The sequence below is a fragment of the Oryx dammah genome, unplaced genomic scaffold (assembly GCF_014754425.2).
Source record: "Oryx dammah isolate SB20612 unplaced genomic scaffold, SCBI_Odam_1.1 HiC_scaffold_28, whole genome shotgun sequence".
In the NCBI taxonomy this organism is placed as follows: Eukaryota; Metazoa; Chordata; class Mammalia; order Artiodactyla; family Bovidae; genus Oryx; species Oryx dammah.
The window spans coordinates 35,748,337-35,820,425 of NW_024070212.1; the positions used below are offsets into that span (position 1 = coordinate 35,748,337).

Consider the following 72,089-nt stretch of genomic DNA (forward strand, 5'->3'; position numbering starts at 1 on the left):
TCATTTTCTCTTTAGCCCACTTTTTATTCCAACAATTCATTGAAATTATTAAACTTAAGACCATCAACCTCTTCCACCCTTTCAGATTCAGTGATCTTCAGGTGACAATCTCTTTATGAAGCATTTGACACTTTTGAGAAAATCCTTTTTATAAATTTTTTATTGGAATATAGTTGATTTACAATGTTGTTTTAATTTCAGGTCTACAGCAAAGAGATTCAGTTACACACACACACACATACACATACACATAAATATATGGGGTCACAAAGAGTTGGATATGACTTAGTGACTGAGCATGCACACACACATACAATATTCCATTAGATATATGTACCACATCTTCCTTATCCATTCTTCTGTTGATGTATATTTAGGTTGCTTCCATGTCTTGACTATTGTAACCAGTGTTGCAGTGAACATTAGGTGCATATATCTTTTAGAACCATATTTTTCTCCTGGTATGTATGCCTGAGAGTAGTATTGCTGGATCATATGCTAGCTCTATTTTTAGTTTTTTTTTTTTTAAGGGCTCTCCATTCTGTTCTCCATAGTGGCTGTACCAATTTACATTCCCACCAACAGTGTAGGAGGGTTCCCTTTTTTCTATACCCTCTCCAGCATTTATTATTTGTAGACTTTTTGATGATGGCCATTTTGACTGGTGATACCTCATGGTAGTTTTTATTTACTTTTCTCTAATAATCAGCAATGTTGAGCATCTTTTCATGTGCTTTTTGACCATCTGTATGTCATCTTTGCAGAAATGTCTATTTAAATCTTCTGCCCACTCCTTCTTGATACACTTCCTCACTTGGATTTTATGATAGCATTGTCTCCTAATTATCTTCTTTTCCTTCTCAGTCTTTTATTGTCATTTATTATATATATATATAATATAAATATATATATATTTCTTCATCTCTAAATGAAGCAACCCCCAGATCTTGTCCTCAATACTTTTCTCCTGCCTATTTGCAGTTTCTTTCTAGGGAAACCATATTAGCCCTATGGGCATTAAACTCCATTTATTCTTTGAGGACATCAAAATACAAACACTTAGATTTCCTTTTTCTCTAAACTCCAGCTTCACATATTCAGTTGCCAAATTTATTGCTTAAGATTGACAGACTTAACAAGGGATACTTATTTCCCAGGATCGAAGATCTCTTCCTGTTTCAGTTGTCCCAAACGCAGTGAATTTATCTTTGCATTGGATTTCACTTAAATTCACTCCTTTGAAATCATCCAGAGAGAAAGAGATACAAAAATTTTATAAATACTGTGCTGACCTGTATAGTTCTGCCCTTAGACTGCTTTCTCATTTACCTTAGATTAAATCAAGATGAATCATTGAATAGTAATGCTTACAACAGTCACAAACCACCAGGTTCACAAAATTTAATTTTTAATAAGTAATTCTTAAAACCTAGTTCAGAAAACCTCTGATAACATATTCTGAACATTAACAAATCAAAAATTTAATAAATACTTATTTATTCAAAATTCACAAAGGTTGTAAATTAGATGGGGCTATAAGAAAAGTCCTATTTAAGAAACGTAACCTGAAAATAGTGTTGAATTATGGTGGGAAATATTGAATTATGGTAGGAAATATGAGAGAGAGATCAACTCATTCAGGTCAGTCACAGAGTCATGACAGAATCTTTGTGACCCCATGGACTACAGCACACCAGGCTTCTCTGTCCTCACCAACTCCCAGAGCTTGCTTAAACTCATGTCCATTGAGTCAGTGATGCCATCCAACCATCTCAACCTCAGTCATCCCCTTCTCCCACCTTTAATCTTACCAAGCATCAGGGTCTTTTCCAATGAGTCAGTTCTTCACATCTGGTGGCCAAAGTATTGGAGTTTCAGCTTCAACATAAGTCCTTCCAATGAATAATCAGGACTGATTTCTTTTAGGATTGACTAGTTCGATCTCCTTGCAGTCCAAGGGACTCTCAAGAGTTTTTTCCAACACCACAGTTCAAAAGCATATCAGTTCTTTGGGGCTCAGCTTTCTTTATAGTCCAACTCTCACATCTGTACATGACTACAGGAAAAACCATAGCTTTGACTAGATGACTTTTGTTGGCAAGGTAATGTCTCTGCTTTTAAATATGGTGTCTAGATTGGTCATAGGTTTTCTTCCAAAGAGCAAGCATCTTTTAGTTTCATGGCCACACCCACCATCTGCAGTGATTTTGGAGCCCCCCAAAATAAATTCTCTCACTGTTTCCATTGTTTTCCCATTTAATTACCATGAACTGATGGGGCTGGATGGCATGATCTTAGTTTTCTGAATGTTGAGTTTTAAGCCAACTTTTTCACTCTCCTTTTTCACTTTCATCAAGAGGCTCTTTAGTTCTTTGCTTTCTGCCATAAGGGTGGTGTCATCTGCATATCTGAGGTTATTGTTATTTCTCCCAGCAGTCTTGATTCCAGCTTGTACTTCATCCAGCCTGGCATTTCACGTGATGTACTCTGCATATATGTTAAATAAGCAGGGTGACAATATACAGCCTTATATATTCCTTTTCCATTTTGGAACCAGTCTGTCATTCCATGTCTGGTTCTAACTGTTGCTTCTTGATCTGCATACAGATTTCTTAGGAGGCAGGTAAGGTGGTTTGATATTCCCATCTCTATCAGAATTTTCCAGTTTATTGTGATCCACACAATCAAACGCTTTGGCATAGTCAATAAAGCAGAAGTATATATTTTTCTGGAACTATTTTGCTTTCTTGATGATCCCATGGATGTTGGCAATTTGATCTCTGGTTCCTCTCCCTTTTGTAAATCTAGCTTGAACATCTGCAAGTTCACAATTCATGTACTGGTGAAGCCTGGTTTGGAGAATTTTGAGCATTAGTTTGCTTATGTGTGAGATGAGTACAATTGTGTGGTAGATTGAGCATTTTTTGGCATTGCCTTTCTTTGGGATTGGAATGAAAACTGACTTTATATGGTGGAAGTGACAAATAGATTCAAGGGATTAGACTTGATAGACATAGTGCCTGAAAAACTATGGATGGAGAGAGGAATGGATATTTACAAAGCTATTGAATCCAATAGTGAGGTAATAGAGATATTTTTAAGAATGTGGTAAATACTTATCCATTAACTTGGTTAATGACCTGTCATTGAGTTTCTACTATTTGTGTCAGAGTGTGCCACTCAAGCTGTACTACCAAGGACTGGATTTGATGTTTGGCCAAAACCTCAAATACATTTTTAAAGAAATTAGTTAACTAAATTATGTTAAATGAATCCTTTTCTAATTACTAGGGGACATCAAGTCAGAGGTGTATGGGTGTTCAGTGTGTAAGGAGTCATGTTTTTCCACTTTCTTAAGTGGAAATGTGCTGGCATTGGTGGTGATGAAATTCTGCCTCCCTGGGTAAGATCTTGCCAGGCTCTGAGAAGCAGAGACTGGGGCTTAAAAAACATCCTCTTATATTCCAGTTGTGTCATCTTGAAACTCCATTACTTATTTGCAAAACTTGCCTCTTTCAAGCCAGAATACTGGATCTAATATCTGGATCTTAAATATAAGCTGTTATGCCATCAGCATTATGCAGCTTCATTGCTTAGGGTTACATAATGATGACTAAGCATTCCATATACATGGTTGCATCAGGACTATATAAAGATGGTCTGTCTGTAAGCTTACATAAGCAGTTATTTATAAGGCCTAGAAGCAACTGATCATGGCATTTCTTGGCAGGGCTCCCCTTAGCTAAGCATTTTAGAAATACATGAACAGTTAGAATATAGGTACTAAATTAATGCTTAGCAAAGCAAGGATTGAATAATACATATAGGAAATACCATAGTAGTTTTGAAGTAAAGCAGATATATTCAATGCATGTTTGTTCTCTTAATTTGGTATTATGGAGTTCAGAAATACAGGCTATGTTGTATAGAAGGGGAAAGTTTATTATTGAGAGAGAGTAGATATCAATGCAAGTTTTGAGACTAGTGTTGCTTGCTTAGATTTAAGTATATTTTATGTCTAATGTATCTACATGTCTGAATTAGAAAGTCTCCCTGAAATTTGATTGCATGACTATAAAACTGACATATTAATAGATATAAGAATCAATAACTCCTTTTCACATAAGAACAAATAGTATGTGTGAATAGCTGAGTACTATACTTTATGTTTGGAGTTCTATTTCACTGCAAACAGTCATATATCTAGACAGTATTTCAAAGTGCTGCAACTTGCCATCCAATTATGAAATTAGTTGATATTGTGAAATATCTAAAAGGAATTCTCAATCAAGAATAACCTAAATAGTTCCTTCTTTATTTTTTGTTCCATAAAAGATCTGAAGTACTCAAAACTGCAAAACATTTAGCTTTCCTCGTTTTTGTTTTTGAGCAGTAAATAAAAGCAGTTGAAATATCAGAGATACTTAGTTATCTTTGTAAAGGAAATTTTCCATTTTTATAGTTAAATAGAATTCCAGAAGTTTCAATTTACACTTAGAAGAGAATCTTTTGTCTCCTTCCCTCTATCTCCCTCTCTTTCTCTCTCTCTCTCTCACACGCACAATTTAGGGGGAGGCCAGAGACTCCTCTGACATCCATATCATGACAGACTGAATCAAGGACTATGATTCCATGGCTAATTCATGGATCAGATTGGGTCCGTGTTCTATAGGCTTTATAAGTTAGACAAAGGCAGTCTAGCACCAGACCTATTTAAAGACAAAGGAGCTTTGAGATACAGAATTTTTTAAATAGTAAGTCCATCTATTTTTTAGTTCTATGTTTTTGAAATAAAAATGTTTGATTAAAATTCCTTTTCATCAACTAAAAATAATAACAGCTTGTCTACTTTGACGTCTTAATAGGATAGATTATGGCTAAAGTGTCCTTCAGTAAAATACCTTTAGGTTTATAAAGTGAACTGAACTTGAATATGGTGCTTTTCAGGTTTCCTTGGTGGCTCAGATTGTAAAGAATCCACTTGCAGTGCAAGAGACCCAGGTTTGATCCCTGGGTTGGGATGATCCCCTGGAGAAGGGAATGGCCACCCCAGTCCAGTATTCTTGACTGAAAAATCCCCATGGACTGAGAAGCTGATGGGTTACAGTCCATGGAGTCACAGAGTGTTGTATGTGACTGAAAGGCTACCACTTAACTATTTATGTGTCTTTTAGAATTCAGATTGTTAGTATTCTAGATAAAAATATTTTTATCAGTTATTTTTTGATCTGTTGTTTTCTGTTTGTGAGTATATTATCCTGTTTTGATGTCTTTGTTTTATTAACTTCACAGATTTAAAATTCAAATACATAGATAGTAAATAACTATTGGATTATCTGTTCAACCTGTAACTCCTTCCACTGACCCACTCTCTGACTAGATATGGATATTGACAATCATGTTTTTTTTATTTATTGGCTGCACAGCATGTATGTGGGATCTTAGTTCCCCAACCAGGGATCAAACTCATGCAATCTACAATCTTAACCACCAAATCTCAAGGGAATTAGAATTTTTTTTTTTTTTAATATTACTTATCTCTCCCCATAATTTTTTGGGCTTCCCTGGTGGCTCAATGGTAAAGAATCCTCCTGCCAATGCAGGAGACGCTGGTTTGATCCCTGGGTCAGGAAGACCCTCTGGAGAAGGAAATGGCAACCCACCCCAGCATTCTTGCCTGGGAAATCCCATGGACAGAGGCTTGGTGGTCTATAGTCCATGGAGCTGCAAAGAGTCAGACATGACATAGTGACTAAACAACTACAACAAACATAACTTTGGATACATTCAGATTCTCTCTCATGAAAACTTAGAAATGGTGTTCAAAATTAGTCATTTTTCTTGGTCTCTTGAAATTAGGGCAAATAAATTCTAGTGCTGAGACTGACTTTGTGAGTCTTAAATTGTGAGGTAGAAAATAGTGGTCTTTTCATGGCTGCTTAAGTAGAAACAATATCATCCAATCTCTCTTATACCAAATGTGGCCATGTATTAAATTGTCACCATTGAAATGTTTACCTTTGTCTTAAGACATTACAGTATTCCTGTCTCCATGCATCCCATAGTGTTGGAACATAAACCCATAATCTAGCCTGAACTTCAGAAGACAATATCAGAGGGTATATAAAAATCAGAGTTTTGAAAGAATCTGGGTCCTTGAATGAGTGCTGACTTCAGACGCTCACTTTGGGACATTTATATCTGAGAGGAAAAAATAAATCTTTTTTTCTAAGCTCCTTCATTTTGGGCCTCTTTTTTTTCAATAGCAGTCTAGCCTTTATCCTAAGTAGACCAAGCATATGAAATAGTAAATAATAGTAGATAGAAAGAATAAAACGAAGCAAACTGATGAAGAAACAGAAGCTAAGAAAACATATGATCCAAAGGGGAAGTCTAAGAGATACATACTCACTTCTATTTTTCTTGTTTCTTATTTAATTTTTGTATCATGAATTAAATGTATTCTAACAGAACTGTTTCCCAGCGTTAGGCTCTGTACATTATAAGAAGTTCTTTTTTATTTTAAGCTAGATCGAGTTTTCCTTCCGATAAAGTCATTACTAACTCAATACTTGATCCAAAGTCTGAGATTGCAAGTATCATACCCCAGAATCATGCCTGTATGAGTAGTAGAGAGAAGGAAGTTTTCTCTGCTGCTGCTGCTGCTAAGTCGCGTCAGTCGTGTCCAACTCTGTGCGACCCCATTCACAGCAGCTCACCAGGCTCCCCTGTCCCTGGGATTCTCCAGACAAGAACACTGGAGTGGGTTGCCATTTCCTTCTCCAATGCATGAAAGTGAAAAGTGAAAGTGAAGTCGCTCAGTCGTGTCCGACTCTTAGTGACCCCATGGACTGCAGCCCACCAGGCTCCTCCATCCATGGGGTTCTCCAGGGCAAGAGTACTGGAGTGGGTTGCCATTGCCTTCTCCGGAAGTTTCCTCTAGCCTGGCTTATTAAACTGACTCAACATATACATTACTCAAGTGATTTTCTACTGCCTTTGGCATCTAGATCATATGCCCTCATAAAATAACATTTTAGGGGACTTAGAAGCCGAATATAATTAAATTGTCTTGATTAGTTTTTACATAGTAGAAAAGGGTCCAATTAAAGTCCCAAGCTCCTTTGGCTGGAAGTAGAGAGAAAGAAAAACAGATTGATGCTCTGAAGTTACTGAGATCCAAATTAATTACATGGCTAATAATTATAATAATAGAGACAATTTATATGCATGATTCCTTGGAGCCAAGTCTTTTGTATTCATTGTTTTATTTAATTTTCACCAAAAATTTAAAAAGATAGATTCTTTTATCATTTCCTTAACACATTTGAGTAAAATGAGGTCTAGAGTGTTAGGAAATTCACTCAAAGTGTTACAAATGGATTTTATTCCAGTTCTGATTTATGCAAACACTATTACACTTTTAACCATTATGCTACATTGAACATGATCAAGAAAGTAACCATTTTTTGTTGAAGTGACTGCATCCTCTCCTTCTATTTGTGCTTATGGTACAGGCTGATTTCTGAAAGAAAAATGAGGGAAATTCTGGAAATATTCATGGAAATGATTATGAAAAGTGGTGGAACCATGAAACAAGAGAACCCAAACACTTTCTGTAATGATGTTTAACTCCATATAGAATGTGGACACTAATCCACATTCTATTATTAAAGCACATTCTACCATTCTGCCTTACCACTCTCCAAGGCTATTTTAAAATGTCAGCTCTGCTCTAGCTAATCATTTTCCACAGATTCCCAGGCTACAGTTATTAAGAATTACTTGGATAAGTTTCCAAGTACAGTCTGGTTTTTATCCCATTTTTAAAAAGTGCCAAATTATTGCTAAGAGAGTAAATCTGAAAAGTTCTTATCACAAAAAGAAATGTTAGTTATGTGAGTTGACTGATGTTAACTACACTTATTTGGGTAATCACTTCACAATGTGTACATGTATGCCATTGTTATATTTTATACCTTGGATTAATATAATATGTCAATCATATCTCAATAAGACTAGAAATAAAACAAATATTATTGTACATAGACTTTGCTTGATTCAAACCAAGAAGACAGAAAATCTTGGTTATTCAAGATTTGGCTATTCCTTTGGAAGGAATGATACTAAAGCTGAAACTCCAGTACTTTGGCCACCTCATGTGAAGAGTTGACTCATTGGAAAAGACTCTGATGCTGGGAGGGATTGGGGGCAGGAGGAGAAGGAGACGACCGAGGATGAGATGGCTGGATGGTATCACTGACTCGATGGACGTGAGTCTGAGTGAACTCTGGGAGTTGGTGATGGACAGGGAGGCCTGGCGTGCTGCAATTCATGGGGTCGCAAAGAGTTGGACATGACTGAGTGACTGAACTGAACTGAACTGAACTGAACCTGGTTAGTGAGTAAAAAGAACAGCAAAACAAGCTGGAAGCTGTCAACTACAATTCCTTTCGTGTTACTGTGCCTCTTCACTGACAAAGACTAGGTAAGGGACATTTTTACCAATTGTCAGAACACAGGGCAGTCAGATTTGCTGATCAACAAAATCATCCCCCCAAACAAACAGTTGTGTCAATATAACGAGGTCCATGTGAGTCACAGTTTCTATCACTTATCTCATCATATCTCCCTGTTTAGTTCAGTTGCTCAGTTGTGTCCAAATCTTTGTGACCCTGTGGACTGCAGCACACCAGCTTTCCATGTCCATCACCAACTCCTGGAGCTTGCTCAAACTCATGTCCATTGAGTCAGTGATGCAATCCAACCATCTCATCCTCTATCATTCCCTTCTCCTTCTGCCTTCAATCTTTCCCAGAATCAGGGTCTTTTCCAATGAGTCGGTTCTTTGCATCAGGTGGCCAAAGTATTAGAACTTCAGCTTCAGCATCTGTCCTTCCGAGGAATGCTCAGGACTGATTTCCTTTAGGATTGACTGGTTTGATCTCCTTGCAGTCCGAGGGACTCTCAAGAGTCTTCTACAACATCACAGTTCAAAAGCGTCAATTCTTCAGCACTCAACTTTCTTTATAATCAGCTCTCACATCCATACACGGCTACTGGAAAAACCATAACTTTGACTAGACAGACATTTGTCGGCAAAGTAATGTCTCTGATTTGTAATATGGTGTCTAGGTTGGTCATTTGTTTTCTTCCAAGGATCAAGCACCTTTTAAATCCATGGCTGCAGTCACCATCTGCAGTGATTTTGGAGCCCACCAAAATAAAGTCTATCACTCTTTCCATTGTTTTCCCATCTAATTGCCATGAAGTGATGGGACCGGATGTCATGATCTTAGTTTCCTGAATGGTGGGTTTTAAGCCAACTTTTTACTCTTCTCTTTCACTTTCATCAATAAGCTCTTTAGTTCTTCTTCATTTTCTGCCATAAGGGTGGTGTCATCTGCATATCTGAGGTTATTGTTATTTCTCCCAGAAGTCTTGATTCCAGCTTGTGCTTCATTCAGCCTAGCATTTCACATGATGTACTCTGCATATAAATTAAATAAGCAGGGTGACAATATATAGCCTTGATGTACTCCTTTCCCAATTTGGAACCAGTCAGTTGTTCCATGTCTGGTTCTAACTGTTGCTTCCTGACCTGCATACAGATTTCTTAGGAGACAGGTAAATTGGACTTATATTCCCATTCTTGAAGAATTTTCCACAGTTTAACTTATATGTAGAGTACATCATGAGAAACGCTGGAAGAATCACAAGCTGGAATCAAGATTGCTGGGAGAAATATCAATAACCCCAGATATGCAGATGACACCACCGTTAGGGCAGAAAGTGAAGAGGAACTAAAAAGCCTCTTGATGAAAGTGAAACAGGAGAGCGAAAAAGTTGGCTTAGAGCTCAACATTCAGAAAACGAAGATCATGGCATCTGGTCCCATCACTTCATGGGAAATAGACGGAGAAACAGTGGAAACAGTGTCAGACGTTATATTTTGGGGCTCCAAAATCACTGCAGATGGTGACTGCAGCCACAAAATTAAAAGATGCTCACTCCTTGGAAGAAAAGTTATGACCAACCTAGACAGCATATTCAAAAATAGGGACATTACACTGCCGACTAAGGTCCGTCTAGTCAAGGCTATGGTTTTTCCTGTGGTCATGTATGGATGTGAGAGTTGGATTGTGAAGAAAGCTGAGTGCAGAAGAATTGATGCTTTTGAACTGCGGTTTTGGAGAAGACTCTTGATAGTCCCTTGGACTGCAAGGAGATCCAACCAGTCCATTCTGAAGGAGATCAGCCCTGGGATTTCTTTGGAAGGAATGATGCTAAAGCTGAAGCTCCAGTACTTTGGCCACCTCATGTGAAGAGTTGACTCATTGGAAAAGACTCTGATGCTGGGAGGGATCGGGGACAGGAGGAGAAGGGGACGACAGAGGATGAGATGGCTGGATGGCATCACTGACTCAATGGACGTGAGTCTGAGTGAACTCTGGGAGTTGTTGATGGACAGGGAGGCCTGGCGTGCTGCGATTCATGGGGTCGCAAAGAGTCGGACACAACTGAGTGACTGAACTGAACTGAACTGAACACAGTCAAAGGCTTTCGCATAGTCAATAAAGCAGAAGTAGATGTTTTTCTGGAACTCTCTTGCTTTCTTGATGATCCAACAGATGCTGACAATTTTTGATCTGGTTCCTCTGCCTTTTCTAAATCCAGCTTGAACATCTGGAAGTTCACAGTTCACATACTGTTGAATCTTGGTTTGGAAAATTTTGAGCATTACTTTGCTAGCATGTAAGATGAGTGCAATTGTGCAGCAGTTTGAACATTTTTGGCATTGACTTTCTTTGGGATTGGAATGAAAACTGACCTTTTCCAGTCCTGCAGCCACTGCTGAGTGTTCCAAATTTGCTGGCATATTTAGTGCAACACTTTCACAGCATCATCTTTTCGGATTTGAAATAGCTCAACTGGAATTCCATCACTTACACTAGCTTTGTTCATAGTGATTCTTCCTAAGTCCCACTCGACTTCACATTCCTGGATATCTGGCTCTAGGTGAGTGATCACATGGTCATGGTTATCTGGGTCGGAAAGATCTTTCTTGTATAGTTCTTCTTTGTATTCTTGCCACTTTTCTTAATATCTTCTGCTTCTGTTAGGTGCATATCATTTCTGTCCTTTATTGTGCCCATCTTTACATGAAATATTCCCTTGTTATCTCCCTGTACAATGTAAATATCTTAACTAATGATCGCTATGTGTAGTTCTTCTATCAGTTTTATTTGTTTCAGCTTTTGAAAGGGAAATTGTTATTGTGATTTGGCTGTTGTCCCTTCTCTTCTATTTTGTATATATGGCACAACAAATATCTGGCTATTGGGGCACAGTTTATCAAATTTCTAAAAATCTACTAAGAAAAAAATTTTTAAAGACTGCTATAAAACGGATATCCTTCATAACCTACATCCTATCTTAATAGGTTTATGGTATAGGCTCTGTGTCTTCATGTATATTGCACACTAAAGTTTAAATGCTAATTTAAATGATTATGCTAGATGGATAGTGAATAGTTCTCAGCAGGATCAGTTTTAGTTCATACCAGAGAAGAAAAGTTCTAGAAACAGAAGGAAATGACCAAGTTTGAGTGCAGAAAGTTGTATGTATTTCACAGAAATCAAGAGTTTACTGGTGTAAAGTCCTGCATGAAATGTGATGAAACCAAACTTGAGCCCTCTGGCGCAGCCTACCTGGAAGCAGGGGTATCCTTCCTCTTCTCAGTCCCTTACCAGACATCATTGTTCTAGAAGAAATCACTCCTCTCTCCGAGATCCCTTGGCTTCCTGGGGAGCTCCTGAGGTTTTCATTCTTTATCGATGACATAGAGATATTCATATATGTTGGTACTCAGTGTGGAGTTGCTGACTTTCCTCCCTTCAATGAGATATCCTTAAACATAACGAAGATATCCCAAACTAACTAAATATCAGGCAGTTATATTATTTTGAAACTTCTTTAAGAAGTTAGAAAATGGGTAGGAAAAGCAATCCATTAACTAAACTGCAACTTACAAAATTATTTTAATAAATATCAGAGAAATTTCCATCTTAGCTTCTATTCTTTGGTGGAAATTGTCACAAAACAGAATATTGCATTGCAAAAATTGCTTCCAATTTTGATAATTGCTTTAAAAGCAATAAAATAATATACCTCTATAAGAAGAGGTTATTGGTGTAACAGAAATTGTGCTTATATCACTATTGTATTTAATATTTATGTCACTATATTGCTAGACTTAACTGTTAACCCCAAAAGACACTTTATTCAACTGATTGTGCCCTTCCTTTGAAATTTTCTTTTCTCTTTTTTTAGCTTGAGTTTCAGGTTGGCACAGTTCCATGGTTTCCTTTTTTACTATTAGTAAATCCTTTTCATTCTCCCTATTATTTTGAGTACTGTATCCCCTCTATTTTGAGCACTCTGACAATAAGATTTATAGTATATTACTCAATCCCACAAGCCATAGATGGTTAGACAGAAACCTTTGCCAGACACCAATTCAATCATTCTACTTAATTCCAAGAATTTAGAATTCATTCTTATATTAGTTTTTACTAGTTGTTTATCAGAACTAAAGCGTCCTATTTTAGGGCCAATTTGGCAATTGATAGGAAGAATTTTGAGATGGCCACAAAGATTCCCATTCCCTGATGTTAACACATTGTATAATCCCACTAAAGTTCTGGAGAAGGACATGGCAACCCACTCCAGTATTTCTTGCCTAGAGAATCCCATGGACAGAGGAGCCTGGCAGGCCACAGTCCATAGAGTTGCAAAGAGTCAAACAAGACTGAAGCGACTTAGCACACACTAAAGCTCAGTTCTTGGACTTCATTCTTCTTTCTAGATACACTCACTTGGTGATCGCTTTCTTAAGGCTTCACATGTCATCAACATGATTAGTTTTCCAAAATATATATCTTCATCCCAAATCTCTCTCTGAGTTCCCTTTTGTATGTGCCTCCTTCACATTTCCACTTAGATATCTGATAAACATCTCAGATTTAACATAATATAAGACTTCTGATATCCCCATACTCTTCACCATCACAATACATGGAAATTTATTTTTCCATTTGTTTAGACCTCAAACTTTGGTGTCATTTTTAACTCCACCCTTAGTCTTACATATCTAAAACCTATACATAAATCTACTTGGTTTTCTTTCAAAACAGATCCAGAATCTGGCCAATTTTCATCACTCCTATAGCTACCATCTTGTTCTAAGCTGTCATCATTTCTCAGCTGGCACCTGCAATCATTTCTGAACTGGTATCCTTTATCCACCCTATACTGGCTTAGACCTCCCCTTTCCAAAGTCAAAGTCTTATAAATTCCAACCAACATGGTCTGGTTTTCCATTATCTCTCTGATTTTACTTCATATTACTCATGCCTCAATAATTATTGTACAGCCACATTGGCCTCTTTGTTCTTTCTTGAACATGTTAAATATGTTTCCTCTTTAAAATTGTTGCCTGAATCATTTCTTTTCTTTGGAATGTTTCTATCCAGATAATCTACTTCACCTCCTACAAATGTCATCCTCTCATTAGAGACTATCCTGAGAATCCACTATGTTCATATATTACTAAACTTAACATTTCCATTGCCTTACTTTATTTTTCCATTACTCTCATTGACTTCTAAACTACAGTATATTTTATGTATGCGTCATACATTATTTATTATCTGTCTTCGTTCACTGAAGTGTAACTTCCACAACATGGACATTTCTTTGTTTTATATTTTGTCTTCAATGTCTGTAACAGGGTCTAGCAATAGCTGGCAGTAACAACTGTCTGACACATAAATTAAACCATAGCTAATTTTCTTTAAAATTCTTCTACACAAGTAAAATTATATATTGCTTAAATTGAGAAAAATAAAAACCATCCTAGGCATTTCAAACAAAAGTGTCTTAATATATGGAATTAGGTTATAGGTGACAGAAGGACTGAAGATTCAAAGAAGAGGTGGTAGAACAACCTAGAAATTAGAACAGCAGGAAGCGCGAGAGACAAATAGAAGAGGTCAGATTCCATAAGTTGCTCTCTCTAAAGGGAACTAGAACCACAGTGAAAATAAGACCTGAAAATAACTGGGACTACAGAAGCTGGAGGCCTGGAGCTGAAGTCTGAAGACCAGAATATTCCACTTTCTTATTCACAATGATTGCTTCGCATTCTCATCTTATATTTCTCCTGGATGCACATGACTCAGATTGGACTAATCAGTGCCATTACTGGATATTTCCAAAATAATTGGGAAAGTTATTCTCTTTTCTTGGATATTGGCTTAGACAGCTGGATACAGTTTTCCCACCATATTGGTGTCAGAATAACACCAAATGAAAGTGGAAAAGATGGATGGACAGGTGCTGATGACATTGTTTAACCTGTGAATCTAACAGTTTTTATTTTTATTCTTTTAAAATTTTATTTTTACTTTATTTTACTTTACAATACTGTATTGGTTTTGCCATACATTGACATGATTCGACTACGGGTGTATACAAGCTCCCAGTCCTGAATCCCCCTCCCACCTCCCACCCCATATCATCTCTCTGGATCACCCCCAGGCACCAGCCCCAAGCATCCTGTATCCTGTATCAAACATAGACTGGCACTTCGTTTCTTACATGATAGTATACATGTTTCAATGCCATTCTCCCATATCATCCCACCCTCTCCCTCTCCCACAAAAGACTGTTCTATACATCTGTGTCTCTTTTGCTGTCTCGCATACAGGGTTATCATTACCATCTTTCTAAATTCCGTATATATGTGTCAGTATACTGTACTGGTGTTTTTCTTTCTGGCTTACTTCACTCTGTATAATCGGCTCGAATTTCATCCATCTTATTAGAACTGATTCAAATGTATTCTTTTTAATGGCTGAGTAATACTCCATTGTGTATATGTACCACAGCTTTCTTATCCATTCATCTGCTGATGGACATCTAGGTTGTTTCCATGTCCTGGCTATTATAAACAGTGCTGCAATGAACACTGGGGTACATGTGTCTCTTTCAATTCTGGTTTCCTTGGTGTGTATGCCCAGCAGTGGGATTGCTGGGTCATATGGCAGCTCTATTTGCAATTTTTTAAGGAATCTCCACACTGTTTTCCATAGTGGCTGTACTAGTTTGCATTCCCACCAACAGTGTAAGAGGGTTCCCTTTTCTCCACATCCTCTATTTAACAGTTTTTAAATTATATGAATCTTTTGGTTTCCCAATCACACTAGCCAACAAATTGCTGTCCAGTATTTTGTCCACCTGATGTGAAGAGCCGACTCATTGGAAAAGACCCTGATGCTGGGAAAGATTGATGGCAAAAGGAAGAGAGGACAACAGAGGATGAGATGGTTGGATGGCATTATCAACTTAATGGGCAAGAATTTGAACAGACTCTTGGAAATGGTGAAGGACTTGGAAGCCTAGAGTGCTGCAGTCTGTGAAGTCACAAAGAGTCAGACATGACTTAGAGACTGAACAACGTTAAGTTGTTTTTGTTCTTGAGCTGTTTGAATTGCATTTTTGTCATGTGCAGCCTGAGTCCTAACTAATACATGTGTGTATTCAAAGTTTTAAATCCAAAAATTTTCACTAAGATATTGTTTTTAAAGTTAAAAAATATTATTTGAATTTTTTAAATTCCTGAGTTATTTAATAAATTGTGTTAAAGTTAGACTGTGGAATGTCATGAGTCTATATGCAGTGATATGTAAAAACAATAATATACATATTAAATAAAGAAAAGTGGAAATAAAAGTCGCTGAGTCATGTCTGACTATTTGCGACCACATGGACTGTAACCTGCCAGGCTCTTCTGTCCATGGAATTCTCCAGGCAAGAATACTGGAATGGGTAGCCATTCCCTTCTCCAGAGGATCATCTGAACCCAAGGATCAAACCTAGGTCTCCTGCATTGCAGTCAGATTCTTTACTGTCTGAGGCACAAGGGAAGCTTACTTATTATTCAATAAAGAAAGCAATTGCTAAATAGAAGTGTGATCCTACTTATACATGTGTGGACACATATGTAAATGTAAGAAGTATTGATATAGTGGTTATTATGGCAAAATGAATGGGCTTGGCATTAGTTTTGAGATGAAACAAAATTTTCATAATTTATTATTTATGCTTGCATTTTGTTTTCTTTTAACATATTCCTAATACTTTTTAAATGATATCTTTGGGCATCTGAATTGCTCCAGCTCACATTGCCAATGTATTCAGTAGATACATAAGAGATGTTTATAGATACATGTATTTAAGGGTATAGTAGGCAGAATGATCTCCCTGCCCCCACTGAGATGGCTACTCCTTAGTCCATGAAATCTAGGAATATGTTAAATGAGATTTGGCAGATTTGATTATGGTTAAAGACAATATAGGAAGATTAGCTTGGCTTATCCAAGTTGGCACAATATTGTAACATGAATTTTTAAAATCTTTTTTAAAACTGTTAATTTCATTTTGAGTATAGCTGAACAAATGAGTCGTTTTGATAGTTTCAGGCGGCCAACAAAAGGACTCAGCCATAGATATACATGGACCCATTCTCCCCTCAAATTCCCCTTCCATCCAGACTGCCAAAATTCAGTAGAGTTCCTTATGCTATACAGTAGGTCCTTATTGGTTATCAAATACAGTAACATGGATTTTTAAAAGCAAAGAATCTTTCCAAAGAGAATCAGAGAGAAGGCAACATGATTAAAACTCTACCCATTACTGCTGGATTTGAAGAAAAGGAAAGGGGCATGAACTGAGGAATGTACACGATCTCTGGAAGCTAGGATAAAAAAGAAAACAGATTATTCCTTAAAACCCAGAAAAGAACACAGCCATGCAACCTGATTTGATTTTTGCCAAGTCAGACAAATGTTGGACTTCTTACCTACAAAACTATAAGATAATAAAGCTGAATTGGTTAAGCCATGTATGTGGCTAATTCTTACTATAACAATGAAAAAATCAATAAACTTTTTTCAGAATATACTATAAATTATATTAAAACTGTAGAAACTATTTCGACACTATCATCACTTCATTTATTGTCTATTTTGTGCATCTTTTATGTGCCCAGGCCCTCCATATATCTCATTATTATAGAAAATCAACATCTGAGGAAAAGATGGACTCTGTTCAGTTCGCAGACTAATATAAACACACCATACATGTTGAAAATTGATGCTTCATCTTGGATCTTAAAGTAATTAAATAGCTTACATGTTTGAACTTTAAGCTGTAGAACATTTCATCAATAGGCAGTCAAATAAGAAAATGCCTTAGATTTAAAAATGGAACAAGGCCCAGATGGAAGGGCAGTTCTCACTGAAAAGTTGAAGTTCTCCTCTAAAAGTTCAGACACAGATTGTTAACTAGATATAAAGGAGTCATTTAACATAAATTAAAAAATGCAAAAAATAACAGTTTCATCTCAATTCTCTTGTGTGCAGGAAATTGTTCTTTAAATAACTAAAATAACATGAACTTAGGAAAGAGAAAATTAATTTCACAGCTGTGTTTATAATGAATATAACATTGAAAATAATGGAAATTAAGGCCAATGGCATTTTACTGTATAACAAGTTGAGATCACAAGATAGAAGGATACATGCATAGTGAAATACCTGTTAAAGTTTCACTTACAGATTTATTAATTAGATGAAGCAGATGAGAAAGACTAGAAAGAGATGAAAGATGAGGCTTTCCTTTTATAGTGACAGTGTTCAAGTAAGGATATTAGATGTGATTGTAATAATGATAAGAATAAAGAATACTGCCTACGTTTTCAGATACACATGATCATTGTACACAAAGTTAAGAATACACATCTTAATTACTGCTGGAAAGGAAGCATAATTAATTAGAAAATTAAATGCTGAATATACATTCATGATACAGGCAGTTGATTTCCTGCTATTGTGCTTTAAACTTTAGTATGTAATTTGAGCATATAAAAGAGCTTGGCTCTATCATTGGTTCCCACTACAAGATATTATTCTGCATGTTAATAGTTCCTAATTATTATTTATTTACTATTTCATATCACAGAGCTTCAGAAATATGTATGTTATTACTTATTAGCCATTTGAAATTCCGGGAAATCACATTTGTTGTCTTCAAGGAGCTCAAAGCTTCAATTAGCTTTCCTTTCTGCTCCTCATCTTTTCTAGTCTTTCTTACCTTAAGTACCTAATCTCCGTCACTTCCTAATATCATTATACTCTTCTTTTTCAGAACTTGACTGTATACTCTATTCTCCTTGTCTTCCTTTTCACGTTCTTTCTACCTTTACTTACTCCTCCTCTGAGTTTGAGCATTTACCAAGAGTTAGATACTATGCTAAACCTGGAGGATACATAGATGAATGATAACTTCAGTGAACTAACATTCTTTGCAAAGACAGACTAATAAAACCAGAAATTACAGTGGATGGTGAAAAGTATCATAAGATAAAATGTTATGGGAACACAGAGAAGAGACAGAATATCTATGGGAGTCAGGTAAAGTGAGAGAAGTGGTGACGCTTGAATTGAAGTTTAATCCACAATAAGGTGTATATGTTACTCTTAAATTCTTAATTTATCATTCCTTCTCCTTTCCTACTATATACAAAAGAGATAAACAACACGGATCTACTATATAGTACAGGAAACTATACCCAGCATTCTATAATAACTTACATTGGAAAAGAACCTGAAATATATATAACAGAATCACTGTTCTATACATATAAATCTAACACAATATTGTAAATCAACTATACTTCAATAAAAAATAATTAAAAAACAATGGGTTTCCCTGGTGGCTCAGAGGTAAAAAATCTGCCTGCAATGGAGGAGATGCATGCAGGAAATGTGTGTTTGATCCCTGGGTCGCGAAGATCCTCTGGTCAAGGAAAGGGCAAACCACTCCAATATTTTTGCCTGGAAAATCCCATGGACAGAGGAGCCTGGTGGGCTACAAACTATGGGATGGCAAAAGGGTCAGACATGGCTTCGCGACTGAACAACAACATCAGCAACAAAAGCAATAAGGTTTGTCAGATGAAAAAGAGAAATGTTTTCACATCTGGGCATGTGTGTGTGCATGCATGTGTGTGTGTTTATCTCAGAACCCTAAAGGAATTAGATACCAACACTTACAAAAAATTAACTTTTTATAGCTATATCACTAAAATTATGATATATATTCTGAATGTAATGACGTAGATGAAGAGTCTGAAAAAATATTCTGGCAATCAGTTCTTTTAACTGCTGCTTTCTGGCCTGCTTGTTCTAGCAGGTGATGAATTTTGGATGCTGAATTCATGGTTGGCAACTTGTACTTCCCCTAATTTTGTCTGAAAATTTGACTCTAACCTCATATATCTTAATATAATATTTCCAAATAATTATGGCATAATAAAATTAGATAATACATATAAAATATTCAGCACAGCACTTCACAAATGTTAGCTCTTACTCAGCAAAATATCTTAGAGGAAGAAAATTTAAAACATGGTGTAGGAAAGAGATGATGGTTTAAACTTTTAATTTTGAATATAAAACTTCACCATTTAACTGGTTCTTATACTAACAAAAGCCTCTATATTGTTGCAAAATACACAATTATCTCTCACTATTAATGTATTAAAGCATTAAGTCCTCTTTTTAGGAGTTTGTTTCTAAAGGAAAACTGGAAGATAAGTTGATTCTACAAACTGAATAAGCAAGGTGAGGATGAAAATTTGGGGTGAGGTAAAATGTGGATTAAGATTTTTAAAAAATAAACAAGGCTTGTGTGTTGACAGGAGAAAACAGCAGGTCTATGAGAGATTCAATTAGGGACCAAACAGATCATTGTTCCAGGAAGATCCAAGAGGAGATATTAGGTGACATGATTCAGGAAAAATTTCTTTTTAGAAATCTCTTACTCTTGGATGGCAAGGAATTCACTTGTCTCTTAATTAGGGGAATTTGTCCTAAAAAATTTATTGAGCTCCTACTATAGGCAAGATACCTATCCATATGGGACTCAGATTCTATATTTAAAAGTTTACTTAACTAACAGTATAATTCTAAAGAGAGGAGGCTCCAAATAAAACTAAGCTGCTCCCACTTTCACTTGTGATATTTCTAGTTGGGAATATTTTTATCTTATGTAAAGCTTTATTTTATTGACTTTACTTTGAAATTAAGAATTGTGATATCATTTACTTGTTTTCAACAATTACCAATTTCTTTAGTCTTGATTATTTTAGTACTGACTTTAAAATTCTTTCTAAAACAACTTCAATTGCCATGAAGAATTATATAGAGCTAAAATAGAAAATTAATCAAATTTGTTCAGGTGAGAGTACTTGCCCCTGCTTTATTCTGCAATATTCCCTCTGAGCTATTTCTCTCATGCTAATAATTTGCTTTCAATTTGGGGAAGCTTTTAGACAAAGTTAATTTTTAGCATTATTGCATTCCAGGTTTTGTGCCTCCCACCTTGGGTCTCTGTTGTGTTTTATTCTCTGGAAACACCTGTTTTTAAATTGTTAAAGTTGAAATTGTACATAAATTATTTCATTTATCCACCATCTGTGTCTCCTTATCTCTGCATTAGTTCTTAATTTTTGATCATCTGTTAACTTAGTCATGATGGAAATTACTGAAAAATAAAAGTAGAACATCAAATTCATAAATCTTTCCAGTGTGGCATTAATATTTATAATCATACATGAAGAAATTTAAGAAATTTGGAGTCTGAAAAACCCTTAGGTAACTTGTAACAATAAATGTATTCTGATGGAACCAGTAGCCTCTGCAAGACAGAGGTTGCCACCTCACGGCCTGTGCCTCAAATCCTGCCATATATACTATAGGTTAATTTTATAGAATATTTTAAAACCATTTGAGTTACATGCCAAAATTTTGAAATCTGAGGTTCACATGCAATTTTGAGCTCTAGGAGCTATCCACACGTGTATCTGCATTTGCATGGCTAAGATTGGCTGGACCAAGTTTTGGAGATGAGTTCTGTAAGTTGCCTCTGCCAATACCCAGCTGGCTTGTTTAGGACATCAGAAAAAGAGGAGGGCAAAAAGACAGCTTATGCATGGCTTGTAGGACCTACTGAAAAGTTGTTCATTGCACTATGCTATTGTGTTTTGTGTAACAGGGAGCTACTAAAGGATTTTAAGCAGACAAATGGAATAAAAGAATTTTTAGTATTGGAACAGTCATTCTGGTTGCTGTGTAGCCCCCAACCTCCAGAATCTAATGCCTGATGATCTGAGGTGGAGCTGATCCAATAATAACAGAAATAAAGTACACAATAAATGTAATGTGCTTCAATCATCCCAAAACAATCCCCTACCCCTGGTCCATGGAAAAATTATCTTCCATGAAACTGGACCCTGGTGCCAAAAAGGTTGGGGACCACTATGGGGAGAACAGATTTACAGTGATCAGAGTGGAAGCAACAAGGCCAGTCAGAAAGCTACTGAAATGTTCCAGGAAAGATATTTTGTGAGTGATGGTGGAGATGAGAAAAATTGACAAATTTGGAAAAAAAAAAAAAAAAGACACAAATTATTAGTGCCCAGTGAACTGAATAAGTGGGATTTATAAGAAATAGATGCTGAAGGAAATTTTGGGGTGATGAGGCTGTTCACTGAGTTAGGCAATGCTAGAAAACACCCAGGTTTGGCAGATTTTAAATGTGTTTGAGGGTCTGTTGAGGTATCCTACCGTACCTGAGAGATTTTGACTGGAGGTCCCAAGATAAATGCTATGGATTGAAAGGAGAATGGGAGGTCTGTAAGGTGGCAATAGTCCAGGAAACATGAATGAGAGGGAATGATTAGGGAAATAATAACATCAGGGCAATGAACAAACATGCAAACTAAGAGAAGAAAGCATATCAATAAGGAGGGAATTTTAAGAGTGGCAAATAATATCATATAGAATCAAGAATGAAAAATGTTCATTGTGTATATGGACACATAGGACATTGGTAAAAGTGGATTTTTTGCAGTCTCTCTGTGTGTTGTGGGTGGGGGGATTTGAGGTATATATTCAAAACACTTTATAATTAACTTTAATTAAACCTTGAAATTTATACTATAAGATTCTAATATTAGTTCTGAGTTTATCCCTCAAAAAGAAGTGATTAATCTACCTTAGTATGATCCCTTTTTAATTGTTTTTACATTTGACCTCAGGTTGACAAAATTAAATAGACCATAACTTTCAGAATCAGAATATTGGTTTGTTCTCAAGTAGAATCCTTATATATTACCTTATTTCTTTGTTTATCTTACTTCATCTCATTTTTTCCTATCCCCATTTTTTTTCTTTTTTTTTTAATTTTTATTTTTGCTTTATTTTGCTTTACAATACTGTATTGGTTTTGCTATACATTGACATGAATCGGCCACGGGTGTATATGAGTTCCCAATCCTGAATCCCCCTCCCATCTCCCACCCCATATCATCTCTCTGGATCATCCCCGTGCAGCAGCCCCAAGCATCCTGTATCCTGTATTGAACATAGACTGGTGATTCGTTTCTTACCTGATAGTATACAATGCCCATTTTTACCAAAAATTTACAGAAAACTCATGTATGTCTTAAAATAATTTATAAATCTCTATTTAAAAATGATGTTCTTCATGATCTCACATCTATAAAATTATATTAAAGGCACTGTAATTGTGTTTTATTTTTTGTCTTAATATTGGCCTTTGACCCATCTTCAGATTCTTGCTTGTGTCTGTGCATGCTAAGTTGTTTCAGTCTTGTCCAAGGCTTTGAAACCATATAGAGTGCAGCCAGCCAGGTTCTTCTGTGCATGGGATTCTCCAGGCAAGAATACTGGAGTAGGTTGCCATGCCCTCCTCCAGGGGATCTTCCTGACCCAGGGACCAAAACTGTGTTCTTATGTCTCCTGCATTGGTAGGCAGGGTTTTTTCCACTGGACTCACCTGGGAAGTCCATTGGTATCTGTAGACGCAATTTATTTTAACTGCTGTAAGATATTGTTTCTTTATATTTCATTTTATATAGCCATTAATTTACTGCTGAACACTTAGACTGTGTTTTTCTCTTTGCTGTTACAAAATACATACAGAAACAAATACACATACAGAGTTATGAACATCCTCATATGTGGCTATTTACTTAGCTTAAATTTTGCTAGGCTGTGTAAATACTGGGGCATAGAGTTCCTGGCTTGTAAAATATGCACAATTTAAGGTTCACTAAACACTTGCAAAATTATTTCGAGAATGGCTGCAATTTTCATAAACTTTCCTGTGCGAGAACCTGAGGATCTTTATCAAAGTTTGGAGAATAATTGTATGTTTTATAATTCAGAATTTCTCATGATTTACTTTTTTTCAAGTCTGTCTTAAAGATTTTTCAATAGATGTTTTCCCAAGGATATGTTCTGAAAAAAATCCCATTTAATACAGACAATCATTTTCATTAAGAGCTCTTGGAGTTGTCTCTTTTATTTTACAAATGTATTTATTAGCTTTAAGTGTTTATCAATTTATTTTACTTTTAGACATCTTATCTATTTTATTTAAATGTTTTGTGTTCTGCTCAGGACTTCTGTATGCCATGTAGTTAGAGGAAGTGTTTATTATGATGTTCTCTGGAAATTGGAGAAAAGAAGAGCATGAGTGTTCTTGAAATGAAGGGGAAAAGATTGGTGGATGTTTTAATTGAACTTTATTCATTGCTTTTATTTTTTGTCATAAGCTCTCAAAGGAGAAAGGATACAAAGCATGCCATTAAGCTCTTGGTTCTAGAATGCTCTCTCTGTATTGTCTGCTGAGAAATCATTCTTATACTAAGGAATAGTTTGAAATTGATTTACTTTCAATAAAAATTGTATACATCTCCAGTTGAACAACAATAACACAACATACCCACAGATGGAAAACTGAGTTCATTTACATTTGTTTTGTGAACTTCAGAAAAATATTTGTTGGATGAAAGTATCTCTTTATTTTATCTCTCAGAGGTGAAAATGTTTCTCCAATTGTTTCCCCTCAATTTTAGCAGAACAAAATAAAGCATAAAAGATTAAGTTAAGATGCAGAAAGGAACAGTTTTGCCCAATTTTTCCTCCCAGCTCTTATTGAAATTACTAATAGAATATTCAAATTTGAAAAAAAAAATTGCTCGGCTCTGCTGAAAATATACATATAGGTATAAGGAATTAGTATGAGATATATAGACAGCATATTGAGCTAGACTTGAGGAAGTCTCCATGGACATGTTACACCTACTTCTTCTCCTAAGAAACAAACCATTCCAGGGGAGCTGTGAGAGAACACCTAAGCAGAATAACACTAAAAATTTCTGATTTGTAGTGGGATATGGAAACAAGGGAAGCCTTGAATTGAGATATGGGGCAAAGGGAGTGTGTGCTATGGTTTCATTTTTTCTTCTAATCCAATGTAGTATTTGAAAACAGTGACGATGACCGTATATCCTTATTTGGTCAGTGGTTAAAATAAACAAAGACAGTCAGGAGTACAGGTAGAGGTATCAGTTCAGTTCAGTTCAGTTGCTCAGTCGTGTCCAACGCTTTGCGACCCCATGAATCACAGCACGCCAGGCCTCCCTGTCCATCAACAACTCCCAGAGTTCACTCAGACTCACGTCCATCGAGTCAGTGATGCCATCCAGCCATCTCATCTTCTGTCATCCCTTTCTCCTCCTGCCCCCAATCCCTCCCAGCATCAGAGTCTTTTCCAATGAGTCAACTCTTCGCATGAGGTGGCCAAAGTACTGAAGCTTCAGCTTTAGCATCATTCCTTCCAAAGAAATCCCAGGACTGATCTCCTTCAGAATGGACTGGTTGGATCTCCTTGCAGTCCAAGGGACTCTCAAGAGTCTTCTCCAACACCACAGTTCAAAAGCATCAATTCTAAGGCACTCAGCCTTCTTCACAGTCCAACTCTCACATCCATACATGACCACTGGAAAAACCATAGCCTTGACTAGACGGACCTTAGTTGGCAAAGTAATGTCTCTGCTTTTGAATATACTATCTATGTTGGTCATAACTTTTCTTCCAAGGAGTAAGCATCTTTCAATTTCATGGCTGCAGTCACCATCTGCAGTGATTTTGGAGCCCCCCAAAATAAAGTCTGACACTGTTTCTACTGTTTCCCCATCTATTTCCCATGAAGTGATGGGACCAGATGCCATGATCTTCATTTTCTGAATGTTGAGCTTTAAGCCAACTTTTTCGCTCTCCTCTTTCACTTTCATCAAGAGGCTTTTAGCTCCTCTTCACTTTCTGCCATAAGGGTAGTGTTATCTGCATATCTGAGGTGATTGATATTTCTCCTGGCAATCTTGATTCCAGCTTGTGTTTCTCCCAGCCCAGCGTTTCTCATGATGTACTCTGCATAGAAGTTAAATAAGCAGGGTGACAATATACAGCCTTGATGTACTCCTTTTCCTATTTGGAACCAGTCTGTTGTTCCATGTCCAGTTCTAACTGTTGCTTCCTGACCTGCACACAGATTTCTCAAGAGGCAGGTCAGGTGGTCTGGTATTCCCATCTCTTTCAGAATTTAGGCAATAACAGGTAGGACCTGCAACAGGTTGCCTAGTGACATTAGGTTGTGCCCAAACAGAATGACAGAAAAAATACTGAGTATCTTTGCTGAGGTTCACAATTTCCAGAGAAGGAAAGATGCAGATATGAGGTTCCTCTGTCAGGTTACTCTAGGTTTTCTACTTATGGGCCTCAGGTAGCTTGATCTCTGAACTGATAATACAATTTTATATCAACTATCTCTCCAGCTCACATTTCTGTTTTGGTGGGACCTAGGTGAGGTTTATCTAATAAGATGAGAAAAAGCAATTTTGGCTTTGACAGATGATTTAATGACATAAACAAGAAGGAGAAATTATATTTGTTATAACACCAGCCAAGTCACACGACATTAAGATTTTTCCTTGTTCTAGGTTTTGTGTAAATCTGGATATAGAAACATTTTTAAACCCTAGAGGATAAGTTTTTGGGGATGGTGGGTTAAAAGTTCCTTGACTCTTTCAATATAAATTAGTTCAAAGATAATACATTAACCTATTCACCACACCAATACAAAAAACCCACACACTAATTTTATAAAATCTCTGAAATCAATCAGATCCAAACATCCTTTTTGTGTGGTAATTTTTACAAAAGAATTTTTACTTTATTGGTGGTAGTTCTGGAGGTTCATGATCTTCTCCTAGTCCCAGAAACGATATATTCATGTCTGATTCTGAGTGATGTAAGCTCGTAAACTATATGTTTATCAATCTTCCCTGCTAGTAGAAACTGGCTTTTATCTCAGAGGTTAAAAATTCTGAATATGAACCTTCTTTTTCTTGTGGCTAAAGCATGTAATGGAACCAAATCCTGACCAATGGAACCTTTCTGGGCAACTTTTGGGAAGTGTTTTTCATAAAAAATAAAGAGATATTCACCAAAGTGTCCCCTTCCTTGGTAATCCATAATTGTTCCTATATGTGATACTCACAACTGTTGTAGTGATCTTATGTTCAAAACGGGAGACTTCTCTAGCACTTGGGAGGCTGCAGAGCAACTGTATGACTGATATATGATTGAACATCTGTACACCTCAGGAGATTCTCTGCCCTTGTCTTTTTGATACACGATACAAGACATAACTCTTTATGTGCTAGTTTTCTGATCTTTGATGATTCCCTGACCTGATGTTCATCCTGGAGAAGATGCAGAATTGTTCTAGCTTTCAGTACCTTCCGAATCCATTTTCACTGTAACACAAATGTCCTATTCATCAATTATTGGTTTCATAGTAGTGATTTCTTGATTCTATCATCATAAGTAAGGAGTTTACATATATATTAAAATCAGACGGTGTATGTGTATGTATCTATATGTATATATATATATATATGCTGTGCTTAGTCACTCAGTCATGTCTGACTCTCTGCTATATAACTAAGATGGTAAAAAATCTGACTGCAATGCAGGAGACCCAGGTTCGATCCCTGGTGGGGAAGATCCCCTGGAGGAGGGCATGGCAACTTTCTTCAGTGGAATTCCCATGGACAGAGGAGCCTGACGACTTACAGTAATGAGGTCGCAAAGATTTGGACATGACTGAGCAACTAACACTTTCACAGTTTCAAAATCTATAGATAACAATATGTAATGATAATTTATATTTTTATGATATTAGGATTCCATATTTATACAGAATATGTATTCAGTTCAGTTCAGTCCCTCTGTCCTATCTGACTCTTTGCGACCCCATGAATCGCAGCATGCCAGGCCTCCCTGTCCATCACCAACTCCCGGAGTTCACTCAAACTCACGTCCATTGAGTCAGTGATGCCATCCAGCCATCTCATCCTCTGTCGTCCCCTTCTCCTCCTGCCCCTGATCCCTCCCAGCATCAGAGTCTTTTCCAATAAGTCAGCCCTTCACAAGAGGTGGCCAAAGTACTGGAGTTTCAGCTTTACCATCATTCCTTCCAAAGAAATCCCAGGGTTGATCTCCTTCAGAATGGACTGGTTGGATCTCCTTGCAGTCCAAGGGACTCTCAAGAGTCTTCTCCAACACCACAGTTCAAAAGCATCAATTCTTCAGCGCTCAGCCTTCTTCACAGTCCAGCTCTCACATCCATACATGACCACAGGAAAAACCATAGCCTTGACTAGACGGACCTTAGTTGGCAAAGTAATGTCTCTGCTTTTGAATATGCTATCTAGGTTGGTCATAACTTTTCTTCTAAGGAGTAAGCGTCTTTTAATTTCATGGCTGCAGTCACCATCTGTAGTGATTTTGGAGCCCCCCAAAATGAAGTCTGACACTGTTTCCACTGTTTCTCCATCTATTTCCCATGAAGTGATGGGATCAGATGCTATGATCTTCATTTTCTGAATGTTGAGCTTTAAGCCAACTTTTTCACTCTCCACTTTCACTTTCATCAAGAGGCTTTTTAGCTCCTCTTCACTTTATGCCATAAGGGTGGTGTTATCTGCATATCTGAGGTGATTGATATTTGTCCTGGCAATCTTGATTCCAGCTTGTGTTTCTTCCAGTCCAGCGTTTCTCATGATGTACTCTGCATATAAGTTAAAGAAGCAGGGTGACAATATGCAGGTTTGATGTACTCCTTTTCCTAATTGAAACCAGTCTGTTGTTCCATGTCCAGTTCTAAATGTTGCTTCCTGACCTGCATATCGTTTTCTCAAGAGGCAGGTCAGGTGGTCTGGTATTCCCATCTCTTTCAGAATTTTCCACAGTTTATTGTGAGCCACAGAGTCAAAGGCTTTGGCATAGTCAATAAAGCAGAAATAGATGTTTTTCTGGAACTCTCTTGCTTTTTCCACGATCCAGCGGATGTTGGCAATTTGATCTCTGGTTCCTCTGACTTTTCTAAAATCAGCTTGAACATCAGGAAGTTCACGGTTCACGTATTGCTGAAGCCTGGCTTGGATAATTTTGAGCATTACTTTACTAGCATGTGAGATGAGTGCAATTGTGTGGTAGTTTGAGCATTCTTTGGCATTGCCTTTCTTTGGGATTGGAATGAAAACTGACCTTTTCCAGTTCTGTGGCCACTGCTGAGTGTTCCAAATTTGCTGGCATATTGAGTGCAGCACTTTCATAGTATCATCTTTCAGGATTTGAAATAGCTCATCTGGAACTCCATCACCTCCACTAGGTTTGTTCATAGTGATGCTTTCTAAGGCCCACTTGACTTCACATTCCAGGATTTCTGGCTCTACATGAGTGATCACACCATCGTAATTATCTGAATTCTAATACCTGAAAAATATGATAGAAACTAAATTTTAAAAATAAAAATATTAACATATAAACATTTTTATCACAGCTCTCATGTTTTGTTTAACTCAAATTTAGTCTCATACTTTTATATCTATAAACCTGGAAAATTTTCTCAACTATAGCCAGGTAGAAATCAGCATAAATTTTCACTGTAGGTTTTCAGAATGATGTCAAAGTTTCATGAACTATGTGTGATAAATATTTGAAATGGAGCTCTGCATCACTGTGTCTGTGATGCAGATTCTCACCATCGATATACCAGAAGATAGGAAGAAGTAGGAGAATTTTTACACTTGGTGCAAATGATATCCTTAAATAGATCTTTCTGGTAGTAATATTATTAAACAGAGAAGAAAAAGACCCACATTTTTAGCATGTGAGAAGATTCCACAATTACAAAAGAAAAAAAAATTACATATAGTTATACCATTCAAGAATAAAGCTTTGAAAAAAATCTTACTGTAAGAAAAAGAACAAATGTTAAGCTATATCTGTGTTTTCAATATAATGCAATATAACTTGGATTCTCTGTAACAAGAAATGAAATATGGAATGATAAGACAAAAGACATATGACAAAAGTTCTGGCTGAGAGTCAGATTGAAATAAAACAGAGATGGATGAGATAGGGAAATACTGAAATTAAATTAAACATAGCAGCAGGAAGAAAATTCTCTTATACTATAGGAAGAGGAAATAACAGAGCATATGAATAACAGTTCTTTGTGTTGTAGAAAGTGACATGAAAAAACGATGTGTCCCAGAATACAGATAGTGGGGCAAAAGGATGAAAATAAGAAGCAGAGAACACAAGCATGGAGCACTAAGAAAGAAATTAAACTTGGAGATTCTTACTGCTCTCTAGAGAGCCCTCAGAGCACCGTGAAATGGCAGCTACAGTAAGAAATGCAATAGAGGAAAGTAAAAGCACGTCACATGTCTGCAGACAGAAGAGTTCAACAGGGTTTCAGGGAAGATTAATGGAAGTGTACCAATGTCTACGTCAGTTATGATTTTCTGTAAATTTCAAAAATATAAAAATAATCTTGCAAATAAAAAACTAAGCAGAAGTTTTAAAAATGAAAAGAAATCTGTAAGATATCAGTTTACCACAAAAAATTAGGGCTTCTTTTAATATTCTCACCTATAATATTAAATGACAGAAGATACTAATATAATAATTCATCCATTTTGTTTTGAGGAAAATATTTATGTCCCAAGAATATCATTCTCTGACTACTTCTCAAGTGAATACAAGGAATGAAAGAGTATTAAACCCTATCATTTTTGAATACAAAAAAAAAATATATATATATATGTATGAATGTATGTGCATGTGTGTGTGTGTATATATATATATATATATATATATATAGTGTAACACTTAAACATGTTTTAAGAGCTCTAAAAAAGGCAGTTATAGTATGGCATTTGTTTTAGGATGGATTCAAATCATCTATAAATATAATTAAAAGAAAGTATTACAACTATTGTTTTCAAAACACACTACAAATGTCCTTTACTCCCCCTACTTCTTTATCATTTGTCCCAATATTAAGCCTCTATTGAACTCTGATCTCCCCTGAAACATCTGCTGGTGTTCATTATAGTGAAGCCTGCTTGTTTTCCAATTGAGAGAATATCACAATTTTAGTTAAAAATTATCTTAATAACTTTCTTAATTTTACAAATGTCTCTAGTCCAGTGCTCTTGAACCTGCAGATAATAGCCTCAAATGCTATTATGATAACATCAGAAACCACTAGCTCCTATTTCAGACATTGACACCTACTTCTACTGTCTCCTTCATCTTGTCTTGCTATGTCTGCATGGCTTTGTAATCTGTAATGATTACTCAGCAAATACACTGATCTCTCAAATCTTTGGCTTCTTTGTCTAGAGCAGTTTTTACCAACATTTTTCTTCTACCATATGAACCCTCACTGCTCTAATTGTGAATGAAAATGTTTCCATGCCTAGTCCCCACTGAGTTATGATTTTGTATCCTCTAAATTTGTAAAAGTTATGACAAAGATGTAAAGTTAACAAAAGCTCTTATAAACCTAGAAAACAAGGTGAAATAGTTGAAGGATTTCATATTATTTTGAATCTATGGCTATCCTATCCTAGGTGTATATACTGGGAAAAGCTTTTCATATATGTGAAAAAGCAATAACTATATTGTGTATTTTTCACTAAAATATATCTTGGAAACAGCCCAAATGTCCATTGTAGAAGACCAGCTAAATATATTGCAGTATAATGCTGGGAAACTAAATGCTTACTTTTAAGATAATTGTCCACAATTTATCACTTTTTTTTCTGTAACACATCACATGTTACATGTCTTTTGGTTTCTTGATATATTAAGCCAGCTACAAGAACTGGTGTATGATTTGAGGGTATGAAGAAGCTTTATCTAAGCCAAAATACTTACTCTTCTCCATGTGTTTCTGGTGGTACAGATACAGAATTTATCTCTGTTCCATGACACAATCTCTCTCTTTGGCCTCAGTTCTATATGGCAGTCCCAATTAAGACTCTGTAATCTATAATAATAATAATATTATTTGTGACCTTATGTGACAGGGACCAAAACATATAGCTTCAGTTGAAAAAATAACTAGGTAAGTTGTGAAACTTCCAAATATCTCTGATGCTATGATTAGACCATTATTTGAGATAGAGTCAGTTCAGTTCAGTTCAGTCGCTCAGTCGTGTCCGACTCTTTGCGACCCCATGAATTGCAGCACGCCAGGCCTCCCTGTTCATCACCATCTCCTGGAGTTTACTCAGACTCACGTCCATTGAGTCCATGATGCCATCCAGCCATCTCATCCTCGGTCGTCCCTTTCTCCTCCTGCCCCCAATCTCTCCCAGCATCAGAGTCTTTTCCAATGAGTCAACTCTTCGCATGAGGTGGCCAAAGTACTGGAGCTTCAGCTTTAGCATCATTCCTTCCAAAGAAATCCCAGGGCTGATCTCCTTCAGAATGGACTGGTTGGATCTCCTTGCAGTCCAAGGGACTATCAAGAGTCTTCTCCAACACCACAGTTCAAAAGCATCAATTCTAAGGTGCTCAGCCTTCTTCACAGTTCAACTCTCACATCCATACATGACCACTGGAAAAACCATAGCCTTGACTAGACGGACCTTTGTTGGCAAAATAATGTCTCTGCTTTTGAATATACTGTCTAGGTTGGTCATAACTTTTCTTCCAAGGAGTAAGCGTCTTTTAATTTCATGGCTCCAGTCACCATCTGCAGTGATTTTAAAGCCCCCAAAAATGAAGTCTGACACTGTTTCTACTGTTTCCCCATCTATTTCCCATGAAGTGATGGGACCAGATGCCATGATCTTCATTTTCTGAATGTTGAGCTTTAAGCCAAATTTTTCGCTCTCCTCTTTCACTTTCATCAAGAGGCTTTTAAGCTCTTCACTTTCTGCCATAAGGGTGGTGTCATCTGGATATCTGAGGTTATTGATATTTCTCCCAGCAATCTTGATTCCAGCTTGTGTTTCTTCCAGTCCAGCGTTTCTCATGATGTACTCTGCATAGAAGTTAAATAAGCAGTGTGACAATATACAGCCTTGACGTACTCCTTTTCCTATTTGGAACCAGTCTGTTGTTCCATGTCCAGTTCTAACTGTTGCTTCCTGACCTGCATACAGATTTCTCAAGAGGCAGGTTAGGTGGTCTGGTATTTCCATCTCTTTCAGAATTTTCCACAGTTTATTGTGATCCACACAGTCAAAGGCTTTGGCATAGTCAATAAAGCAGAAATAGATGTTTTTCTGGAACTCTCTTGCTTTTTCCATGATCCAGCGGATGTTGGGATAGAGTAGGACCCCGAAACTTGGAACATGGACCTTTGGGAAGAATTGGATGAAGCTGCGGACCTGGAACTCCAATTTCCTCTTAATTTTCCTCATCAGCAGAAATATCCTCCTTTACTACTGTCTTTGGAGACTAGCCTGTATGACTTCAATCACCTGGCACAAGACAATTGCCTTATGAGAAAATGTCTGTCCTTTTAAAGACTCAACTTGACATTACTAATTTTTATTGTCAGGTTGCTGAGATATAAGTCTTCCAGGTGGTGAAGTGGTAAAGAATCTGCCTGCCAAGGGAGGAGATGTGGGATGTGTGAGTTTGATCTCTGGTTTGGGAAAATCACCTGAAGTAGGTATGTGGAAATTAATTCTTCTTAAGGGTTTTAGTCTTAGGAGGATAAATTGTAACATTGGATCAGACCAACATTATTCATATGAGAGCATTTAACATGAGATTTGGATTTAATGCACTAGCCTCAAGATGCTAGTGATCTTAGTTGGCTGACTGAAACCTGGACTCAATAATGGGGAAATCAATGAAGTTGACATACCAGAACATAAAATTTGTGGCCTAATGTGGAGGGAAGAATTATAAAACTCAAGAAAATGAAGATGTTGGAATGGATTATTACATGCCATTGCTCATCCTAACCTGAACTGTGTCTCTTGAGAGGGCTTAGAAGCCAACTTATTCACAGAGACAATGAGAAAAGGCACAACAAAACCAGCTTTCTCAAAAAGTTATTTTGGTGGCTCTGTTGGCAACTGAAGCTGCTGCTAATGACATAGACTTCAAGAGCTTTACTAATTCTTTCATGTAAATGCTAAGGTATTAGTTGGAAAGGAATGAGACTCTCAGATATGGGATGGAAACTTGAAAGATAATTTTATTTTAAAATAAAATAACAGCTCTTTTATTGGACCTTCATATAATCCTAATATTTGGGTACTGAGTTACACATGATTACGCAACTTAAGCTGCCCATTTGAACTGAGCACTGTGTGATGTACCAAGCCACAATGGGTGAATTCAGAAGCAACCTCTTATTAAGTGGATATAGTATATATGATATAGTACTTGAACAGGTTCTGAGCACAAATAAATTTCATTGGTAAGTAATTCAGGCTTTAATAGTACCTACTCCTTCACTAATTTCTGTGCCTTCACGGGGAATTATTTATTATCAGTTGATGGAGGAAGAAAAATATCTCCATTCTGGAAATTCTGGCATCAGAAAAAGTGGTCTAAAAATACATTACAGCTTATTCAGGGGTGATCCTGAAAGACAGTGGTAAATAGGATTTGTTCCAGTGAAAAATACTTCAGACAGTATACATAGTATATCTGATTGTCCACTTTGCCTGGAAGAAGTGATAGCCAGAGCAACAGATTTTCATGGTTCATGGGCTGTGTCAATTTTATGACTTATCAGGGACTTGAGATAAATAAGATTTGGTGATAAGGAAATATTTTTTAAATGTTATGTAGATTTATTTCTCTGAATGATCATTGTTTGTGAGTATAATTTTCCTCTGTTAGTTCTCATCAAAAAGTCTGCTGAAAATGAGTTTTCCATAACCAGATAGACAAAATGGTCCATTTTTTTGAGGTCTATCACCTTAGTACCCTATCTGTCTACAAAGTGGTCATGGTGAAAAATTTGTTATGCACAGGCTCAGTAACAGGGTTCCTCACTCCTCAAGATAATTTCACTACTCATATCTAAGTATCAAAATGCTAAAATCAAAGGTTGTTGCTGAGCCCCTGATATGGTCCTTCCATAAAGACATCAATTAGACTCTTACTGAAAAATTATGGAGGAGAGAGGGGATATAGATTTTATTTTCCTCTCTGTAATGTTTCTGCAGTGACACTATTTGGTTTTAGGAAGCCATTCACAATCTTGATACCACAAATTACATTGCTTTAACGAAAGAGTACATTTCATAAAACACAAACAAACCATAGCCAAAAACAAAAACAAAAACAAAAAAACAGTGCCCACGGATCATGGACTTCACTCATCCTATCTATCAAATTTACCATAACTAGTGTTAGCAAGCCTGATGTAATTATGAAATAGTTTATTAAGGATTCAGTTATGGCACCTGCTAATAAAAAAAATATCCAGTGAAGTTTAGGTATTATCCAATACAATAAAGTATACTCTTTGAAACACTAACATTTATAGTGTTATTTCTTCTAGCGCAGAACACACAGGCCTGAGTCTTAAAGAATGGAATGCAGGTGATCCCTCTTTCTATATTATTTATTAACTTACAAAACTTATGCTTTCTTTTCCCACACTCGGGCTTTTTTGCCTAGAAGTCATATCTTAAAGGTGGAAAACTTTCAAACTGGAATACAACATTGGTTTTCTTATTTTTTAGCTGAAACTGCCAATAGGCTATTAGTGTGATTGGTTAAAATGCCAAGTGGAAATAGGCTTCTGGTACTCAGTGGAGTGAGGGCAAACTATGAATGGAACTTAAATGCTTTACTGGGCACTTTTTGGTAAGTGTTACATGCTAATAGAAAAATAGTAATCCAATAAATGCAAAATCATAAAAGACTCAGAGTCTTCAAAAATGATTTAAATGACACCATCAACCAGCTGGGAAGTTAGCTGTGAGTGATGCAAAATGGTGTCAGTAAAAGATCCCCTTCATGGGTCACAGCCTTGTCGGCCATTGGGGCTTGTTTAACTCAAAGAAGCTATGAGCCATGCTGTGCAGGGCCACCCAAGCCCGACAGGTTAAAGTGGAGAGTTCTGACAAAATGTGGTCCACTGGAGGAGGGAATGGCAAACCATTTCAGTATCCTTGACACTAGAATCCCATGCATGGTATAAACAGTAAAAGAAAGGATATGATAAATATCAACTACAATCTGTATCTAGGCCTCTCTCTCTCTCTCTTTTTTCTCAATGTATCTATTACCTCTCTACTCAAACATATAAAAGAAAATACTGCAGAGAAAAACATCAAAGTTTTAAGAATGTTTCTCCCTGAACTAAGGAGTTATGAGCTATTTTTCTTTCTTGTTTATGTGTTCCTAATTTTCCAAATTATCTATGATTCGTATCTGTGCCTTCCATGTTTTAGTATATATTTCTGCTGACAAAATAAGAAAAATAAGTTAAAGAGATAAATAATGTATGATTTCCCCTTTTAACCTCCTAGTTGATAATGAATTTTCCTAGTTTTCTTCAAAAGGAACAGAAAAACAGAGAAAAACATACCAATATTAGATCCTATGAGATTCTGTCTGATTTAATCCCTGCTCCTTTGTACGAAGTAAATGTCAGCTAACTTCACTTTGCCAGATGTGAGGCATTTATCCATGAATGTTTGCTCCTTTGACAATATTAGCTCTGGCTTAAGCCAAATGTTACTTACAGGGGATGGGGAAGACACTGATATTTAAAGCAAAGTGAAAGTGAAAGTTACTCAGTCTTGTCTGACTCGTTGCTACGCTATGGACTATACAGTCCATGGAATTCTCCAGGCCAGAATACTGGAGTAGGTAACCTTTCCCTTCTCCAGGGGATCTTCCCAACCCAGGGATCAAACCCAGGTCACCCTCATTGCAGACAGATTCTTTACCAGCTGAGACACAAGGGAAGCCCAAGAATACTGGAGTGGGTAGCCTATTCCTTCTCCAGGGGATCTTTCCGACCCAGGAATCGAACAGGGGTCCCCTGCGTTGCAGGTGAATTCTTTGCCAACTGAGCTATCAGGGTAGCCCTCACCAATATTTAAAGCATCCTCACCTATATATGCCTCACACAGACACACAGACACAGACACAGACACAGACACAGACACACACACACACACACACACACACACACACACACTTTTCTCTGTATTTGCTCAGATAGTATCCAGCACTTGCTTTCCTGCTTCTGCTCCAAACAGGAATTTGAGGGTCTTTCTTGCAAATTATTCTGTATAGATACTACCACCTATAGTGGTGATGATCATCACACTATGGTGGTGGGAACAAACACCAGATTTCCTGATTATAGAATAGGCCACTAGATTTGAAAATTTTCCCTCTCACATCTCTGTACTACTCCCATTCTACCCCCATCTAGAAAACTTAAAAAAGTGTCCCATCGGCAGATGAAGCCTCCAGAACTCTTTTGATTGGTATACTTTGAAAATTGGAGCTAATTATACAGAGTGAAGTAAGCCAGAAGAAAAAACACCAATACAGTATACTAACACATATTTATGGAATTTAGAAAGATGGCAATGATGACCCTGTATGCGAGATAGCAAAAGAGACACAGATGTGTAGAGTGGACTTTTGGACTCTGAGGGAGAGGGAGAGGGTGGGATGATTTGGGAGAATGGCATTGAAACATGTATACTATCATGTAAGAAACGAATCGCCAGTCTATGTCCGATGCAGGATACAGGATGCTTGGGGCTGGTGCACGGGGAGGACCCAGAGAGATGTTATGGGAAGGGAGGTGGGAGGGGAGTTCATGTTTGGGAACGCATGTACACCTGTGGTGGATTCATGTCAATGTATGGCAAAACGAATACAGTATTGTAAAGTAAAATAAAGTAAAAATTAAAAATTAAAAAAAAAAAGAAAATGATGTTGCTCCACTGTTTCCACATTTTTAGCCACCCTTATGTTGAACCATCTCTTTCAGCACACAGTAAGTCCAAGTACAATCTAGGTGATTGACATTATTATTGGTCCTGGACAAAGCATGGCTCAGTAGGCAAGAACCCAAGCCCTCAAAGAGCTCTCTCATTTAGTCTTTTTAAAATAATACTGCTAAAAAAAAAAAAAATAAAATAAAATAAAATAAAATAAAATAATACTGCTGCTCCTGCTGCTAAGTCACTTCAGTCGTGTCCGACTCTGTGTGACCCCATGGATGGCAGCCCACCAGGCTCCTCTGTCCCTGGGATTCTCCAGGCAAGAATACTGGAGTGGGTTGCCATTTCCTTACTACTGGTACATCTATAGCAATAGCTTTATATTCATGCCAGTGTATTCATTATTAAGTCTTGTATCGCATATTGTTCATGAATAAAATTTATTTCTCCTGTCTTCCTTGAAGATTTTTAAAGAAAATTTAAGATGGCCACTCCAAGTTGTTTTTCATGAAAAGAAAATCTGCATTCATGTTGTACCTACTCTTTCCCAAGCTTTAGCATAAACTTCCAAAATTATACTTTAAGACGCATAATATAAATTACATTTTCACTTGAGAAAGATGTGTCCCTACATAGCTCAAGAATTCCTATCACCATAACGAAAATTTGGATATCCATCATCTTGATTTATGCTACTACATACGGATTTAAGGTACTAGAAAGACAGGTTAAAATTAAAATTGAAACAGAGGCTTTGTTCATGCAATAGTAGTTTGCTCACTGGTTGAACAAGTAATCAAATATGTACTTTGAGACCAGATATATCTGAGTTTGAATATTTTCTTTGTCAATTACTAGTGCTATAACCTCTGAGAAGTTACTGTATTTTAATTGGGACAATAGTAATTAACATAATTAATTAATTTATATTTTAACTAGGACAAAGCAATCACCTCACAGAATTTTGAGAAGTATTAAATTACGTTATATATAAAACGTTACTATCTTGTGAAAAGGAAAGAACTCAATAAATAATATTTTCTCTCTGTTTCCATGAAAGAAGTTTACACATTAAGAGGATGGCAATTAGAGCACTTTATGGGCTCAAACCACACCCTATCACTGTGATACTTTGGTAATCTAATTTAAAACTCTTTTGATTTTAGAGATGGTGAAAGGATTGAATGAGTTTTGATATATAAAGATATATAAAGTTTTGATATATAAAGAAGAGTGGCTGGAGTGTAGTTATGGCTATTATAATTATTTTATTTAATGTACAAAGGGAGCCCTCTCCACTAGTGGAATCTCTGTATAGCTATGTCTGTGAATTTGGTAACATATGAAGAAGAATGCAATACATTGCCCAATCCCTTTGCTAAAGTAGACTAAGAAGCCAAACAATATTTGTACATGATCATGTCCCATTATTCAATCCTAATACTTATTCTTGGGGAACTCACTTATGAAAGAACAAAATTGCCCTGTAATATACACATGCTTGTGTACATGTGCGTGCTCAGTTGTGTCCAACTTTGTGACACCATGGACTGTAGTGTGCAAGACTTCTCTGTCCATGGGATTTTCCAGGCAAGAATACTGGAGTGGGTTGCCATTTCCTATTCCAGGGGATCTTCTCAACCCAGAGATTAAACCTGCATCTCCTGTGTCTCCTGCACTGGCAGGCCAATTCTTAACTGCTGAGCCACCTGGGAAACCCCTTCTGGGACAAAAAAAGAATAGCATAACCACAATCAACAAAAACAGCCATTACCTCTTTAAGTCATCAGCACAGTAAAATCTTCCTCATTTTGGAATTTCCATAGTTGTGTCTAAGATTTTGCTTTACTTTGCTTCTGTTCATTATTATTAATAGCTCAATTATCTCTCACTCTTGTCTTTCTATCTCTTCTCTCCACTACTTTTACTCACAGAGAGACAATTTCTCAAGAATTTCCTGAGCCTTGTTTCTTGCCTAAGAGCTATTCTGTAGTCTGCTCACCTCTGAAAAGTTGCTTTCTAGCCTTTGATAAGCTATAATCTCTGATACCCTTCTTTAATAAATCCTTCAGCTAAATATTCTTGGACTTCTCTGGTGGCTCAGATGGTAAAACGTTTCTCTACAGTGCAGGAGACCTGGGTTCCATCCCTGGGTCGGGAAGATCCCCTGGAAAAGGAAATGACAATCCACTCCAGTACTATTGCCTGGAAAATCCCATGGACAGAGGAGCCTGGTAGGCTACAGTCCATGGGGTCACAAAGAGTCAGACACGACTGAGCAACTTCACTTTCCTTTCCTTTCAGGTAAATAAGTTTTCCAGATATCTTATTTTTATTTGAGAAATCCTTAAGGAAGTATCTTGATATTATTTTACATACCAATGAAAAAATATCTTATAAAATTATTTCTTTTCTAGCTTTATTGTGAAAATAAGGATTGTAAATACATTGTGAAAAGGTAATAAATGTGTGTGTATATTATGTATGCATATGTGTGTCAATATAATATGGTGACTATAGAGCCAATAACCCTTAAAAACATTTATCTCTGCCTTTTAAGGATGCTTGACTAGTTAAATATATTTTCTAGGTAACAACATTTTGAGGAGTGGATGGGAATGATGGAATTTGCAATGTCTTAAAGATGGCTATTGTGAACACTCATATGTATGCATGTGTGTATAGCTACAAATATACATTTTTATTGTGTATTCCTTACTTCAACCTAATATCCATCCATGTCAAATTCTTGGCTGGCTATATTAAGTGGGAGGGATGAAATTGGTGACTGAAGTTTTGATCATGGAAACACAGCAGTCTGAGGACTTAAGGAAAGCTTTTTACTCAGCTCCCTTCTTCAGGAGTTTACATTTTCTGTTTCGTCTCTGGGATTAAGTTTAGTGGCAAGCACACACTGAAAGTTTGTGAGAAATGTCATGGGAACTGCTTAACAACATTCAGATGAGGAAATGGCATTTGAGTCCCCAGCATCAGACCTGCCTCTTTCATATTAGAAATCTTAAGGTAGACTTACAGGGTAGTTGGGAAAAAGGCCATCTATATATCTGCATCCCATTTTTGAAATCTAAAGGTTAGACATCTGAATAATTTTCATTTGATTGGCATGCCTAAGGTAGTAAAATGGCTGGGTCTTTGAAACAACATGTAGAACTTATATTTTTCTGTAATTGTTGTACTACATGGACCCATTTTATAAATTATATTTTGGCTACAGTCCTCTTTGTGATTTTCATCATCTTACTCAATATTAAGTAGCTAGTACATTTCAAATTATACTATTGTAGAATTATTTTGGCATTTTATGAAACAAAAATTAAGTATTTGACTATGATCTGTAATCAACAGCAAAGTTTCATTATAATTAATACTCTGTGCTTGAAATGGGTAACAATTTGATTGCAAATTATATGTAATTTAATTGAAATGCTGCAATAATCCTTCCACTATTAGATATTTCTAGGATTCCAAATCTACCTGAGATGCATAATGTTATGAGCAATACAGACATTTTCTGTTCCATTCAATAGTAAATAATTCATTCAGGAGTGTGAAATTAATAGATATGAGAAATGAATATAAAAGCAAATGACTGAATTGGAAAAGTAATAAAAATGTAATCACTGAACCTGTGAGGTAAGGTACTTTGTAATGTTAGCACTTTGAATTGTTAAACTATAAAATAATTCCATTTTGCATGATATTTTTAAATTCACACAAAAATTGATTTAAATTTGAAATATTTGCAGTACAAAGAAACTCACCCTCTAGACAATATGTTTAAGGTTAAATATAATAGAAACATAAATCTTCCTAAGCCTTATTAAAGGAGAAATATCTATAGTATCTGAGTTAGATTTCTTTCAACCAAAAACTCCCATTCTGAAATGCTAGCATTCTGACACAGTGACAAATTGCTTGAACAAATGCTAAATAGTTAAATGGACAGGTGATGGATGGCCTCATAAGCCTTGCAGGGCAGCCTGTGTAAGATACTAATTGGTTCTGTGGAACTGGTTTTAGTCAATAAATTCACTTGAGAGTTTTTTTTTGTGTTAGACATCCTTAAAGAATGCAGTGCTGTAGGTGACAAAACACTTGCAACACATTAGGCCACCAACAACTTTATTACACAAAGTGTGCATGACATCTCTTTCCTTAAATAAGGCCTATATTCAAATAATAAATATTCATTATTAATGCCCAATAGTGAGATCACGTATGAGTTCTCAATTTTACTATTTGACTTTTGAGACTACCTATTTTTCTTACTAAAAAAATCCCATAATTTTTTTCTTCTTCTAGAAAGCAACACAAATTATGCTTTTCAAATAATAAGTTAAGTGATATAGTTTTTTAAAAATTTTCCTATAGGATCAGAATAAAAAGATTATTTTTTCCTATCAATATATGTAAAACATTACCAGATTTAAATTTTTAAGGGCAAGTTGATTTTCTTTTCCTCTTCTTTTTAAAAATACTCATAATAAAATTATATAATATGTGTCAATTTTATTTTTCAAATTTCCAGAATCTTGTCTAGTGGACGGAAGGAAGAAAGAAAGAGAGAATGAAGGAAGGAAAGACGTGAGAGATAAAGGATTAATTTTCAATTGTGGCCTTAGGAAGTTGCTAAGAAACTAAGACAAACTAAGACTATACATTTTGGATTGAGAAATAAATACTCTGTTCATTCTTTGCAACTACTCCAGACGTTTTTTAATACGATAACAGAGAAAGTCAATTACCAATTCCAGTAGTCCATTGGAGAATGAAAGTTCTTTTGAATACCAAATCATATTTCCATTTTTGAAAAATCCAAACATCTCCAATCCCTCCTTCAAGACTGAGCTAGGACTATAAGTTGGACTATTTCCTCTGCCCAAAAATATCCTGTCTCTAAACAAAGAAGAAATGAGATGCTCTGTAGGCAATAAGCCAACAGTTTATGCAACTGGATTGCCTCAGTGTAGACTGAAGTTTAAGATTTACTGTGTTTCCTCATACTGAAGGCCTCAGTTTCCTCATACATAAAACTGAAGTAAAATTAGTATTGGACTCATAAGTTCACAATTAATTTATATATAAGTCAATTACACTAACATCCAGAACAAAATAAGAACTGAAAAATTTCAATTATACTTATTACTATTATCATTATGTGTATTTTTTCCTATCTAACAAACTTAGCTTTATAAACCTTCTGTGAAAAGAAATTTTTACCATGGAGATTTAGGATTTTTATTATTATAATCATTATAAAGTACAAAGATGAGAAGGAAATGGCAACCCACTCCAGTATTCTTGCCTGGAGAATCCCATGGGCAGAGGAACCTGCCAGGCTACAGCCCATGGGGTCAGAAAGAGTTGGATATGACTGAGTGACTAAAACAACAAAGTAAAAAAAAAAAAAAGTAAATAGGGAACAGAATATGTGTTAACATATATATAATTTCAATTGAATATCTATGAAAAATTATTTTTCTGTTTTAAGGATATTTTTAGCATGTCCAATATTTTCTCTCTATGCATGAGATATAGCAAAATCTAAGCTAGCTAACTGTGGGTTAGGAAGATTCTCTGGAGAAGGAAATGGCAACCCACTCCAGTATTCTTGCCTGGAAAATCCCATGGATGGAGGAGCCTGGTAGGTCACATGTGGTCCATGTGGTCACAAAGATTGGACACAACTGAGCGATTTATTTTCACTTTCATGGTAGCTAAAAAAAAAATGAGTTTATCTAATTAGTTTAGAAATTTCTGGTAGCATGTTGAATTAACCTGGTAACACATTCCCCTGACCTGAATTAACCTGATTGCTGCTTTTATGGTGTGAGTTTTATTAGGAAATCACAGCTTTTTTTCTGCTTTTCATGAACAGCCTAAATCTAACCATAGCCATAATGCAAGTAAAAGAAAATATCCTCATTAAAATTGTCAACCTGAAATAAACAAAACAAAAAATGTATGAGTTAAAAATACATTTACCTGTCTATAACATCAAATTCAAAAAAGAATCAATCCTGACTTTCATTGCCTTAAACACATAGGAGTCAATACTTCTCACATATGAAGGAATAGAAAAGTATGCAGCTTGCAACATAAATTCAAGAGCTGGGAGATAGTTTCAGGATGGCAGGGTAGAAGGATGTGCACTCATCTACTCCTATGACAGCACCAAAATTGCAACTAGCTGTTGACCAATCATTGATAGGAAGACTGGGGAAGCAGACTCCACTATTATGATACAGTATTATTAACTAAAGTATAGATTTTGTTCAAGTTTCACAAAATTTTTTGCTGGTGTCCATTATTTTTTTCATATCTTATTCAAGATTCCACACTGTATTTAGTTGCACTGAGCAGCTTCAGCTGAACTTAGCAAGTTCTGATAAATTCTCTTCATACAAATATATATTTTTAAATTTTCCTTCTTATGGCTTCTTAGATACACCTATGATTTATTTTATTTGAATTATTTTTTTATTATTTTTTTAATTTTTATTTTTACTTTATTTTACTTTACAATACTGTATTGGTTTTGCCATACATTGACATGAATCCACCATGGGTGTACCTGAGTTCCCAAACATGAACCCCCCTCCTACCTCCCTCCCCACACCATCTCTCTGGGTCATCCCCGTGCACCAGCCCCAAGCATCCTGTATCCTGCATTGAACATAGACTGGTGATTCGTTTCTTACATTATAGTATACATGTTTCAATGCCATTCTCCCAAATCATCCCACCCTCTCCCTCTCCCTCTCCCTCTCCCTCAGAGTCCAAAATTCTGCTCTACACATCTGTGTCTCTTTTGCTATCTCGCATACAGTGTCATCATTACCATCTTTCTAAATTCCATATATATGTGTTAGTATTCTGTATTGGTGTTTTTCTTTCTGGCTTACTTCACTCTGTATAATCAGCTCCAGTTTCATCCATCTCATTAGAACTGATTCAAATGTATTCTTTTTAATGGCTGAGTAATACTCCATTGTGTATATAAAAGCAGACATTTAATTTCTGAATAAATGGGATCTTAAAGATTCTTTGATATTAATTTCTCATTTAAATGCTTTCTTCTCTGCAAACACCCTCTGTGTTTTTTCACTCTTTTAACTTTATTGAAACTTCCAAAGGCTAAGTCAAAATCTCTCTTGGTAAATGTCACATTGCACTTGAAAATATCTGGGTTATTTTCAAACATTTTTGATATTGATTTCTAACATAATTTCACAGTGATAAGAGAACAGACTCTATGGTCTCAATATATATAGACCATGAAATTTTGTACCTTGTTTTATGTCCCTGGATATGTTCCAGTGTCTCCTGATTTATAGTCTATGGGAACTTTCAGTTCAGTTCAGTTCAGTTCAGTCGCTCAGTCTTGTCCGACTCTTTGCGACCCCATGAATCGCAGCACGCTAGACCTCCCTATCCATCACCAACTCCCGGAGTTCACTCAGACTCACGTCCATCGAGTCAGTGATGCCATCCAGCCATCTCATCCTCTGTTGTCCCCTTCTCCTCCTGCCCCCAATCTCTCCCAGCATCAGAGTTTTTTCCAATGAGTCAATTCTTCACATGAGGTGTCCAAAGTACTGGAGCTTCAGCTTTAGCATCATTCCCTCCAAAGAAATCCCAGGGCTGATCTCCTTCAGAATGGACTGGTTGGATCTCCTTGCAGTCCAAGGGACTCTCGAGTCTTCTCCAACACCACAGTTCAAAAGCATCAATTCTTTGGCGCTCAGCCTTCTTCGCAGTCCAACTCTCACATCCATACATGACCACAGGAAAAACCATAGCCTTGACTAGACGGACCTTAGTCGGTAAAGTAATGTCTCTGCTTTTTAATATACTATCTAGGTTGTCATAACTTTTCTTCCAAGGAGTAAGCGTCTTTTAATTTCATGGCTGCAATCACCATCTGCAGTGATTTTGGAGCCCCAAAAATAAAGTCTGACACTGTTTCTACTGTTTCCCCATCTATTTCCCATGAAGTGATGGGACCAGATGCCATGATCTTCGTTTTCTGAATGTTGAACTTTAAGCCACCTTTTTCACTCTCCTCTTTCACTTTCATCAAGAGGCTTTTTAGCTCCTCTTCACTTTCTGCCATAAGGGTGGTGTCATCTGCATATCTGAGGTGATTGATATTTCTCCTGGCAATCTTGATTCCAGCTTGTGTTTCTTCCAGTCCAGGGTTTCTCATGATGTACTCTGCATATAAGTTAAATAAGCAGGGTGACAATATACAGCCTTGACATACTCCTTTTCCTATTCGGGAAATTTAACAGAATTTATATCATGCTGTTGTGTGAAAATTGTATAAATCTTAATTATGTTGAATTGGTTCACAGTGCTTTTCAGGTCTAGTATATCCTACTTTTCTGACTATTCATTGTATTCACTTTTGAGAGTTTTATATTGAAAATCCAACTAAAAATCTTAATTTATCTACTTAAAAAGTAACTGTAACATAAAGTAGAACAATATGTAACTTTTTTCTATATATTCTAAGTCTCCTGAAAATGTTATCACACTTTCACAATTTAAAAAATAAAAAAAGAAACTGCCACAAGAGATAAATAGCTAAATTTTCTGTCTATGCATGGTGACATTTTAACTAGATTTACTGTGGTGATCATTTCCTATATACATGTATTGAATCACTGTACTATACATCTGAAACTATAATAATGTTACATGTCAATAAAAAAATCTGAAAAAAAGAGTTCAAAAATATTGGTCTCAGAATCCCCATGTTTCTCTTTTCTTTTCTGTCATAGTGACATGAAGGTTGCAGCAACTCTAGACTTCATGTGTGGGTTTGAAAGAGGAGGATAGACATGATGACACCAGCTGCATTTATTTCTATTTCAGGAAATGCAAAATCATTCTTAAAAGTGTGCATTACCTTATGCTTACATTTCATTGATCAGATCTGTGTCACATGGCCAAGAGAGTGAAAGTCACTCAGTCATGTCTGACTCTACGTGATCCCATGGACTGCACAGTCTATGGAATTCTCCAGGCCAGAATACTGGAGTAGGTAGCCTTTCCCTTCTCCAGGAGTCTTTCCAACACAGGGATCAAACCCAGTTCCTCTGCATTGCAGGCAGATTCTTTACCAGCTGAGCCACATGGGAAGCCCATCATATGGTCATAGAACTGGCAAAAATGAATTATGTAGCCTTTCCAGTCTTGAAATTAGAAGTAGCCAAAGAGAGTAGCTAGTCTGTATTTGGTAAACCAATAAACAATATCATCACAAAAATATTGTTCAATTAAACAAGAAAAACTTATGATTATATTTGAAAAAGTTTTTTCCTCTTGTCAAATTGAGTTTTTTGAAGAATTATTGTCATCCTTGGTCTGTAGTAAATATCAAGTTTATTTGTACTTTTGTATACTTAAAACATTTTTAAAAAGTTTAGATGAAACGGAGGGTAGTTTCTCAAGTTAAAAATTAAATGACCAAGTAGACAATATCAGAAAAATCATTATTCTTATACCACAGTTAATCAATAAGTCCACTAATTTATATGTAATAGATTGAATGGAGAAATTGCATATCTGACTTGCTAGAATGAATGTATTGACAAATTGAATTGTTGTGCTTTGATGTATAAAATTGTGAATTAATCTTTTCATTATTCACAAATTTCTCAAGAAAGTCTTATATGTCTGTTATTCTTTGAAAACGTTCACAACCCTTTCTACCAGAATACTATGTAAAATCACAGAATTGTACCCTAAGGAAGTAAAAGTGCAAAAAAGTAGCATATCATAAAGAAGGCTAAGCAGTCAGATTAGAAATATTTCCTCAGTAAATGGAATTAAATGTATATGAATGCAGAAACGAGTTTGTACATTAGTTTCTGACATATATCCATAATAAAATAATTTGGGAATTAAGACTAAGGAACTTCATTCTAGCAGGAGTTGAAGATTATATGATTTGGGGTTACAAATAAATTATAGACAGTAGCAGAATTCACAAACGCTGTATTTGCAAGTATGGAATTTAAAATAATGAGTGACTGTGCCACAATTTATTCATTTACCCATTGAGAGGTGTTTGTGTTGTTTTACTGAATTTTGCTATTACAAATTATGTTACTGTGAATATTCATGTACAATTGTTGGTATGAACACCTTTCTTTCCTCATAGGTGTATGGTCAATGAGTGGAACAGCCAATCATATAGCATGTGTAGGTTTAACTTTTAAGAAACTACCAAATGGTTTTCCAAAGTTGTATCATTTTACATTCTCACTAGCAGGGTATGAGAGTTTCAGTTGCTCCAGAGCATTGTCAACTCTTGCCTCAATCAGTGTTTTTCATTTTACCCATCCCTGTAAGGGTTAGGTTGTCTATCATTGAAGTTTCATTTGCATTTTCATAACAACTAATGACACTGAGCATGTATTCATATATTTTTTGCTACCGTTACTCTTCTCTGTTGAAGTGCCTTTTCAAATTCTCTGCTCATTTAAAGCTTTAAAAAATTGTTTTCTTGCTGAGTTTTGAGTTTGCTTATATATTATAGATACAAAAATATGCTTAATAAGTATTTTCTCTCCGTCTTTGGTTTGTCTTTTTATTTACTTCCAAAAAGTATCATTTTGTATCTTTAGGAAGTCATTTTATCAATATTTTCCTATAATGAATTTTGTGGTGCTTTCTCTTAAGAATCTTAACATAAACCAAGGTTAAAAAATGTATTCCTGAGCTTTCCTGGTGGCTCAGTTGTAAAGAATCCACCTGCCAATGCAGGACACAAAGTTTCGATCCCTGGTCCAGGAAGATTCCACATGCCACAGAGCAGCTAACTCCATGTGCCACAACTGCTGAGCCTGGGCTCTAGAGCCCGGGAGCCACAACTAATGGGTCCACGTGCCACATTTACTGAAGTCTGCATGTCCTAGAACCTGTGCTCCACAGCAAGAGCCGCCACTGCAATGAGAAGCCTGTGCACCGCAACTAGAGAGTGGTCCTTGCTTACAGCAATGAGAAAAAAGCCCACGCAGCAAGGAAGACCCTGCACAGCCAAAATTAAATAAATAAGCAAAAAATTGAGAATGTACTCCTATGTTTTATTTTAGAATGTTTATAGTATTAGGTTGAACATTTACATGTTTGATTAACTTAGGTTTAATTACAAGATACAAGTTGAAGTTAATTTGTATTAGCCCTTTTTAAAAATCAGATTTCCAATTGTTCCAGTATCATTTGTTGAAAATAGTTACCTTTTCCTACTGAATTCCGTTAGAGTATTTTCAGAAATAAATTGTTCTTGGGAATGGTTACCCACTCCAGTATTCTGGTGTGTCTTGGGAAAGGATACGCACTCCAGTATTCTGGCCTAGAGAATTCCATGGACTATGCAACCCAGGGGATCACAGAGTCAGACACGACTGAGCGACTTTCATTTTCGCTTTTATTTTATTGCACTTTGCAGATACTGTATAACCGCTCTATGTCAAGTATGTTTATTGTCTATTGGCACCATTTTTTCCAACAACATTTTTTCATTTCCTGCCTCTCTTTTAGTAATTCTTCTAGTATTTCTAGCTTTTCATTACTATCGTATTTGTTATAGTGATCTATGATTTGTGATATTTGATGTTAGTATTGCAATTATTTGAGGTGGCACAAATCACTTCCATATAAGATGGCAAACTTAATCAACAAATGTGTGTGTTTTGACTGACAAGTTATTCCTCTGTCTCTCTCCCTCTCCTCTGTTGAAAACCAAAATGGGCTGAAAGCTAGGCCTCTTGTGCCAAACAGTTAGCCAAGTTGTGAATGCAAAGGAAAAGTTCTTGAAGGAAATTAAAGTACTACTCCAGTGAACACACAAATGATAAGAAGTGGAACAGCCTCATTGCTGATATGAAGGAAGCTTTAGTTGTCTGACTAGAACATTAAACCGGCTACAACATTGTCTTAAGCAAAAGCCTAATCCAGAGCAAGACCCTAACTCTTTAATCTAATGAAGGCTGAGGGAGGTGATGAAGCTGCGGGAGAAAAGTTTGAAGCTAGCAGAGGTTGGTTCATGAGGTTCAAGGAAAGTTGCCATCTCCAAAACATAGAAGTGCAAGGTAAAGGAGCAAGTGCTGATGGAGGAGCTGCAGCAAGTTATGCAGAAGATCTAGTGAAGATCATTAAAGAAGGTAGCTACCCTAAAAAACAGATTTTAATACAGATGAAACAGCCTTTGGGGAAGAAAATGCCATCTAAGACTTTCATAACTAGAGAAGAGAAGTCAATCTCCAGCTTCAAAGCTTTAAAAGACAGGTTGACTTTCATGTTAGGAACTAGTACAGCTGGTAACTATAAGTTGAAGCTGGTCCTTATTTACCATTCTAAAAATCCTAGAGTCCCTAAGGATGATGCTAAATTAACTTTGCTTGTGCTCTATAAATAGAACAAGCCTGAATGACAATACATCAGTTTGCAATATCATGTACTGAATGTTTTAAGGCCACCCACTGTTAAGACTTACTGTTCATAAAAAGAAAATTTCCTTCCAAAATACTACTGTTCATTGACACTGCACCTGGTCAATCAAGAACTCTGATGGAGAGGCACAATGAGGTTAATGGTATTTTCATGCCTGATAACACAACATCCATATTCTCGTGCCATTAAAGGCATTTATGATTCATGGGGAAAGGTGAAAATATCAATATTAATGGGATTTTGGAAGAAGCTGATTCCAACCCTCATGGATGACTTTGAGGGGTTCAAGATTACAGTGGAGGAAGGACTTGATGATGTGGTAGAAACAGCAAGAGAATTGGAATCAGAAGTGGACATTGAAGATGAGACTGAATTGCTCTAATCTCATGATAAAACTTAAATGGATGAAGAGTTGCTTCTCATGGATATGCAAATAAAGTGGTTTCTTGAGATAGAATTTATTACTGATGAAGATGCTATGAAGTTGTTGAAATGACAGCAAAGTATTTAGAATATTACATAAACTTAATTGATAAATCAGCAAGTTTGAGAGGACTGACTTTTGATTTTGAAAGAAGTCCTACTGTAAGTAAACTGTCTCAAGTAGCCTTGCACACTACAGAGAAATTGTTCATGAAAACAAGACCTAGATCTACCACATTAAAGATCTATGTGACAAACTTCATTGCTATCTTATTTTAAGAAATTGCTATGGTCACCTCAACCTTCGGCAACCACCACCCTAATTAGTCACAGTCATCAACACTGAGGCAAGATCTTCCACCAGCAAAATAATTGTGACTAATAAAGACTCAAATGATGGTTAGCATTTTTACCAATAAAGTATGTTTAAACTAAGTATATTATATTTAGACATAATAGTATTCCACCTTTAATGCACTACAGTAGAAACACAACTTTTATATGCACTGGGAAGCCAAAAAAAGATTTGTGACTCACTTTATTCCAATATTTACTTTACTGAAGTGGTCCAGAAACAAACCCACAGTATCTCTGAGGTATGCCTGTATACAGATCTATCACTAGATTCTCTATTCTGTTATTTGATCTATTTGACTACATTTAAGCCAAAACCCACATCTTTTTTTATAGTGTTGCTGCTTTATTCCAGATCTCCAATTTTTTCAAAAATACTTGAGCTATTCAAGATCCTTAGTATTTCCATATGAATTTTAAAACAAAAATGTAGATTTCTACAAAAAATCTGCTATGATTTTTATTAGGATTATGTTCAATCTATAGATATAATCTAGAGACACACTTTGGAGAAAAAAAAAATTATCATCATACTGAGTGCTCTGAACTAGAAACATGACAAAATCTCACTATTTAATTGGGTCTTCTTTAAATTGTGTTAGCAATGTTTACAATTTTAAACGTATAACCTTTACACATGTTCTGCTAGATTTATTCTAAAGTAATCATATTTCTGGGCTTTCCAGGTGGCTCAGCAGTAAAGAATCTGCCCTACAATGCAGGAGCCACAGGAGACAAAGGTTTGATCCTTGGGTCAGGAAGATCCCCTGGAGGAGGGCATGGTGACCCACTCCAGTATTCTTGCCTGGAAAATCCCATAGACAGAGGAACCTGGAGGGCTACCATCCATGGGGCCGAAAAGAGTCGGACATAACTGAAATGACTTAACACACGTGCAGAATCATATTTCTATTCTATTAAAAATGTTGCTTTTAAATGAAATTAAATCATGACTACAATCATGATGTCTTATCTTGCAATTTGGCTAAACTTGCTTATTCTAGTAGCTTTTCCTAAATTTGCACATCACTTATTTTATGCCTTATTTCACGGATTAGAATCTTCAGTACAAAGTTGAATAGGGGTGCTGAGAAGAGTCGTCCTCTTCTCATTCCCAATTTTAGGAAGAAAAGATTTCATATTTTTAACATTAAGTATGATGCTTAACATTGGTGCATGTACGTGCTAAGTCGCTTTAGTCGTGCCCGAATCTTTGTGACCCTATGGAGTGTAGCCCATCAGGCTCCTCTGTCCATGGGATTCTCCAGACAAGAATACTTGAGTGGGTTGCCATGCCCTCTTCCAGGGGATCTTCCTAACTCAGGAATCCAACCTGCCTTTCCTATGTCTCCTGTATTGGCAGGCAATTTCTTTACCACCAGCACCATCTGGGGAACACAACATTATTCGTAGGTGCCCATTTTCAGAGAGAAGACATTCTCTTTTATGTTCTCTTTCAGGATTTTTAATTTATTTATTTTTTACTTTAAATAAGAATGGATGTTGAAAAGTCCCACCTGGTCATAATGTTTTATTCTATTTATATATTGTTGAATTGAATTAGCTAGAATTTTCTTTACAAGTTTCTTTAGAAGTTTATAAATTATACTTTTCTAAACTTACAAACTGTGATCTCCAAAACAGTCTTTTAAGAGAATTAAGCTACAAGCTCTTAAAGCCACAGACTAGAAGAAAATAATTTCAAGTTAGATATTGGATAAGGGACTTATATCCAGATTATAAAATAAACTCTCAGAACACATTGGAATGAAAACAAAATGACCCACTAAAGAGTTTGGCAGAAAATCTGAACAGACATCTTATTTAAGAAGATGTTGTGGTTGCAAATAATTATATGAAGAGGTTTGAGAATCTCTTATAATTACTAATTGGGAAATACCAAATAAAATATAATGAGATACCATTACGCACCTCTTATAATAGAGAGAATTTTAGAAATTTACCAAGCCAAGTACTGGCAACTATGTGGAGCGAATGAAGCTCTCATGCACTGCTAGTGGGAATTTAAGATGCAATTCTGGAATATGGTGCGGCGGTTTCTTGAAGAATTAATAACATAACCACTAAATGACACAGCTATTTTCCTGCTAGCCATTTACCCTAAAGGAATGAGAGTATATGTCCATACAGAGATTTTTATCTGTGTATCTATTCAGCATATTTATTCAGAGTAGCTTCAAACTCAAAACAATCCAAAAATCCATCAACTGCTGACTATATAAAAAAATATGGCAGATCCATACAAGGGAATGTTACCGGGTAACACAATGATAAGCTATTAAAAAACAGCATGACTAAATCTCAAAATAATTATGCTGAATGAAAGAAGACATAAAGAATACATTTTTATGATTATTTCTTTAAATTTTAGAAAATGCAATTCTCTCACTATAACATATAGTGAGAGAAAATGGGTCAGAGTTGCCTGTGGTGGGGAGAAGGGCTTGAGAAAGGGATTACCAAGGAACATGAGGAAACTTTCCAGGGTAATGGATATGTTCACTATCATGATTGTGATAATGGTTTCAAGGATGTATAATATATATATTCCAACATATCAAATTTGTATATTAAAATTATGAGTTTATTATACATTAAGTATATCATAATAAACTGTAAAAAGCAAAATTAAACCAAAAAGATTACAGGGCTTAAATTTTCCACTTTCATAAATACTAGTAACCCAAAGAATAAACTTTTAATTATATGTAAAAACATAGTGAGAACATATACACTATAGACATGAAGGGTCAGATGCAGTAAACTCAACTTCAAATTTGGTGAAGTCATTACAAACAGGCACTTTCATTACTAGTCATCCAATTATTGTTTCAGTTTTATTTTTCCAAGTAGTTTAATAGTAGTGATCTTTTTCTTAATTATTTCTGCTTTCTAATTTTATATAGTGATAATATTTTCCCAGTTGTCTGCTATATACTGCTACATTTTTATTTGATCATTATTTCATATATATGGAGAATGATAGGGTCAATGACATTTCGACTGCCTCACTCCACATATTTGTTCCTTGGTGTTTCATCCTTTCCCTCTTCCCCTGCTCTCTCCATACACACAAAACCAAAATAGAAAGATTTCTAATCAGAATTTTCATATTGTAGGATATAGTATTTTGTTTTACTATTTTGTGTGGCTACTGATTATTAAGCATCAAAGCCAATATTTGGATGTGCAATTACATTCCTGGCTCTACTGAGTAGACAGTAAACTTTACAGTGACAGGAGCACAATTATGCATCTTTGTAACTCTTTTGCTTGGTACAAAGACTGGCACATAGTAGGCATTGTTAAATATTGATTAAATGAATGAGTAGAAATAATTTTAGCATTCAGTATTGGAAAGAAGATGATAGAACTGATATTTCCACACTGCTGCTGTTATACATTAGTAGAAGAGGAGTCACAGAATAAGCATTATGTCAAGGTAAACAGAAAATTCTAAGGTGTTCATATTCACCTGCCTTTTAAGTGCTATTTGAGGATTTGGACAGAACCAAATTCTTTCCTATTGATCTAGCATCTCCATTGAGTACACTGTAGGAAATTTTACAGACATTGTTACTGATCCATGCACTTGTTCCATAAGATAGGTATTATTTCTGTCTTAGCCTTGAGGAAAATGGACCTTGGAGAGGTAAAATGAATGGACCAAATATGGATCTTTTGAGCATGTGTTCTTTCTATTTTATATTTAAATTAAAAATAAAATGATAAAGCTTATATCATGTACATTTACTAAGTGACCAGGTAATTCGCAGCATAAGATATTTTCCAGTGTCACCCTTTAGACAAATTAATTTTTTTTCAAATATAATTACATTCTGGTTACAGCCCAGCATTTATGGGAGCAAAACATTGCCCTCTGGAAATTTTCTTTCATTATTGGTTCACTCTTTGACATTAGATATTTGTTAGCACTTCTTGGAACTAAAATTCCATACCTCAAAGCAAAGTACAGCAGATGCTGTCCCATTGATCTGAAAAACCTCCCTGTGCAAGTACAGTATTTCCCAGGTATGGTAAGGTGGCTTGAGTGAGAATTCCTAATTCCTTGGCTGATTGATGCATCTTGCCAAAAATCTATTAATCCTGGCTGCTTCCCTTGTTGCAGCTCCTCAACTGCAAGCCCATATCCAGAGCATTTTTCTCCTGGCAATTGACTGGCATGATACTATGCTTGAATATTAAAGAACTAATTAATCTTAAATAAATGAGCATCATATTCTTTTCAAGTAATCATGCTAGACCCAAAGGTAAGAATATTGCCTTTTACTTCAAAACCATGAATAGAACATATAGTTTTATAAAAATACATTCGCAGCTAAACAGTTTTATGCATGTTAAAGATGTATAGGATTGAAATTTTAGATGGTGAATTACATTAATGTGACTCAGAATTGAAAATAATAAATGTCAATAAGAGCAATCTATTTTCATCAAAAGTATCTTGAATTTAAAATTCACTAGAATAGGATTATTTTTCAGTTAAATATCCATATAATTTGATTTGATGTCAAAGTAAAAGCACACTGCTGACTTATGTGTATGTGTTTTATATAAATAGGAGCTTTATCCTGCAATTTAGCCACTAAAGACATACAGTAAATTGAATTGATTTGTAGTTGAGTTTTCAGATTTGCTTCTTTTGTTTCAATGCTGTGACCAAATTGAGGACATATTACAGGAGATAAAAGCTAAGCTGTTAAAGAAGACACACTGGATTTGTAGCCAACTGAGAGCCCATAGTAATGCTATGTACTTTCCTGCATTTAATCAGACTTTGTGGCTCCACAATACAGGCCCCAGGTCTCTCAGGAACTATCTATAATGAATATTTTATTTTATTAATACTAAGAATTCTGGCCAAACACCAAACTGAACAAACAAGTTATGTGATTTCCAATATAATTCTCTGTATTTATGTGCCACAAAATCCAAAGGTAGACATATCTAGAACATTGAACTATAAAGCTTAACTACTGAATTAAATATAGCCAAGAGACAGAAATTGTCTAAATTAGTAAAATGATCTTGTAGAATCATTTGCTTTAGTTTTTGTTATTTTTATAAACTTTTGTCTGTATTCTGAACATAATTTTAAAATTCACACACTCTAACATGTACCACAATCTGTCCATGCTCAACGCTAGCAGCTAACTGATGTTTCTTTTACAGTGAGATATAATGCATTATTTCTAATGAGCTTTTGTAAAATAGGCAGAGGAAGTTTCAATAATGTTATTGTTTATATCATATTATAAAGTCTTTTTCCCTTATTAATTCATAACTGTTTCACTCTTATACTTTTATTTAATAATCGAGGTAGACATATAAAATGAAACCCAAATAAGGTAAGGGATCCTGAAAAACTATAATTTTATACAAAAATGTAACAGATAAAGTTGGGCAGCATTCAATAGCTAGCCTTTATCCATGGGGAGCAATGTTTATGGGTTTTTCTTGAGATTAAGTTTACACTGGACATTAACCAAACTCTTCAATTAATGTTAAGCTTTGCTAGGGATATGTATGAAAATTACCTAGAATCTACCATTCTTTTTCCTTCTCACAAATTTCTATGCCTTTTCAGTAATAATTCCTGTTAATTAAGAAAAATCACAGTATGCTTACATTCATGTCAGTAATTTTCAAAGGAATTTTAAGTGAACAAAAAATGAATGTAAATAGCTAAAAATGATGGGTTTTAAAATGATGAAGGTGGAAAACTTAAAAATCTAATACTGTTACTACATTCATGGTAACTTACTTTTTCTTTTTTTCCTGGTCATAAATGCTTAAAGGAAAGACAAAATTTTGTGGATTTTTTTTTCACTTTGCTTAATTTCAGCTTTCTACTTTTTATTAAAAGCCACCTGCAAAATTATAGTTTATATACAAAAATATTCTCTAAAAGGTAACAAATGACAAATATCATATTTTCAAAGGATATAAATATATTTGTACATTTCTTTTCTACTACAGAGTGGAAAAGTCATGTCAAAATCCAAGAAATTGTCCATACAGTCTTCATCTTTGTTTTCTAGCTAACATGTTTAGGGTGTTATAAAAGGAATTACATAAAATTGAGGGAGTAATAAGACAATAAATGGTGATGAAATGCTTTGGAAGAAAAAGACAATCGAGAGATTTTTTTTTTTTTTCCGTGCTGGTCATATCTAATTCCTGATCTTAATTATCCATCAGATTTACTAAGTTCTGTCTACATCATGCTACATCAGAAATCTAAAAGAAATAAAATTAGTTTCTGTCATGGTCATTTTCATTTAACATTTTGCTCTTTATAACTGGAGTGTCTCTTGAGAGTGCCAAGCTGAGTTTACTCAGGAATATTGATGTCAATACAGAAATTTCAAACACTGTGATGCTAGTATAAATATCTCAAAGTCAAGATGAGTAGATAAAGTGTATTTCCCCTCTAGACCATGCATTCTTTTAGGACAACTGTATCTCAATCCCCTTGAGCACTCTAGCTTAGACCAGAGTATCCAGAATGTGCCAGAGACTAATGTTTGTTATACTGACTTCAAACTGCAGCTTGAGAAATGAAGTAGTAGGTAGCAAAGAGTGAGTAACAGGTAGGTTGCAGCGTAAAAGGGTGTGTGTGTTGTGTGTGTGTGTGTGTGTGCATGCGAACACATGCTCAGGTGTGTCTTACTCTTTGCAGCTCCATGGACTATAGCCTGCTAAGCTCTTCTGCCCATGGAATTTTCCAGGCAAGAATACTGGAGTGGGTTTGCATTTCCTTCTCCAGGTGATCTTCCCGATCCATGGATCAAACTCTCATCCTTGTGTCTCCTACATTGGCAGGTGGATTCTACCACTAGTGTCACCTGGGAATCTGATAAAGGTTTGAGGCAGGGCTAATAAAAGCAAGAAGCTGGAATGATATGAAGAAACTGGCACTGCAGGAAAGTATGAATACATAAAATTCTGAACTTGGAATTCAGATAGTAGTATCCCTGCTACTAGGCAATGATGGGATGTTTCAGTAAAAGCTTCTGATTCTGCTTTTGTTTAACCAGTAATTACTAATAAGACTATGATTTCTCTACATTTTCATCACCACACATCCCCATCATAGTCAAGTCAGTCATTACAGCTGATCTCATAACCCAACATATTTTCTTCCCATCCATCTCTCTCTCTTAAGGAAGCTGACAGTTTGTTCCCATCCTCCAGCCCCTTTTACAAATGGGTATGCAGTAGAGTTTGTGTATGAGCCTCAGAAAGAAAAGGGGATAGAGGTCCTGTGAAATGATTTGAATTTCTCCATGATTTTGTTTAAGCAAAACCCACTGTTATCAAGGAAGCCAAAGTGATCTCTTAAGAGATATGGAGTAGCCCTGAGTCAACAAGAGTCCAAAATGCAGTACTTGGGTGATTTTCAAAAATGACAGAATGATCTCAGTTCATTTCTAAGGCAAATGATTCAACATCACAGTAATCAAAGTCTATGCCCCAACCATGAATGTTGAAGAAGCTGAAGTTGAGTGATTCTCTGAAGACATTCAAGACCTTCTAGTATGAGTGGTCAATCATGTCCAATTCTTTGTGACCCCATGAACTGTAGCCCACCAGGATCACTTGTCCATAGAATTCTCTAGGCAGGAATATTGGAGTGGGTTGCCATTCCCTACTCCAGGGGATCTTCCAGACCCAGGGATTGACCCAGGTCACCTGCATGGCAGATTCTTCATCATCTGAGCCACTAGGGGAGATTCTCTAGAACTAACACCAAAAAATAGATGTCCTTATCGTCATAGAGGATTGGAATGTAATAGTAGGAAGTCAAGAGATACTTGGAGTAGCAGGCAAGTTTGGCCCTGGAGTACAAAATGAAACAGGGCAAAGCCTAACAAGAGTTTTGCCAAGGGAACACACTGGCCATAGCATATATTCCAACAACACAAGAGAAAATTCTACATTTGGATGTCACCAAATGATGAATACCAAATTCAGACTGATGATACTCTTTGAAGCTGATGATGGAGAAGCTCTATACAGTCAACAGAAACAAGACCTAGAGCTGACTGTGGCTCAGATCATCAGCTTCCTATTGCAAAATCCAGGCTTAAATTGAAGAAAGTAGGGAAAACCACTAGATCATTCATGTATGACCTAAATCAAGTCCCTTATGATTATAGAGTGAAGGTGACAAATAGATTCAAGGGATTAGATCTGGTAGACAGAGTACCTGAAGAAATATGGACAGAGGTTTATAATATTTGGAGGTGGTAACCAAAACCATGGCAAAGTAAGAGAAATGCAAGAAGTCAAATTGGTTGTCTGAGGAGGCCTTACAAATAACTGAGAAAAGAAGAGAAGCAAAAGGCAAGAGAGAAAGGGAAAGATATACCCATCTGAATATAGAGTTCCAGAGAATAGCAAGGAGAGCTAAGAGAGCCTTCTTAAGTGAACAATGCAAAGAAATAGAGGAAAACAACAGAATGGGAAAGATGAGGGATATCTTCAAGAAAATTAGAGATACAAAGATGGGCACAATAAAGAACAGAAACTTCAAGGACTTAACAGAAGCAGAAGCGATTAAGAAGCAGTGGCTAGAATACACAGAACTATATTTAAAAAAAAAAGTAGGTCTTAACAACAGTAGTGTGATCACTCACTTAGAGCCAGATATACTGGAGTGTGAAGTCAAGTGGGCCTTAAGAAGCATTACTATGAACAGTTAATGGAGGTGATGAAATTGTAGCTGAGCTATTTAAAATTCTGAAACATGATATTGTTAAAGCACTGCACTTAATATGCCAGGAAATTTGGGAAATTCAGCAGTGGCCACAGGACTAGAAAAGGTCAGTTTTCATTCTAATCCCAAAGAAAGGCATGCTGAAGAATGTTGAAACTATCATATGATTGTGCTCATTTCACACACTAGCAAAGCAATGCTCAAAAACCTTTCAAACTGGGCTTCAGCAGTATGTACAAACTGGATTTAGAAAAGGCAGAAGAACCAGAGATCAAATTGGCAAAAATCTGTTGGGTCATAAATAAAAAAACAAGGTAATTAAAAAAAAAAAAAAAAAAAAAACTTCTGCTTCATTGAGCACAGTAAAGTCTTTGACTCTGTGGATCACAACAAATTGTGCAAAATTCTTTAAAAGATGGGAATACTAGGCCACCTTACCCGTCTCTTGAGAAAACTGTATGCAGAACAAGAAGCGGCAGTTGAACCAGACATGGAACAAAGAACTGATTTAAAATTGATAAAGGAGTACATCAAGGCTATATATTGTCACCCTGCTTATTTAACATATATGCAGAGTACATCATGTGAAATGCCAAGGTGGATGAGTCACAAGCTGGAATCAAGATAGCCTGAGAAATATCAGCAACCTCAGATATGCAGATGATACCACTCTAATAACAGGAGTGAAGAGGAACTAAAGAGTCTCTTGATGAGGGTGAAAAAGGAAAATGTAAAAAACTGGCTTAAAATGCAACATTCAAAACACAAAGATCTTGGCATCCAGTCCCATCACTTCATGGCAAATAGATGGGAAAAAAGAGGAAACTGTAACAGATTTTATTTTGGGGGAGCTCCAAAATCACTGCAGACAGTGACTGCAGCCATGAAATTAAAAGATCCTTGCTCCTTGGAAGAAATGCTATGACAAACCTAGACAGCGTATTAAGAAGCACAAACATCATTTTTCTGACAAGGTCCATTTAGTTAAAGCTATGGTTTTTTCTGTAGTTATGTATAGATGTGAGAGTTGGACCATATAAAGAAAGCTGAGAGCTAAAGTATTGATGCTTTCAAATTGTTGTACTGGGGAAGACACTTGAGAGTCCCTTGGACAGCAAGGAGATCAAATCAATCAATCCTAAAGGAAATCAACCCTGATCATTCACTGGAAGGACTGATCCTGAAGCTGAAGCTCCAATACTTTGGCCACCCCATGTGAAGAGCTGACTCTCTGGAAAGGATTTGGATGCTGGGAAATGCTGAGGGCAAGAGAAAGAAGGGGTTACAGATGATGAGACAGTTGGATGGCATCACTGACTCCATGGTCATGAATTTAAATAAACTCCAGGAGATAGTGAAGGACAGGGAAGCCTGGCACACTGCAGTTGATAGGGTTGCAAAGAGTCAGGCATGTCTTAGTGACTGAACAATAATTTATATATAAATATATATTAATATTAATATGTATATATTAACATGTTATATATATACTAATATATATATTAATATGCATTGATATGCTGATATTAGGATCTTGTTTCTGCATTCTATATATAATAGTTTGCAAATTTTCTTTGTGCATAGAATGATTTGTGGTTATTGCTAAAATTGTAGAACAAACTTTATTACCAACTGCTGATTTTATATCAAGAAACCTTGCTAATCTGTTTTATAAGTTCTAGTAATTGTGGTTCTATGGGACTGTCTATTTGGGCAATCATTTAATGTGAAAATAAAGACATTTAGTTTTCTTCCTTCCAAACTTTGCATTCTTTCTTTCTTTCTTTTTTTTCCCCTTTATTGTGCCTTTTACAATCTTAAGGATAATACTGAATAGAAGTGTTGCTAGATATCCATTTTCAGTTTTTATTTTTAATAGGTAATGTTTCTCATACTTCTTTGAAAATAAATGTGCTGAGATATACTTGAACAGTTTACCCAGAGGAATTCCCACCTATTCCTATTAGTTTGCTAACAAGATTTTTTAAAGTTCTAGGTTATTGTTGAGTTTTGTTGATGTCTCTTTCACTTATCAAAATACTTATATATTTTTCCTTTTTTAAAAAAAATTGAATAAGTGTGTGATGCGACTTGATTATAACTTTACACATACATACACATGTCTCTCCATTTCTATATACACACATGCATGTATATGCTTGTAAACATGCATATTTCTGCATGTTTATAACATTTTGTTTATAATTTTTGCATCTGTATTTACAGGTGGTATTAGTCAGTTATTTGCATTTCTTCTTATATCTACACACACACTTGAAATTACTTTTACTGTCCATATAAAGGTGATTTGAGGACTTGTATTCTCTGAACAAGTTTAAATAATTCAGATATTATATGTTTAATTAACAGTGGTGATATTTGACCTGTAATGTAGATAAAAGGAAAAAAAATATGAGTACTATAGCATAAATCCAGAAATTCATCAGCCTTCACCTTCTAACCAAGGAACTATGTTCTTAACATTACCAGCAGTTTATGTTTATAGGTGTTTGAATTTTAGTTAAACTCAAAATGAAATCTGTGCTTTGTGGAAAGCTAGTGTACTTAGTTGAATGCCTGAAGAAAATTATATTTAGAACATCCTGAGCTGAGAGAGACTGTTGTTCACACAGGGAGGTATATTGAGGAAATGAAGAAACCAGGTACTTTATATAGGACACTGTGCACGATTGTATTTTTGTGAACGCTTGTTACTTTAAATGGCAAGTGGAGTTTTGAGGCCTCTGGAGTTGGTTGTTATTAGTTTCACGTCTAAATAGACACTGGGAAGAAGAACCCATATAGCATACTCCTAATTTAGTGTAGCCCAGCTCAGTGCTGTCATCCTTCGAGTCAACTCACTAAAATGGGTTAGAGAGGCATTCTGGATAGCCAATTCCAGCCAGATACTTACAGCATTCCCAAACTGATCGGGCCCTTAATGTCTCCTGTTAACTTCTGGGACTCCCAAATTGAAGACTTTTTCTCAGTTTATGCACACACCATGGGAAGTGGTCCCTGACCAATGGAAAGTGGAGCCCAAATACCTCCAGCCTCCTAGATCCTCTAGATTGAGGTTGGAGCAACACTGAAGCACTTTCTACTCTGTCTTCCAAAGTTCCCCAAGAAGACTGGCCTCAATTTTCCATAGCATTAACCTGTTCAATATCATACCTTTATTTTTTGGAGGGTGGGGAATTTGTAATAACTTCTTTGTTTTTTCAGCTTCTCATTTTGCATTTCTTTGAATCATTTGTCAAAACAAACTATATCCTCCCATTATTAATGTATCCTCCCACAGCTATTACTCTGTAGCTTCTTTTATGTATAATATTCAAATTACTACTGAACTCCAAGGCTGAGTACATAAATTCTGCAGCTCAGTACAAAATGAAAATTCAGAGCCCTTTGTTCAAAAAGCTTTATAAAAAAGTGCCTTTAAAGTTACTAAAATGTAAAACCTTTTTTCTTTATTCCTGCCAACCCTCTTCCAACCTGTTACAGTGTTTTTTATCTGCAATTTAATTTTGCAGAATGCAGAATTTCCGAAGTACCAGAGAGCCTCACCCTGTGATTCTATAAGTTTAGCTCATAGCCACAGGCTGCTGGATTCTTCTTCTCCCCACTCACTGAAATGCTATACCCCTGCTGGTGTGGAGAAGTCAGTCCCTCTTTCTCATGACCTGGCTGTTCAACCCACAGTAGATGGGCAGTCCCCAAGGAATTGCAATCTTTGCACCAAGACCCTCTGGCTGCCTGGATTTGGGGTTGGCTAGAAGCTTGCTCCCAACAAATTACCCATGAAACATACTGTGGTGTTGCAAGCCCCAGGTAGGGATGGGCACAGCTGTACCCAGCTCAGAGATGCCCTGAGGTAAGTGGCGAAACTTGGGTCACCTTAAACCTAAGCCATGGAACAACAGACTGGTTCCAAATAGGAAAAGGAGTAGGTCAAGGCTGTATATTGTCACCCTGCTTATTTAACTTATATGCAGAACACATCATGAGAAACGCTGGGCTGGGAGAAACACAAGCTGGAATCAAGATTACCAGGAGAAATATCAAGAACCTCAGATATGCAGATGACACCACCCTTACAGCAGAAAGTGAAGAGGAACTGAAAAGCCTCTTGATGAAAGTGAAAGAGGAGAGCGAAAAAGTTAGCTTAAAGCTCAACATTCAGAAAACGAAGATCATGGTATCTGGTCCCATCACTTCATGGGAAATAGATGGGGAAACAGTGGCTGACTTTATTTTGGGGGGCTCCAAAATCACTGCAGATGGTGACCGCAGACATGAAATTAAAAGACGCTTACTCCTTGGAAGAAAAGTTATAACCATCCTAGATAGCATATTCAAAAGCAGAGACATTACTTTGCCGACTAAGGTCCGTCTCGTCAAGGCTATGGTTTTTCCAGTATTCAAGTATGGATGTGAGAGTTGGACTGTGAAGAAGGCTGAGCACCGAAGAATTGATGCTTTTGAACTGTGGTGTTGGAGAAGACTCTTGAGAGTCCCTTGGACTGCAAGGAGATGCAACCAGTCCATTCTGAAGGAGATCAGCCCTGGGATTTCTTTGGAAGGAATGATGCTAAAGCTGAAACTCCAGTACTTTGGCCACCTCATGAGAAGAGTTGACTCATTGGAAAAGACTCTGATGCTGGGAGGGATTGGGGGCAGGAGGAGAAGGGGACAGCAGAAGATGAGATGGCTGGATGGCATCACTGAATCGATGGACGTGAGTCTGAGTCAACTCCAGGAGTTAGTGATGGACAAGGAGGCCTGGTGTGCTGCAATTCATGGGGTCGCAAAGAGTCGGACACGACTGAGCCACTGAACTGAAATGAACTGAAACCTATGCCTAGTCACCTACCAGGAGTGGAAAGCAGTAGCAATGGCTGGATGGATGTAGGGAAAGGAAGGTCAGACAAGGCCTGGGACACTACGGGGAGGAGGTGGCAGGTGTCACTGGGTAGGGGGTAGTGAGGAGGAAGAGGCTAGAAGGGACCCAGGTGCTAGAAGATAATGGAGTAGGAGGTAATGTACCCTTCCTGGGATGGCAGGAAGTAGTAGAAAGTGCGACAGTATTTGAGTTGAGACTTCAGGCTACTGGCACACTTTCTATTGCCTGAAAGACAATATGTGGACTTTTGCAGACTTCATTTACAAAATACAAATTCAAAAATAAAATTGTTATGAACTTAAAGATGGTAGCTGGAGAGTATTCTATGTTCTAAGCACAGACCCTTAGAGCAGGAGGCTCTGTGCTGACTGACTGGTCTCACATCCGTGGCATCAACCATGGTGAGACAAATCCTAGAACTCACTCTCCCTGAAAATCGTATTCCAATCTTTCTCAATCCTATCACACTGTTCACATCTATCACCTTGCAAATCCTTTACCCTACCCTTCTGCATTTCCCGTTTCCCAGTGGCCTTTAAAGAAAAGATGGACGTGGTATTTAGTTTAAATTAGTTACTTCCAAATCACTGTCATATCACTTTACTTCTCACGTGCACAAAACTTCCTTGTAACACTTCCTTCCTCACACTGAGTTCCCTTTCTACCTCTATTTATCAACAAATGTAAAAAGAATATTCACCCATGCCTCAATGGATGTGGGCATCTAATTTATAATTTCTTTCTCAATACACTTCCTGACATTATCCTTAATGCCTTTAGTGTGTCCAATAACATGACTATAATGCTAAATTTCTTTAATTATGTTTCCCATGACTACTTTCTTCAGTCCACAGCCAGGTTTCTGAGGCTAATCATTAGAACAATGCTCTCACGATCATTCCTATTCTCTTGACCTTGAGTGGTCACTATCACTTTGGGCACTACAGACATGGTGGTGATTCTCTGGGTTCTGACTCATCATTCAGAAGACCCCAGGTGAGCCATCATTGGTTGCACCTACAAGATCAGGTAAGCAGGGTTACTTCTGAGAGCAGTCAGTGAGACTGAAAATCCAGGGAGACTTTTACAAGATGGAATTTCATCTGAGTCTTCAAGATAATTCCTCTATAGACAAGATCAGATTCTAGGGGAATTCATAACTTTATAAAAAGTCACAATTTATAACCCTCATTTCTAATACTAGACAAATGGGAAACTATGCTAGCTGGCTGGACTTACTACAGGTTAGTGTCATCCAACCTCATCTCTATTTTCATTAATATTTGGCAATACTTCTTCTCATCATAAGAGATTCTTTGTGTCACTTCTAGGTTTTTCCAACCTTTCCTGCTATCACTTCAAACCTCTTATCTCTCAGTTTGCCTGGCTAACTGCTTTTGGAATCATTTCAACCAATAGCCCCACAGAATCTCCAGTAACATTCATGTGCTAGTTACGGCAGCCACCATTCTGCACTGACTGCTTTTTCCATGCCTTCCAATCACTCAGTGGACTGAATGTTTATGCTAACAGTTAGTAGTGTTTATTAAATACATGTTTCCTTAATTCAATTATTTCCCTTCTTATTACCAAAAAGATTACCTCCAGCTTTATTAAGGAAATGAGCAGGTAACCAAAGGTGGCTTAGCTTTTTCCTGCAATTTCAAATCTTTATATTTCTTTAGCTGCCTTCCCTTTTTCTTTTAGATTAACTATTCTACAATGTGGACTTCCCAGATGTTGCAACCATAAAGAACCCACCTGCCAATGCAAGAGACCTAAGAGATGCGGGTTTGATTCCTGGGTTGGGAAGATCCCCTGGTGGAAGGAATGGCAACTCACTCCAGTATTCTTGGCTGGAGAATCCCATGTACAGAGGAGCCTGGTGGGGTACAGCCCAGGGAGCCACAAAGAATCAGACAACACTGAGCAACTTATCATACAAACGCACTCACACACACACACACACACACACACACACACACACACACACTCTACAGTGTCCTATCACTTGTGACAGCAAGTAACCTCTAACTTAGCCCTGTAGGAAATATTACAAAGACTGTATATAGCATGTGACAATTAGTTTCTGTTATAGCAAACTGACCTCCCCATAGGTCAGCAATATCAATTTCAGAGTGTAATTTTGGTTATCATTCCACAGGTTGAGTGAACTAAAACTAAAAGTACAGTTTTGTTTTGCAATGTGATTTGAACATTTTTTATTGGCTACCATAAATTATGAACCAAACTATATGCTATTAAGCAGAGAACTAAAGTTCATTCCATGTATTAGAAGAAATAAATTTAAAAGAATTCTATACTATTAATAAATATTGAATGATATACCTTTAGTATAAATATTTCTAGTACATTATTGTGGGCATCTCTTATGTCACAGTACCTAGATCTTATTGCTATATTTTTTTATCCCAGTTTTACTTACCAGAAATTATTAATTAATGCCTGAGTATATTCATTACTATAGTTACTGCAATGTTATAATAGGATGCCCTTTATAGGATTCTCTTTATACTTTAAATGGAATATTATCTAAAATTTTTTCCTACTTGCTTTTATTCATATGCTCTATTATCAGGCAACACAGATAGACAAGGTATATATAACTATTTTGATCATCAAAGGTGTAGTGCAAACACATGTTAAAATTTTTCTCTTTTATCTCCTACATTTCCTGAAGTGAAATGCTAAAGGTGATAAAGTGAGAGAGAAAGAAACTTGATAATAATAGGAACTCAGGAAACAGAGAAGTTCACACTCTTCCACCTTCAGGTTGTAGCACTTTTAGCTTGAATTGTTAATTGTTCTTACAGCTTAACTCCTTAGGGCCAGAAAAGAAAAAGAAATAAAAGTAACATATTTCCATGGAAAATAATTATCATTGAGTTTATAAAGCAAGCAAGATTTTCATTTCAAAAGTTATTTTTTTAATCAATTTTTGTTCATGAAAATAAATGCAAATACCCCTTTTTCTAGGCTTCCAAAGTAGCTCAACAGTAAGGAATCTGCCTGCAATGCCAGAGATGTGGGTTCAAATCCTGGGTCAAGAAGATCCCCTGGAGAAGGAAATGGAAACCCACTCCAGTATTTTTGCCTGGGAAATCCCATAGAAAGAGAAGCCTGGTGGGTAGAGTCCATGGGGTCACAAAGAGTCAGATACGACTTTGTGACTAAACAACTACACCTCCTTCTGCCAAACTAGTAGTCTGAGGAATATTCGGAAGCAATTTTAATATTTTTCCCTTAGAGGTATTAGAGAAATGTAAGTAATGTGCATGTCTCTCTCCCAAAATTATTTCCATGCAAACTGGAAATATAAATAACTTTTCTATCATAAAGAGCTTTTTCAATCTTAGAAATGAAGTATAAAAAGCTTAAAAATTTCTTTGAATAGGAAATAAATTTCTTCAAACAACAGCTTTGATTTTATCCATTAGCACATACCATTTCATTCTCATCAAAAGAAATAACCACTTTCTAGATCCAATTTGTTCCTTCACATCTGACTTCCTTCCTGCTTCAAAAGAGAGCAGTTAGGACCACCGGAGCTCTGCTCTCCCTTCTCTCTACCAGGAAGGCAGAAACCGGCCTAGAGTCTTTACAGTCAGCTTCACAAATGCCAAAGTCAAGGCTCTTCCAGATGGCCAACTGAAGTGGTTTTAGGAAAGACTGGGAAGAAAACTTAAGGGCAGTACTGAAAATTACATAATGGAAGTCTAGAATTTTAGCATACATATTTTCATATTTAGCACCTCTTGAAAGGAAATGTTTATAACAGGACGGCTTTATATTTAGATCTGTATTATCATTGGTTGCCTTGGCTGGTTCCAATCCTCTGACGGTACTCTATAAATAGTAGTGACACAAAAGCCTCAGCATCTTTTGCAAAAGTGAATGTACTTTGGTATACAAAATGTAGCTGCAACTGGCTCATTCTTACTAGAATTCTCCCTGTGTCTATTTTTAATGTGTCCTTGCCTTGTGATTCTTACAATAAAAAGTAGAAGGAAATAACTTCTGTAAACATAAAGTCCATGATATTTGCTTATTTTTACCTTTGAATATTTGCAACATAATAGCTGCAAAGCGTTTGACTGTGTGTATCACAAAAAATTGTGGAAAATTCTGAAAGAGATGGGAATACCAGACCACCTGATCTGCCTCTTGAGAAACCTGCATGCAGGTCAGGAAGCAACAGAACTGGACATGAAACAACAGACTGGTTCCAAATAGAAAAAGGAGTACCACAAGTTTATATATTATCACCCTGCTTATTTAAGTCATATGCAGAGTATATCATGAGAAATGCTGGGCTGGAAGAAGTACAAGCTGGAATCAAGAATGCTGGGAGAAATATCAATAACCTCAGATATGCAGATAACAAACACCACCCTTATGGCAGAAAGTGAAAAAGAACTAAAGAGCCTCTTGATGAAAGTGAAAAGAGGAGAGTGAAAAGTTGGCTTAAACTTCAACATTCAGAAAACTAAGATCATGGTATCTGGTCACATCACTTCATGGCAAATAGATGGAGAAACAGTGGAAACAGTGGCTGACTTTATTTTGGGGGGGCTCCAAAATCACTGCAGATGGTGATTGCAGCCATGAAATTGAAAGACGCTTACTCTTTGGAAGCAAAGTTATGACCAATCTACATAGCATATTAAAAAACAGAGACATTACTTTGCCAACAAAGGTCGGTCTAGTCAAGGCTATGGTTTTTCCAGTGGTCATGTGTGGAATTGAGAGTTGGACTATAAAGAAAGCTGAACATCGAAGAATTGATGCTTCTGAACTGTGGTGTTGGAGAAGACTCTTGAAAGCCCCTTGGTCTGCAAGGAGATCCAACCAGTCCTTCCTAAAGATCAGTCTTGGGTATTCTTTGGAAGCACTGATGTTGAAGCTTAAACTCCAATACATTGACCACCTGATGCGAAGAGCTGACTCATGGGACAAGACCATGATGCTGGGAAAGATTGGAGGCAGGAGATGAAGGGGAGGACAGAGGATGAGATGGTTGGATGGCATCACCGACTCAATGGACGAGTTTGGGTAAACTCCGGGAGCTGGTGATGGACAGGGAGGCCTGGAGTGCTGTGGTTCATGGGATCTCAAAGAATCAGACACGACTGAGTGACAGAATTGAACTGAAATGAAATGAAATGAAAATTTGTTAAATGAAAAGGACCATTGTGCCCTGACATTAGTCTGTGACTTCTTGTCAAGTATTTTAGGTAAGTAGGTTTAAAAACAAACATCTCATATTCTTTATCTTGTTCTTTTTATTATTACTACTATTTATATTTTTATACCACAAAGTAATATAATGCATTGCTCACTTTCAATTTTATATATCTTCCCAGAGCCATTTATTTACTTGCTTAATTTACAAATACTTATTAAGAATCTTCTAAATAAAATGCTTGGGGAACATAGCCTAGCCCTCAAACAGCTTACAGTCTAGAGGAGATGTGACTTAAACCATCACCTAATTTGTTTTGGCCATAATAAATTTGATGAAGAAATAGCTCAGATACTATGATGCCATTAAATGGGAGAAAAGTAACTTGTCTTATTACATTCTTATTAAGTAGATGCTGACTTAGTGGGCAAGATTTGTCATTGTTTTGATTTCTTATATTTTGGGGTTCAAATTTGCAATTTAAGTGTTGCTTATGTCCGTTTCTATAAGATTTTGTAAACAGACTGCTTTAAAAACACTGAACAAAAGAGACTTTTTTCAATGATGCCATCCACAGTGAAGTGAGGCACTTAAGACAGACGTTTTAGTTTTATATGGTTTAATATTTATTTTTAATTTCTATTTTTCAAAGTTATATCTAACAAATATAAATAATAAATGCCCTTAATGTGATATAGTAATTTATAATAAGAAATATATAGTTGATCTTCCTCCTCCAGCACAAAGCTTCTAACACCATTGGGATTTCCTAAGTGATCAAAGAGGGAAAAAAAATTGTTATGGTAATGAGGTGACTCTTGCAATGACCCCAGTAATTAAAATCATTAATTATGCATCTTATTTGAAAACTAAAACCTACTCTTATCATAGCATAGATGTTCAGGTTTCTCTATAGTTAGACTACTTGCAGATAACAAAATCTGATCTTTCCCTAATTACCAACAAACTAAAATGAGAGAGTCAATTCCTAAGCATGTTGATAAGAAATACAAGGGGTCCCCAAGGAGAAGTTCAGTTCAGTTCAGTCACTCAGTATTGTTTGACTCTTTGCAACCCCATGGACTGCAGCATGCCAGGCCTCCCTGTCCATCAGCAATTCCCAGAGATACCTAACTCATGTGCATAGTTGGTGATGCCATCCAGACATCTCATCCTCTGTCGTTCCCTTCTCCTCCGGCCCCCAATCCCTCTTAGCATCAGGGTCTTAGCCAGTGAGGCAACTCTTTGCATGAGGTGGCCAAAGTATTGGAGTTTAGCCTCAGCATCAGTCCTTCAAATGAACACCCAGGACTGGCTTCCTTTAGAATGGAGAGGTAGGATATCCTTGCAGTCCAAGGGACTCTCAAGAATCTTCTCCAGCACCACAATTCAAAAGCATCAATTCTTCGACGCTCAGCTTTCTTCACAGTCCAATTCTCACAACTATATGTGACCAATGGGAAAACCATAGCCTTGACTAGATGGATCTTTGTTAGCAAGGTAATATCTCTGCTTTTTAATATGCTATATAGGTTGGTCTTAACTTTTATTCCAAGGAGTGGGTGTCTTTTAATTTCATGGCTGCAATTACCATCTGCAGTGATTTTGAAGCCTCCCAAAATAAATCTGACACTGTTTCCACTGTTTCCCCATCTATTTCCCATGAAGTGATGGGACCAGATGCCATGATCTTCGTTTTCTGAATGTTGAGCTTTAAGCCAACTTTTTCACTCTCCTCTTTCACTTTCATCAAGGGGTTCTTTATGTCTTCTTTGCTTTCTGCCATAAGGGTGGTGTTATCTGCATATATGAGGTTATTGATATTTCTCCTGGCAATCTTGATTCCAGCTTGTGCTTCCTCCAACCCAGCGTTTCTCATGATGTACTCTGCATATACGTTAAATAAGCAGGGAGACAATATACAGCCTTGACCTACTCCTTTCCTATTTGGAACCAGTCTGTTGTTCCATGTCCAGTTCTAACTGCTGCTTCCTGCCCTGCATACAGGTTTCTCAAGAGGCAGGTCAGGTGGTCTGGTATTCCCATCTCTTTCAGGATTTTCCACAGTTTATTGTGAGCCACACAGTCAAAGGCTTTGGCATAGTCAATAAAGCAGAAATAGAGGTTTTTCTGGAACTCTCTTGCTTTCTCGATGATCCAGTGGATTTTGGCAATTTGATCTCTGGTTCCTCTGTCTTTTCTACAACCAGCTTGAACATCTGGAAGTTCATGGTTCACATATTGCTGAAGCTTTGCTCGGAGAATTTTAAGAATTACTTTACTAGCATGTGAGATAAGTATAATTGTGCGGTAGTTTGAGCATTCTTTGGCATTGCCTTTCTTTGGGATTGGAATGAAACTAACCTTTTCCAATCTTGTGGCCACTGCTGAGTGTTCCAAATTTGCTGGCATATTGAGTGCAGCACTTTCACAGCATCATCTTTCAGGATTTGAAATAGTTCAACTGGAATTCCATCACCTCCGCTAGCTTTGTTCGTGGTGATGCTTCCTAAGGCCGACTTGACTTCACATTCCAGGATGTCTGGCTCTAGGTGAGTGATCACACCATCGTGATTATCTGGGTCATGAAGATCTTTTTTGTACAGTTCTTCTGTGTATTCTTGTCACCTCTTCTTAATAT

The 72,089-nt window shown here is 36.5% G+C and overlaps 1 pseudogene; it reads left to right on the forward strand.

The window, feature by feature from the left end:
• Nucleotides 1-49,095: 49,095 nt before the first annotated feature.
• On the forward strand, nucleotides 49,096-50,596 carry LOC120856767 (annotated as a pseudogene).
• The last annotated feature ends 21,493 nt before the right edge of the window (nucleotides 50,597-72,089 follow it).